Source organism: Amblyomma maculatum, unplaced genomic scaffold (genome assembly GCF_055883805.1).
Source record: "Amblyomma maculatum isolate TAMU_Amacu unplaced genomic scaffold, ASM5588380v1 scaffold_23, whole genome shotgun sequence".
Classification (NCBI taxonomy): Eukaryota; Metazoa; Arthropoda; class Arachnida; order Ixodida; family Ixodidae; genus Amblyomma; species Amblyomma maculatum.
In genome coordinates this window covers 1,621,460-1,691,079 of record NW_028146748.1, presented here as the reverse complement: position 1 = coordinate 1,691,079, position 69,620 = coordinate 1,621,460, and the positions used below count along the sequence as shown (strand labels likewise).

The 69,620-nt window shown below is 46.7% G+C and overlaps 1 protein-coding gene, 22 non-coding genes and 1 pseudogene across 23 annotated transcripts; 1 reads left to right on the top strand and 23 right to left on the bottom strand.

The window, feature by feature from the left end:
* The first annotated feature begins 39,817 nt into the window (after positions 1 to 39,817).
* LOC146171097 (uncharacterized) lies at positions 39,818 to 41,520 on the top strand. Its single transcript, XM_084586528.1, has one exon. The coding sequence runs from the start codon at positions 39,861 to 39,863 to the stop codon at positions 41,352 to 41,354; it is 1,494 nt and encodes a 497-aa protein (XP_084442654.1). The 5' UTR covers positions 39,818 to 39,860; the 3' UTR covers positions 41,355 to 41,520.
* Positions 41,521 to 47,620: 6,100 nt separating this feature from the next.
* TRNAP-CGG (transfer RNA proline (anticodon CGG)) lies at positions 47,621 to 47,693 on the bottom strand. Its single transcript has one exon. It is a non-coding gene; the product is annotated as a tRNA-Pro (tRNA).
* Positions 47,694 to 48,116: 423 nt separating this feature from the next.
* On the bottom strand, positions 48,117 to 48,189 carry TRNAP-CGG (transfer RNA proline (anticodon CGG)). Its single transcript has one exon. It is a non-coding gene; the product is annotated as a tRNA-Pro (tRNA).
* Positions 48,190 to 48,612: 423 nt separating this feature from the next.
* Positions 48,613 to 48,685, bottom strand: TRNAP-CGG (transfer RNA proline (anticodon CGG)). Its single transcript has one exon. It is a non-coding gene; the product is annotated as a tRNA-Pro (tRNA).
* A 423-nt stretch (positions 48,686 to 49,108) lies between these two features.
* TRNAP-CGG (transfer RNA proline (anticodon CGG)) lies at positions 49,109 to 49,181 on the bottom strand. The gene has a single exon. It is a non-coding gene; the product is annotated as a tRNA-Pro (tRNA).
* Positions 49,182 to 49,609: 428 nt separating this feature from the next.
* Positions 49,610 to 49,682, bottom strand: TRNAP-CGG (transfer RNA proline (anticodon CGG)). Its single transcript has one exon. It is a non-coding gene; the product is annotated as a tRNA-Pro (tRNA).
* Positions 49,683 to 50,104: 422 nt separating this feature from the next.
* On the bottom strand, positions 50,105 to 50,177 carry TRNAP-CGG (transfer RNA proline (anticodon CGG)). The gene has a single exon. It is a non-coding gene; the product is annotated as a tRNA-Pro (tRNA).
* A 422-nt stretch (positions 50,178 to 50,599) lies between these two features.
* TRNAP-CGG (transfer RNA proline (anticodon CGG)) lies at positions 50,600 to 50,672 on the bottom strand. The gene has a single exon. It is a non-coding gene; the product is annotated as a tRNA-Pro (tRNA).
* A 425-nt stretch (positions 50,673 to 51,097) lies between these two features.
* TRNAP-CGG (transfer RNA proline (anticodon CGG)) lies at positions 51,098 to 51,170 on the bottom strand. Its single transcript has one exon. It is a non-coding gene; the product is annotated as a tRNA-Pro (tRNA).
* Positions 51,171 to 51,595: 425 nt separating this feature from the next.
* On the bottom strand, positions 51,596 to 51,668 carry TRNAP-CGG (transfer RNA proline (anticodon CGG)). The gene has a single exon. It is a non-coding gene; the product is annotated as a tRNA-Pro (tRNA).
* Positions 51,669 to 52,092: 424 nt separating this feature from the next.
* TRNAP-CGG (transfer RNA proline (anticodon CGG)) lies at positions 52,093 to 52,165 on the bottom strand. Its single transcript has one exon. It is a non-coding gene; the product is annotated as a tRNA-Pro (tRNA).
* Positions 52,166 to 52,588: 423 nt separating this feature from the next.
* TRNAP-CGG (transfer RNA proline (anticodon CGG)) lies at positions 52,589 to 52,661 on the bottom strand. Its single transcript has one exon. It is a non-coding gene; the product is annotated as a tRNA-Pro (tRNA).
* Positions 52,662 to 53,084: 423 nt separating this feature from the next.
* Positions 53,085 to 53,157, bottom strand: TRNAP-CGG (transfer RNA proline (anticodon CGG)). Its single transcript has one exon. It is a non-coding gene; the product is annotated as a tRNA-Pro (tRNA).
* A 423-nt stretch (positions 53,158 to 53,580) lies between these two features.
* TRNAP-CGG (transfer RNA proline (anticodon CGG)) lies at positions 53,581 to 53,653 on the bottom strand. Its single transcript has one exon. It is a non-coding gene; the product is annotated as a tRNA-Pro (tRNA).
* Positions 53,654 to 54,081: 428 nt separating this feature from the next.
* TRNAP-CGG (transfer RNA proline (anticodon CGG)) lies at positions 54,082 to 54,154 on the bottom strand. The gene has a single exon. It is a non-coding gene; the product is annotated as a tRNA-Pro (tRNA).
* A 422-nt stretch (positions 54,155 to 54,576) lies between these two features.
* On the bottom strand, positions 54,577 to 54,649 carry TRNAP-CGG (transfer RNA proline (anticodon CGG)). Its single transcript has one exon. It is a non-coding gene; the product is annotated as a tRNA-Pro (tRNA).
* A 423-nt stretch (positions 54,650 to 55,072) lies between these two features.
* On the bottom strand, positions 55,073 to 55,145 carry TRNAP-CGG (transfer RNA proline (anticodon CGG)). The gene has a single exon. It is a non-coding gene; the product is annotated as a tRNA-Pro (tRNA).
* Positions 55,146 to 55,567: 422 nt separating this feature from the next.
* On the bottom strand, positions 55,568 to 55,640 carry TRNAP-CGG (transfer RNA proline (anticodon CGG)). The gene has a single exon. It is a non-coding gene; the product is annotated as a tRNA-Pro (tRNA).
* A 425-nt stretch (positions 55,641 to 56,065) lies between these two features.
* Positions 56,066 to 56,138, bottom strand: TRNAP-CGG (transfer RNA proline (anticodon CGG)). Its single transcript has one exon. It is a non-coding gene; the product is annotated as a tRNA-Pro (tRNA).
* A 423-nt stretch (positions 56,139 to 56,561) lies between these two features.
* Positions 56,562 to 56,634, bottom strand: TRNAP-CGG (transfer RNA proline (anticodon CGG)). The gene has a single exon. It is a non-coding gene; the product is annotated as a tRNA-Pro (tRNA).
* Positions 56,635 to 57,057: 423 nt separating this feature from the next.
* TRNAP-CGG (transfer RNA proline (anticodon CGG)) lies at positions 57,058 to 57,130 on the bottom strand. The gene has a single exon. It is a non-coding gene; the product is annotated as a tRNA-Pro (tRNA).
* A 424-nt stretch (positions 57,131 to 57,554) lies between these two features.
* Positions 57,555 to 57,627, bottom strand: TRNAP-CGG (transfer RNA proline (anticodon CGG)). Its single transcript has one exon. It is a non-coding gene; the product is annotated as a tRNA-Pro (tRNA).
* A 424-nt stretch (positions 57,628 to 58,051) lies between these two features.
* On the bottom strand, positions 58,052 to 58,124 carry TRNAP-CGG (transfer RNA proline (anticodon CGG)). Its single transcript has one exon. It is a non-coding gene; the product is annotated as a tRNA-Pro (tRNA).
* A 353-nt stretch (positions 58,125 to 58,477) lies between these two features.
* Positions 58,478 to 64,222, bottom strand: LOC146171074 (uncharacterized; annotated as a pseudogene).
* Positions 64,223 to 69,620: the final 5,398 nt, after the last annotated feature.

Here is a 69,620-nt window from a genome sequence, read left to right as displayed (position 1 = left end):
TGGGGGGGGGGGGGGGTCGCGCCCATTGTCGCCCTCTGCTGGCCGTAAGGTGGTTCGCAGAAGCGTGTAATTGTAGTTCCCGGCTGCGTTCGCGTCTTGGCGACGCCTCGGGGCGAAAGGACGAAACAAACCAGGCCTCCCGTGCGCCCCGCGAGCCCGCGTCCAAGAAAAGGGGAGAAAAAGAAAAAAACAACAGCGCTCGCTCTTTGGCCTCGGCGCGTGGGGGGATCGACCGCCAGCGCGCCTCCACATGCGAGTCGCGTTTCACTGCGGCCTTACACGCCCCTCCCAAGAGGGTAAATGAGCTTGGAATCCGGTCATTTCAGCCTAATACAACAAGGCCGCAACAACCCGCGAAGAAAACAAAACATGCAAGACACTCCGCACGTGAATGAAACACCAAATGAAACTCGCGACACAAGATGGGTATAACACAAAACAAATCAAACATTCGCATCGGTGGACTGGACAGTGTTCGTGAAAGTCCCGCGCTCGAGCAATTGGATGTCGTCACGTCAAGTTCACGCGCACTCCACCGTTCACATCACACATTGCACCGGGTACGCGGGAACATTCACGCGTCGTCGAAAGGCCATGGCTCAAGCGTGTGCTTGCTCTACGCCCCAAGTCACATTGGGGACACGGGTTAACGCGTCGGCGTTACCATTGCTTGACCCTTTCCTGTGGGTCACCGTCACATTGTAGCGCTGTAAGGCGAGCGCCCATCGCGCGAGTTCTGCCCCATGAGGCGTACTAGTAGTGAGATAGGAGAGGGGGTTGTGGTCAGACACCACGTTAATTTCTGCCCCGTACACCCAATGATCAAATTTCTTTAGTGCCCAGATAATGGCGAATGCTTCCTGCTCGATCGTAGACCAGCAGGTCTGCGTTGGCGTGAATCGGTGGCTGGCAAACGCTATCGGCCTTTCCCGTCCCTCGTCTCCCATCTGCGCCAAACAAGCCCCCGCTGCAACGTCGGACGCGTCGGTGAACAGCCAATATGGCTTTTTAATGTCGGGGTTGTTCAGTGATGCAGCTTCGCACAGAGCTGACTTGAGCATGTCGAGCGCGTTTTGCGCTTCCTGGCTCCACGGAATCGTGTTAGGTACACCTCGCCTCGTCAAAGACGTGAGTGGTGCGGCCACCTCGGCGTATCCTTCAACGTAATCGCGGTAGTAACCACATAAGCCTAGCAGACTCCGTAGCTGTCTCTTTGTTGCGGGGGGCACGAGCCCACGAATGGCCGATATCTTTTCTGGGTCGGGCCCATGGGTTCCGCCTCCCACTATGTGTCCTATGTACTTAATGTGGGCCTGTGCGACCTGACACTTTTCCCGGCTCACTTTAAGCTTGGCGTCGCGCGACAAATCAAAAATTATTTCTAAGTGCCGCAAGTGTTCAGTCCACGAGGAAGAGAAAATGGCGATGTCATCGAGGTATGCGGCCGCATAAGCCTGATGTTTCGAGAGGAGGGTGTTCATTATCCGCTGAAAGGTGGCCGCGGCGTTCTTTAGCCCGAACGGCATGACGCGCCAAGCATATTGTCCCTCGTGAGTTACGAAGGCGGTCAGATGTTGGCTCTCCGGAGCTACCGGCACCTGCCAGTATCCGCGTCGCAAGTCGATAAGAGTGATATACCTAGCGCGGCCCACCCTCATGATGAGCTCTTTAGGGGGTGACATTGGAAAGGCATCCGTGCGCGTCGCTGCGTTTAAAGCGCGATAGTCAACACACATGCGCACCGATCCATCCTTCTTACCCACGCATACAACTTGATGGGCGCAGTCGCTTTCCACCGGATACACCAGCCCGAGGTCTAGCAACTCGTTTACCTGGCGGCTCACCTCACTCCTTAATAACTCCGGCACGCGATATGGGAAAGTGCGTTTGAGCTGGTGGCCTTCGTGCAGCTCTATCTTATGTGCCCCAACTCGTGCGACTCCCGGCGTTTCGCTGAACAAATCAGCGTAAGCGGCAAACACCTCCGAGATCTCTAGGCGGTCCTGAGTAGGTAGGTGTGCGAGTTTCTCCGCATCTATCAGACAACCACCACATCTCTCAGGCACAGACCGAGGGGTGTACTCGATTTCACCAAACTCCTTGTCTTCCTCGAAAACTACTCCGACATGGCTGACACGTGCGTAGTAGGGTCGCAGCCTGTTCGCATGCACTATCGCTGTAGCCTTTTTTCCCTTGTCGATTCTGTACGAGTTCTGCCTCTCTTGAGCGGTTACGACGAATGGATCGAGCCATTTGGGGGCCATTTTACTGCCAGGGTCTGTGTCAAAGAGCAATACCTGGTCTCCGACGACAAACGTCTTGCTCCGTGCGCGCCTGTTATACGCCTGCGCGTAACTTCCCTGACGTGCACTCGCCGTCAAACCCGCTACTTCTGCTGCTACTTCTAGCTGCTCGCGTAGCTGTCGCAAATACTTCGCGGGTTCTTCCCTGAGTGTGTTCGGGAGAGGTTGCTGGCCTGTCCATGTTCGCTGCAGAATTGCTAGCGGTCCGATAGGGTTTCTACCGAATAAGAGCCGGAACGGCGCCACGCCTGTAGTGTCATGGGGGACTTCCCTGTACGCCCAGAGAACGAACGGGACCAGTCTATCCTAGTTCTTGGGATATTTCTCAATAACATGGAACAACATGTATTTCAAAACGCGGTTCCACCTTTCCACTGTCCCGTTGCTCTCCGGATGCTCAGGAGTCGAAAAAAGGGGTGCGCATCCCAGTCTTGCTAACATCTCACGCGTCAGCTGCGCCGTGAAGTTCGTTCCCTGATCTGAACAGAGTACCTCAGGTATGCCTGTGCGGCTGAAAATCGTAAGCAAGGCGTCGCATGTTGCCCTAGCGGTTAGGGATCGTAAACAGACTACCTCCGGCCACCGCGTGCACAAGTCAACGAGGCAGAGAGCGTACCTATGACCCCTGCTCGACGGAACATCGAGCGGCCCGATGATATCGACATTTACGACCTGAAACGGATGGTTGGGTCTGGTGAGAGGTGTGATGGGAACCCTATCTTTAATTCGCCTGTCTGAGCGGACTTGACAGCCGTGACATGTCCTGCAGTGTCGCGTTACGTCCCCTTCTAAGCCTGGCCAGAAAAAGCTGTACTTAATTCTGGTCTTTGCCTTCCGTGGCCCCAAATGGCCTCCACAAAGGGACTCATGCGCAAGGCAGAGTACCTCTTCACGCCTGCTAAGGGGGAGAAAAAGCTGCTTCCCTTTGCTACCGGAGATCGAGTCCCAGTGATACATCAAGCCGTCTGAAACAAACATGCCTGCCTTCCCTGCCTTTGCGTCAGCCCACGCTTTCTTTAAGGTTTCGTCTGATACTTGGTCGGATCTGAATACCTGGCGCTGTTTTAGGGCTGCGTCCGCGTCATCCTGGATCGAGATTACATCTTCCTTCTCGCTTTCTTCCAGATCTACTTCACAGGGCTGTTCCGTCGCCACCCTCTGCTCACCACTCATTAGTTTGTCTGCCTCAGGCCCCGCCGCTTGCTCCTCGTGTGACGTAGAGCTCAGCTTTGCGCTCTGCTCCGCCATGGTGACAGACGCGTTAACTGCTTCAGACAGAGGGCAGGCCTTATTCATAACAAGTGCCTCGTAACGACTGTCTATCTCCGAAAGCAGTTCCCAATCCTCCCTGGAGAGCAAACAATCCACTCCCTCCGCTAGCTTAGCCGAAAGCGCGCATACAATGTCTACTGCCTCGGGCCCTGCCACGTGTGCGGTGGGTCACCTGATGCTTACCGCAAGAATGACCAGTTTCGCGTTAACCGTCTCCCCAAAAGCCGAAACTAGCTTTATCGAGCCGGATGGCTCCCGACATATACTTGGCACGAGGCCTTCCCTAAGCACGGTTATCTCGCTACCGGTATCAATTATAGCTGTCGCCGGTATCCCTGCGCACTCAATCTCCACCTGCTGTAGCTTCGATTTGCGTACCTCGTCGAATGACTGGGGCGTTTTCATCTCTGCTACTAGGGTTGTCTAGGAGGTTACTGACGCCGGTGTTTCGCATTGCTCTACGTTGGCTACAGCTAATTTTTGAGCTCGAGCGCGTTTCTCCTTCTTCTGCACGTTTTGTGAAGCGCGAGGGCATTCCTTGGCTCGGTGGCCAGGTGCGCGGCACTCATAACACTGAATTGGCCGTTTGCTATCATTGTTCGCCGGTTGCGGGGGTCCCTTCAGTTTTTCCGCGTACAGAACAATTTGTTTCGGTGCGCGCCCCTTGCCCTTAGCCTGTTCGAACGTTTGGAGAACGTCGGATATTTCATCCGGTTTTAGCCACCTCTCCTCCTCACGAAGACGCACATACTCTAAGCCCTCAGGGCTCAAGCTACCCTTTATGCGATCTGCGATGATCAATGATACCAGGTCGTCTTTGGTTTCTACGTCCCGTGACCGAAGGTAGTACTGAAAGTACGTCTTAGTGCGCGAGGCGAACTGCGCCCGAGTTTCATCGCAGCGTTTCGTCGCGCGCTCAAAGCGTTCGAGGTATTCTGAGGGGTTAAGCTTCAGCTCCTTTAAAACGGCTGCTTTTACCGACTCGTAGCTGCCACACTCATCGTCCCCAAGGTTACGGAGAAGGTACATGACACGCTCAGCTAGTGCTGGCATGATTAAGTGAACGCGGCTTTCGTTTGGCACCTTGTACGTCGTGAAAATTCTCTCGACTTCCTCGAACCATAACGGCACGTCCGCGTCACACGGCAGCTTCAGTCCCTTAAGGACTTTAGCGCATTGGGAGACTGGATCGGGCCCCATTCGACGCTGATCGTCAATGTCTGACCTTACAGACGTCTGCCCGCTTCCCGCTATCGCCATTGCAACCGCTGGATCTAGCTTCTGTAACTTCTGGAGCTTCTGTAGCTTCTGGATCTAGCTTCTGTAGCCAAGTTTCTGTAACTCTAGGCGTTCCTGTGAAAGAATTTTCAATTTTTCCAGCTCAAAATTTAGTTCCATGCGGCGAATTGCAACCGCATCGGATACCGACATATCCGCTACTTCACGTAGCGCTCCTGCTACCGGTTGAGTTGTCGCATGCTGCGACTTCTCGCTGTCATCTGTTATATTTCCCCCTGTCTCTCTCTCTCTTGCGCTCGCCATCATGCTCCGTGTTAAAACCATACGCCACTTTACACTTGAGCCATACCCACTTCAACAAAGCGCAAGAAATCCCGCTTACCCGTGCTGGTGTCGCCAGTTGGGGCCTTCGTCCCTTGGTGCTGCAGCCTCGTCGGAGTCCTTCCCAGAACGCTGCCTCTGGTTCGGGGCCTGGATCACCTTGCTGTTTCTGGCTGGACGTGCGGACGCTTGTTGCCTGGTTGGTTCCCAGGGCCTGTGTGCTCTGGGTGATGCTCGTGGTCGCTGGTTGCCGAACCCTGTCGTGCTGCGCCAGTGATGTCATGTTCGTTGTTCGGCAGGTACAGAAGCAGACGACGAGAACAGTAGACGATGATCTGATGATGGTCAGGAGGAGATATATATTTACAGATGAAAATATTATTTACATTGGCAAACAGTTACAGTAACAAGTCACACAGACAACTGCAACTTAAGACAAAATAGACTCTCACACAGAGAAGTCCCTCTACAAGCCCTTACTTTTCTACCGAGCATTTCGGTTAAAGCCTAGGGACTGTAAATACGTGCTAAGCACGGAGCCTCGAACTTGACTGACAAACATGGTCCGAGGACCGCTTTTTGATGACAAACATCAGCAAAGGCCCGAGGGCGGTCACCTTCGGTGATCCGCCCCGAAAATAAAGCAGCCAATCAAATTATTGAAAAACATGCCACAACCCCCGTGGGTTGGGAATAATCTCGGACCCAGGTCCTTACTTACTTCAAATAAAAATACAACATTCAAAACACACACTCTTTCCACTCGCTGGTCCCCAAACCCTCTCACACGGCGCCTGTCTTTGCCTTCCTCTCTCCGGCGTGTTTGCGACGCGACCTTACAGCTGTGCCTTTGTGAAAGAAACGCCGCGGGGGATCTCGAGGCGAGGTCACTCAGCCGTCCAGTTCGAGGAAAAGGGGGTGGGGGGCACTGCCCCAGAGCAGTGTACAGTCGCCGTCGCTCGGAATGTCTCGGGCACAGCGGGAGAACGCCGGGCTGATTGCCTGCTTGGGGGGGGGGGGGGGGGGGGGGGGGCAAAGGTCGCGCCTATTGTCGCCCTCTGCTGGCCGTAAGGTGGTTCGCAGAAGCGTGCCATTGTTGTTCCCGGCTGCGTTCGCGTCTTGGCGACGCCTCGGGGCGAAAGGACGAAACAAACCAGGCCTCCCGTGCGCCCCGCGAGCCCGCGCCCAAGAAAAGGGGAGAAAAAGAAAAAAAAAATAAAAAAAAAACATCAGCGCTCGCTCCTTGGCCTCGGCGCGTGGGGGGATCGACCGCCAGCGCGACTCCACGTGCGAGTCGCGTTTCACTGCGGCCTTACAGCCGAGTCATTTAAGAGCGACGATAGGGTAATCTCCGGAGGAAGCAACACGAGGCAGCAGAATACAAAGCAGCTTTGAACTGACCAATCTAAACTAGAAAAAGGCAGAAAAAAATATTCCTAAAAACACATCTATAGGAATAGATGGAATTCCGATCAAGCTGATTAATGAACTCGGTCCAAAAAGTAAGGAAACGTTGTTAAAAGCTCTGGAAACAGTCAAAAAGAATACACAAATTCCGGAAAGCTGGCGGCAGAGTAAACTGAATTTGATTTATAAAGGGAAAGGAGACAGGATGCACATAAAATCCTGCAGGCCGATTACCATAACATCTGTTATGTACAGGTTAGCCATGCAGGCGGTGAAATTAAAGGTGCAAGCACGGGTTGAAAGTAACAAGATACTCGGAGAACTTCAGAACGGCTTTACAAATGGTAGGCGCTTAGATGATAGCCTGTTCGTGCATACCCAATGCATCGAAATATATAGAGTGGAAAATAGACCTTTGTATTTGGCCTTCCTGGACATAAACGGGGCGTACGACAACGTAAGCAGGGAACTCCTGTGGAACATATTAAAAGAAGAAGGTATCGGTTATGAGATATTAGAGTTCCTACAGGAAATATACCGGGATAAGAAAGTAATGCTTTTGATAAACCATGGAACGGAGGATACAAGACAGTAATCTAGGTTTTAACCTGTCATATAGACTAGGTGGAAAGGCGGTAGAGCAGCGCCTCCCCGGTTTTATGCATGCAGACGATATTGTGCTGCTAGCTGAGAGTGTGGAAGAATTGCAAACTCTTGTTAAGTATTGCGGAGACGAAGGGGACGCTCTAGGCTTCAGTTTCAGCGTAGTTAAGTCGGGTCTGATGATTTTCAACGGCTCAACTGATCAGGGTCTTAAAATACATGGCCATGAAATACCTAGAGTAGCAGAATATAAATATCTGGGGGTATGGGTAAACGAAGGAATACATTGGAAAGCATGAGCAATCACTTAAGGCCAAAGGGCGAAGGAATGCCGGGATAATGAAGCATAAGGCATTGTGGGGATACAATAGGTATGAGGTATTGAGGGGTATTTGGTGAGGAATTATGCTGCCCGGACGTACTTTCGGAAATGCGGTTTTGTTCCTAAAATCAGAGGTACAGTCGACATTAGAAATAAATCAGAGATCCGTTGGACGACCAGCACTAAGTGCCCACGGCAAAACTACAAATGAGGCGGTACAGGGAGATATGGGCTGGGCATCTTTCGAAGTACGGGAAGCTCAAAGCAAAATATTATATGAGGAACGCCTGAGGAAATTGGGCAGTAAGAGATGGGCAGCTCAAGTATTTAAATACCTGCACTTAAAAACCGTTGACTCACAATGGAGGAAAAGAACTACGAAACTAACTAGTAAGTATGCTAGTCACAAGAACGGAGAAATAATGAGCATTAAGCAACAGGTGAAAAACACAGAAGGTAAAAATTGGATAAATTCGATGGAATAGAAACAGAGTGTGGAATTATACCGAAATTGGAAAATGCAGATCAGGAAGGAAGATTTCTTTGATAACTCAAGAGGCAGTGCCCTACGTTTTGAAGCTAGATCAGGGTGCCTTAGAACACGCAGCTACAAAAAGAAATTTAACAATGGAGATGACGCATGTGCTGTATGTGGTAACTCCAGTGAAACAATTGACCGTATTATACTCGAATGTAATGGTATCCATCCGGAAGTTGATGCAGGCGCAATCACTGTTCCTGAAGCTCTGGGATTTAGAGATAACAGTGGCCGGGTGAATAAACCCCGGTGGAAAATAGCACAAAACGACTGGAAGATTGATGGCTTAAAAGCAGAGAAGTGACATACATAATGTTAGTAATGTAGCAACAAAATTTAATAAATAGACTGATGGTTTAGTTACCCATTCTAAATCAATAATTAAGATATTGGGAGAAAAATGAGCATGATAGCTACTGCTACCACCCCGTTTCAAAGGGGACGCTCCTATATTCCATCCATCCATCCATCCTGAACGATCTCGCTAGTCGCTTCTTTTGCTTCGCGGCAGCGGCGACAACGGTTTGCTTTTCACAGCCCCTTTTGATCAATTAGTCCTCTATCGCCTGCTAAATCCGTGGGGTCTTTTTGTGTCTCACGCTTTTTTAGCGTGCTATGTCTGTGAAAAATGCCTGGCCGTCGTCAAAATTACTGCTTCGCTCCTGGGTGCAGAACTGGCTACATCCGCGTGAAAGACGCGCCGAAGGCGTCTTTGTTTTAAATATAAAATAAAAATAAAAACTTAAATATAAGGCATGTATCTCAAGGGACCTGAACTCATAATATGAGAAAATTGTTTTCACAGGAGGATCAACCGGCTCATCAGCATCATGACTTCTAGGTTCCTGGCAGGAGCTCTGCGACCCAATTCTTCATCAGCCAAAGCACTCTCGGATTTTCTGAATTATATCACTTCTTGGGAGCAGCACGCTGGTGGAGCAGGAGGGTTCTTAAGCTAGTCGACAGCGACTGGTCTGCGTGTGACAATCTCAAGCACTCTAGAGCTACTGTCATACCTAGAAAATTTAGGGTATGCATATCTTATGACATCTCGGCTTAGTCAGGATCCTATTGAAAATTTGTTTGGAATCTTGAGACAAGCCTCAGGCTGTAATGACCATCCAACTCCCACTCAGTTTCTCATAACAATGAACTGCATGTCATTCTATAGTTTAGTCAAATCTGTGAGATATGGCAATGTAGATCCATGTGCACTCAGTGCTTTGCTTGATGCTGAGCACAGCAGTGCTGGTGGTCCTCCCAGTAATGTGTGGGACCAGGTGGATGCCCTCATTGCTTCGGGGAACTTGCCAGATGCTGAAGCGATGTTGTCTTCAGTGGATCATGAAGAACACATACAGAGAAGCGACTCTCGCTTAACTTATTATGTGTCAGGATACGTCGCGAGGAAGTGCATAATGAAAAATAAGTGCCAGGAATGCATGAAAGCTCTGACCGTGTCATCTGAAGATGAGAGTCTTGGGCTGGCTGAATTAATACGATACAGAGACAGAGGCGAGCTTCTATACCCGCACAGCACACTGTTTTCTTTTGTGAAAACTCTTGAGGATATGTTCACGGAATGCTTCAGCAAAAAACAGTTGCATACCGATAGCATTTTAGATGTGCTCAGCCTGGTGAAGGCAAAGTGCATGCGCAACATTGGTTGCACTGAGCATTCAGCTGAGCTCACCAAGAATGTGATCAGCTTTTACCTTACAACGCGGCTTCATTTTTTTACAAAGGGCATTAACTCAGAGAGAAATGAAAAAAGAAAGAGGACCATGCACAAGAAGATCGCGAAAACTTCCTAGTCTGCATGGTGTAGGATTATGTCCACTTGTAAATATTCGGCCAAATTTTTCGGCTGCACGTGTTCCAAGTCCTAAAATAAACGTTATTACATAAGAGTGTCTTATGTTTATTTCATTTACATGTTCTGTTGGGTTTAGAGCGACGCGGTGCATATAAATAGCTTCTCGAAGCAGCAATCCGCTGATGTCGAATTTCGCGCGCATAGTTTGGGAAGAACACTGCTTAATAACATGCATTTCCGCAGCCGATGGTAGTTGTAAAAAAAAAAAAAAGGTTACGTTGAAATTGGCCCTGTGGTATTCTCACTGCGAGAGTGCGGCGACCATTACCGTTATATTATCAAAATATCATTGCACATCCTGAAGGCACCCTTCGCCATTGTCTGCGGTGCAAAATTTACCCGGCCCCGTAGGTCACTGCATACTGGTAAGATGCAGCAAAAGATGTATCGTGCATCAGACGTCATGAATATTGCATTTCGTTCGGCAAATCCAGCAGTGAACGGTACCCGTTCAACTTCGGCGCGCGGTCTAGCTTCAGGGAATGGAATGGAATATAGGAGCATCCCCTTTGAAACGGGGTGGTAGCAGTAGCTATCGTGCTCATTTTTCTCCATTTATCATAATTATTGATTTAGAATGGTTAACTAAACCATCATTCTATTTATTAAATTTTGCTCCTACATTACTAAGATTATGTCACTTCTCTGCTTTTAAGCCACCAATCTTCCAGCCGTTTTTTGCTAGTCTCCACCGCCGGTTTATTCACCCGGCCACTGTTATCTCTAAACCCCAGAGCTTCAGGAACAGTGATAGCGCCTGCATCCACTTCGGGATGGATACCATTGCATTCGAGTATAATATGGTCAATTGTTTCACTGGAGTTTCCACATGCAGCACATGCGTCATCTCCATTGTTAAACTTCTTTTTGTAGCTGCGTGTTCTAAGGCACCCTGATCTAGCTTCAGAAAGCAGGGCACTGCCTCTTGAGTTATCAAAGAAATCTTCCTTCCTGATCTGCATTTTCCACTTTCGGTATATTTGCACACTGTTTTTTTTTCCATCGAATTTATCCAATTTTTACCTTCTGTGTTTTTCACCTGTTGCTTAATGCTCTTTATTTCTCCGTCCTTGTTACTAGCATACTTACTAGTTAGTTTCCTAGTTCTTTTCCTCCATTGTGAGTCAACGCTTTTTAGGTACAGGTATTTAAATACCTTAGCTGCCCATCTGTTACTGCCTAATTTCCTCAGGCGTTCCTCATATAATATTTTACTCTGAGCTTCCCGTACTTCGAAAGATGCCCAGCCCATATCTCCCTGTACCGCCTCATTTGTAGTTTTGCCGTGGGCACCTAGTGCTAATCGTCCAACGGATCTCTGATTTGTTTCTAATGCCGACTGTACCTTTGATTTTAGGCACAAAACCGCATTTCCGAAAGTAAGTCCGGGCACCATAATTCCTTTCCAAATACCCCTCAATACCTCATACCTATTGTATCCCCACAATGCCTTATGCTTCATTATCCCGGCATTCCTTCGCCCTTTGGCCTTAAGTGATTGCTCATGCTTTCCGATGTATGCGAATCCTTCGTTTACGCATACCCCCAAATATTTATATTCTGCTACTCTAGGTATTTCAAGACCTTGTATTTTAAGACCCTGACCAGTTGAGCCGTTGAAAATCATCAGACCCGACTTAACTGCGCTGAAACTGAAGCCTAGAGCGTCCCCTTCGTCTCCGCAATACTTAACGAGAGTTTGCAATTCTTCCAGACTTTCAGCTAGCAGCACAATATCGTCTGCATACATCAAACCGGGGAGGCGCTGCTCTACCGCCTTTCCACCTAATCTATATGACAGGTTCAAACCTAGGTTACTGTCTTGTATCCTTCGTTCCAGGTTTATCATATAAAGCATGAACAGCACCGGTGATAGAGGACAGCCTTGTCTTAATCCTTTGCATACTTTGACATCCTCCGTACCTCTTATCCCTTCCCACGTAATTTCTACTTTGTTACCCCGGTATATTTCCTGTAGGAACTCTATTATCTCATAACCGATATCTTCTTCTTTTAATATGTTCCACAGGAGTTCCCTGCTTACGTTGTCAGGTTACGCTGGGAAGCGCGCCATCTGCCGGTGTCGACATGAAGTGCGTCACGCGCCGCCACCATGTGAGCGCACTACAATATTCTAGAACACTCTTCTGGCAAGGCTTGCTAGAAGCTGCCATTCGCTGCGGCCACTGCTGCCATGACGTCACGGACACACTTCCGGTAGCTGCGAAAGTCGTCTGCTCGTGCGCTGCTCGAACTCTGTGCGGGCTGTTACACAGCTCGCCAACCTTATCGGTTAGGTGGCCATTGCCCATTAAATACAACAACCGAAGCGACGCAGGGATCGGCAGAACGAAGCTGCATTTACAAATATCTTATTTATATAACGTAGTTTCAGGAGTACCGGAGTGTCGTCCAACGAGGCGTCAACAGCACGGTCAAGCACCGCACGATGGCAGCACCTCCTCGGCAGCCGTGAACACCGCCGCTGTGGCCCCTCCTCCCGCATACCGTTCGCGAACGACACGGTGGATCGTTAGCACCGATGTCCGAAATAAAGCGTGCTAAAATTTGTTGGCGTATGGAATACTGAGCCGAATATCAAGTATGAAGCCCTCGTGAGTATCGCTGACCAGCAGCAAATTGCTGGTAAGAGCGATAGCCGTGATACAAGCTAGTTTCTGCTCAAGCCAGCTGCCGCTGGTACATTTCGGCTGATCCGGTCTGCTCGTACTATCTATGCATCGGCAGAGTTACTCCTATAATTATTTACTATGGCAGGAAATGATTCACTATAAGGCTCTTTCATAAGTAGACAATTTACGACAGCGTTGATCATGTTCCAAAGCGTCGGCCGCCGCGGCTTCGAAGCGAAACAATTTAGGCCTAGCGACGACTAGGGACAGTCACGCACGGCGCCGTCGTTCGCCGCGCTCGCACGCCCCACCCCCGCGGTAATTGTGTAACGTACCTCAGCCTGTTTGCGGCATTCCGTGCTGCAAGCGTTGCAGACTCGTGTACTTTCATAGCTAAGGCCGCGCATTTTGTGACGTTCTGCTCAGCAACAAGCCGTTCAAGCGATACTGCAGGCAAGACAAGGCTTCAGTACGCAGTCGCTGCGCTGTCGGCCGTAATCGAAGACGTCAGGCGGCACCATATTCTATACATCGATCTTTAAACGTGATACAGTGGGCAAATGAATATCTTTGTGAAGCAGACCCGCTCGTACGTTTCGCGCACTCGGGCGCCGACGTGTAGCTTCCGTCAACAAACGCCGTCATAACCTTGGTTAACGACGCAAAACCGAGGTCGTCAAGCTCGGTTTGCGATAACCGCGGTTAGTGGTGTAACCATGGTTTGGTGTGCCGTGTAACATAGGGTAACCACGGGTTCGCGGTTACACTAACCGTCGCTGCGCGAACTGGCGAACTCAGGCGTGTGCGAGCGAGGACGGGTTTACGCGGGTACGCCAGCGAGCGAGCGCACGGCAACCGGAAGTTCGTCGAAGTGACGTATGTCACATTTGTTTCAAAAAAATAATACAAACAGATACGTTAATTTGACAGAGCGAAAAGAAAGACATTCCAGAAGAACTTGATCTTCCAAACAGTGTATAATATGCGAACATTGCATTGCTTACACACACCAACTGGTTTAAACTTATTCACGTGGCATTCACTGAAGAAAATGACTAAAGAAGAAAATCTTTGCCTGTTTCCGGATGGCAGGCAGAGAGGAACAGGTTTTCATGATATCAATCAGGTCAGGATAGAGGTTCAGGAGGTTAGGAATTTGCTAACTGAATAATTGTCTACCATAATTCGTCCGGCAGTTGTTCTTGATAAAAATGGTTTTCCTGAATTCGTAATGTGGCTCATGTTTTGTATATTTGAATATGAATAGTGCTGGATTGCTTTTAAAATCTGAAAAGGCAACCTCTGACAATCGCAGCTTAAATAACGATTCAATGTCCAGAATTCGATTTGGCCTAAAATGTAATGATGTCGAGTCACGTCGTGATAGATTTTCAATAAAGCGGACACCTTTCTTCTGTAATAAATAGAGGCTTTCCATATTTGTCCTCGAAGTGCTGCCCCATACAAACAGGCAGTAATGTAGCCGCGAGTGAACAGTGCTGAAATAGAGCTGATGCCGGAGATAACGAGGCAACAGTAAACGGAACCGATTGAGCATACCAATGCATTGTGCAACACTGCGTTTAATGAAGCGAACATGACAAGACCAACTCAGGTTTTCCTGAAACTGAACGCTTAAAAATTTGATTTCTGAAACCCGTTCTAGTGGTCGCGACTGAAATATCACTTCATTACTAATATGAACAGCCTTGTTAACTGGAGTAAACACAATGTACTTTGTTTTGTCAACATTTAATGCTAGCTCATTTGCAATAAGCCAATCAGATAAATTCTCAAGCCATAAATTTACATGTGGAATTAAGGAGTCTAAGTTTTCTGCTGAAAAAAATACACTTGTATCGTCGCGTAAAGGATGATAGAAGGAGTTTCTGGTAGAGATACAATGTCGTTAATGTACAGAAGAAACAAGGTAGGTCCTAAAATTGACCCTTGGGGAACCCCAAATTTAATCAACTCAGACTCGGAGGTGAAACCATTGACAACAACATACTGAGAGCGGCATGAAAGGTAATTCTGCAATAGTTTAAGTGGAACCCCTCGTATTCCATAAAATGGCAGTTTGTTAAGAAGTATATCATGTTTAATTGAATCGAATGCTTTACTAAAATCTAGAAAAACACCTAATGTGTACAGATGATTTTCTATGTTTTTGATAAGCTTTTCCTTGATACTAAGCAAAGCAGATTCAGTCGATTTATTTTTTTGAAATCCGTATTGGCTAGAAGAGATTAACTCATGTTTATTAAGGTAGTTAGTGATTCTAATATTAATCACTTTCTCTACTAATTTGGAAAACAACGGGAGAACTGATATAGGTCGGTAATTACTAATGATATTTGCAGCACCGCCCTTAAACAAAACAGCCACTCTTGCTATCTTCATTTTGTCGGGGAAAACACCTGTTGTCAAGATTAGATTTGTCAGATGACAAAGTAGATTAACTATTAAGTCAGCAATTGCTTTAATTGGTGCTACCTTAATGCCATCAAAACCACAGGAACAGCTGTTTTTGAGGCCAAGTATTATGTCATTAACCTCTGAAGGAGTTGTGGGATATAGGAAAAGGCTATGTTGTACATTAGATTCTACGTATTGTCCAGTATTTCTGGACGTTGTTGCACGAAAGGCTCCAAATGCCAAAAAACGCCTGTTAAACTCATCAGCAAGATCTTTACCACCAAGATCAGTACCCCCAATTGTCATTTGAGTTGGTACGTTCTTCTCCGGTTTCTGTAGATCTTTTACTGTACGCCAGGTTTTTTGAGGGTCAAAATAAACATCCGAGAACTTCTGAGCGTAATAGTTAATTCTAGACTTTTTTATATCAGCACCTAACTTATTTCTAATTTTTCTTACTCTTTCAGGACTGACAAATCTTTCGATTTTATAAACTGGCTGAAAAGTCTATTTCGTGCATTGATTTGTCTAAGCAGGTCTCGCGTAATTCAAGGCTTCCTTCCTTTTCTGCATTTGGCTGTTGCTACAACTGGGAAAGCACATTCATACAACTTTACTATTTTATCCAAGAACCTGTCGTACAAAATATTAGGATCCTCCTCGCATAGTAATTCGCTCCAGTCTATAGAGGAAACGAGTTGACGAAAATGGTCAATTTTGATCTTACTTATAATCCGGAAATTCTGTGGTCGATCGGTACGTTCGACGATCTGTTTATATGAACTTTGAATGAAGCAGAAAGTTGATAGGTGATCACTGACGTCACTCAGGAGTACTCCTGCTATTGTACCGTGAATATCGCTGTTTGTTATACAAAGATCAATAAGCGTTTCGCTGGAGTGTGTGATGCGGGTAGGTTTTGTGATTATGTTATAAAACCCATTGGCCGATACTATATCAACGAATTCATTCACAGAATGTGACTGTTCTAGCATGTTAATAATGAAATCACTCATTATTACCACAGGTTTACTTTGCAAGGCAAAATCATCTAATACAGCGTCGAAAAAATGAAAAAACTCTTGAAGGGACGGAGAAGGTGGCCGATAAATTACGCCAAAGATGAATGCACCTGTCTGAATAAAAAGGGACTCGTATGCGGGGCTCAGAACTGTGCATTGCGGGAGCAGTTCATAAGGAATACTGTTTTTCATGTACAAAGCTACACCACTCCCTTTTTTGTTTTTCCTGAACAGTGCTTCACATCTGTAATCCGGAAAGCAGACAACATCGTTCAAATCAGTGTACCACGTTTCAGTGAAAGAAAGCACGTCAAAATCATGATCTAATGTCGACAAAAAAGTACCTACTTCTTCTTTGTTCTTTAAGCTACATGCATTCAGATGATAAAAAGAAAAGCATCCAGATTTAGTTTTTGCAATCTTGATACATCTAAAGGAGTTGACATCGTGATAACGGCTGCTCTCCGTTGCGACTGTCATTCACAGTAGAAATTCGCTACCGATGCAGCAAATCATGTCATCTTATCAAAGTCACTTTCATCACGGATGCGGATTGCACTGACGCCCTCGGTTTTCCGCACAAAAATGTGACCATTTTTTTGCCATACAAAGCGATAGTTCTTTTCTTTGCCTTTTTCATTCGCTAACCAAAGAAGGCGCTTATTGAAAGGGGTGAGGTTGTCCAAAAATTTCAGGTCAAGTGCTTCATCCTCAAGGCGTGAGCGGTTCCGTATCCACTCTTCTTTTAGTCGGACAGATGCAAACCGAGCAAGAACGATCGACTTTTTCCCCTTTCGTGCTGGTAGCCTATGAAGTGCGTCCAGGTTACTGTTTTCAAGCAGGGGTAGCTGAAGTTTGCAAGCCAGGTCATTCATTTTTTTAGCAGGCTTTCATTTGCTTCCTCTGCGAGTCCATGTACCTGCATGTTTTGCCTGCGACTGTACTGTTCAAGTTCATTTAGCTTTAGTTTGACTTCGTTCGTGCTCGGTGACGTTCCTGACTCTATGCTCTCGACTCTACTTTCTAAGGCTGCAATGTCAGAGTCCTGCTTGTCTAACTTGTTCAAAATCGTGTCGTATTTGTCAGAAAGCAATTCTATCGAGGTTTCAATGTCACTGACTGTTTTCAATAGTTGTGTCAAATTGTCAACTTTGGACACGAGGGGGAGGATAAGGGTAACCTTTTCATCTAACTCTTTTAACCTCTTCAAAATATTTGAGTCTTCAGTTGGCGTGAGGACGGTGCTACATCTTTTCTGTCCAAGTTCACAGGTTGGACAGATCCAACTAGACGTCAGTGAAACACCCTTGGTACGGAAGTTAGTGGTCTTCACCCCAGAGCATTTGCCTAGATGGTACGAGTATTTGCAACCAGTGCACGTAATGCCATCTTCAGGCAACGGGCCATGACATGACAAACACTCTTTTGCATCTTCATCCGGCATCGTCAAGAAATCTAAAAAAAAACCTTCAAAGTGGCAGCAGTGGACAAGATAAAATTTGTTTTTTTAAGAAAGGCTAGAAGCACCACCAACCTGTGAACAAGTGCAGAGAAACTTAAAAGACTCGTTCTGGTTGCTGTCCACTGCTGCCGCGTGAATGACAGCAGGCCTGTAGTGTCGGTCCTTTTTGTAGCCAACTTGTGGTCACGTGGCTCCGTGGCTATCGATGCGAAGATCGACACGATGGTCTTTCGACTGTCAGCCGGACGTACTGGCGCAGATCAGACGATAGCGCAGCAGGGTTCCACGATATTCCAGCGGCTTCCTGTGAACAAGTGCAGAAAAACTTAAAAGACGCGTTCTGGTTGCTGTCCACTGCTGCCGCGTGAATGACTTGCTCGTATTCTTTATTTTTTTTATGGCTCCCTCCGGCGTACGAGTTGAGAGGGAAAATTGGAAGGGTCATTTTTAATCGCCGATATCTCTGGTGTTGCAGAAGCTAGATCGAAAATTTTTGCGGGAGAATGATGGGTGGTTTAATAACTAACAGTGTTAAGGCGTTGTTTATCCTCCTTGGTGACCCCTTTCAGTGGACCTTTAAGACTACATGTGGATAACAGTTTTAATAGCTTACGTGGTGGAGATGGCAGCCGGACTCTTCGTTCAATTTCCTGACATTCATTGCCTAAGAAGAAGAAATTACATGTGCATATTTTTACACAGCCATCCCTTTTAGTACAGTAGAATACCCGCAAGCATGGAATCAAACCAACTAGCCCAACAGGTACTGCCATATGAAATGTGCGCCGGTATGCTAGAGCTACACAGACATACCGCCCGGGGCTGTCGCTTGTACTCCTCGAGAAATTAAACGTTTGCTTGTCAGGGTATGTGCCTGTATGGTTCGAGACGAAAATCGTCTGCTTCATTTACGAAATGCAGGCCTCAAACACATGTTGCAGCCAGTTCACCAGGCATTCAATTCAATTCAATTCAATTCAATTCTATTATATCCGTTTAGTACATTCCAGCTTATACATACAGAAGGAGGTCCCAGAGTCAGTGACTGTACCGGGACCTCCGATAAATGACAAAGATTAATATTCAAGACAGCAATAATTTATAGTAAGATAAATTGAACGTAGACAATAAATAAGTTGATAATAAAAATAGCATTATTTTGCAACAAAAAACACTGAGCAAGCAAGTTAAACACCAAATCAGAGTAATAAAATATATGCATATATGTAAATCAAGCAGAATATATGCAAATCAAACACTAATAAAATATATGCATTAAAAGGCATGACAGTACAGACTTTGAAAATGGTAAACCACATAAATATACATACCACGCAAAGGAGATAACATAGTCATTATTCAGTATCAGTTTTCTGTTGTTAAAAAGAACTGTTTCACTTCGGATGCAAATCTGTTTTTGTTAAGGGATTTGACGATGGATGGTAACGCGTTCCAGACCATGATAGCAGAAGAATGAAAAATCTGTTTCCCATAATTTGTTCCTACTCTAGGAAGTAATAAACGTTTGTTTCTTGCGAACCGTGTTTTGTTATCATTTACTAGTGAAATTTGCGGGATAAGTGATCCTGGAAGTTCGTTGTTTAGTAACTTGTAGAAGAATGTGCATAGGTTGTATCTAACGATTTCAGCGACTGCCAGGATTACATGATTACGAAGTAAATGCTTAGCACCAGAGTCATTGAAGGTGTAATTATTCTAAGTGCCCGATTTTGAATCGTTTGCAGAGAAATTAAATGCGTGTTATAGGTGTTTCCCCAGGCTACAATGGCGTAGGTGATGTGGAAATGTATGAATGCATAATACAAAGACACCAGTGTAGAATGTGAAAACAAGGCTCGTGCTCTGATTAGTATACGTATGCCATATGCTAGTTTAGTTTTGAAGTAGGGAATATACGGATGAAATTTTAAATGTGAATCTCACTTCACGCCCAAGTAGATGCAGTAATTGCTTGGTGTAATTATATGTTGGCCAACTCGAATACACGGTGGGGATGCAATAGTTATCTTGCTTGAGGTGAATAAAAGGAAATAAGTTTTTGAAGGAATAATCTGAAGCATATTAGGTTCACACCAGTTTGAAATGTGAGCAAGGCCCTTTTAATATTACTAACTACAGTCGATACGAATTTGTCTGAAGTGAAGATTGTAGTATCATCGGTATATAAGACGCATTTTGAAGAAGTCAGGCGGTTAGGCAGGTCATTAATATAGACAAGAAAAAGAAGTGGGCCTAGTTATTGAGCCTTGTGGTACGCCTATATTTGTAGTTTTTTCATCGGAATAGAGAGAGACAGAAAGAGAGAGAAGGCAGAGAGGTTAACCAGGAAAGCTTCCGGTTTGCTACCCTGCACTGGGGAAGGGGAATGAGGAGTTTAAAGGAGAAAGATAGAAGAGAATGATACGAAAGGTAAGGCGGCGAGGAGCACAGTCACAGTTTCTCAATCAAGTTTGTGTCTCTCATAAAACACATAAGTGCTTTGAAGGCTTTGCTGTTAGACGCCTTCTATGGCCATGGGCCGAGGATTTTCTCCTCTGTGAAAGAACGGCTGTCAAGATGGTCCAGAGCCGAACGCAGCGCATATCTTTCGCTTGAAAACGCAGGGCACTCGCAAAGGAGATGCTGTGTGGTCTCTACGCAGCCGCATCTTTCGCCGTTAGGGCTATCCGCCATTCTCATCACATAAGCGTATTTTTTGGTGAATGCAACACTGAGCCACATACGGCACATCAGTGTTGTTTCGCGCCGCCCTTTGTTAGGGGGAACACGAAGGCGCAGCCCAGGGTCTAGTTCCCTGAGGCGTCGATTGGAAAATTCTCCTTTGTTCCAGGTTGAAAGCGTTAGCTCCGCCGCTAAGGAACGAAGTCGACAAGCTGCGTCAACTCTAGATATAGGAATGTTCACTGCAGTTCCGTCGTTGTGTGCAGAACAGGCAACTTGGTCTGCTTGGTGGTTTCCCTCAATACCGCAATGTCCAGGTAGCCACTGGAAAATTATATCATGACCTTTTGATGTAGCGTTGTGGTATAGCACGCGGATCTCTGCAGTTAGTTGTTCATGTGATCCACGACGTAGCGCAGCTTGAACGCCTTGAAGCGCTGCTTTCGAGTCCGTAAAAATGGACCAGAAACCTAGAAGTTCCTGGCGATGTATTCAATAGCTGCACGTAAGGCAGCCAGTTCCGCACCAGTTGAAGAGGTGGGGTACGTCGCCTTGATCCTCAGCACGATGGACTTCGACAGCATCACTACGGACCCCGCGGAGCTTGTTGAAGCAACTGAGCCATCGGTGTAGATGTGTTCACGATTATTGTGCATAGAATACAGGTGACCCAACGTCATTTGCTTCAAGGCAGGCAATGGTACACCCGTTTTCTTTTTTACTCCCGGAATAGATAGGTAAACTTTCGGTTCATGTAGGCTCCATATGGGTAAACTCGGTCTTGAAGCTGGAGTGAACTGTGAAGGAAGGTAGGTGCGATGACCTGCTATGGTTTTGGCAAATGCAGTGTGTGTGTGAAGAACATGTGATAATTTGATAAAAGACAAAGAAAGAAAACCACGCTTGGAGAAAGAAGAAGAGGAAAACGTGAAGATTGGCTCGAGGAGCGCGAGGCACGAGCAGGGGAGAACAGGCGAGCAGCGGAGCCGATCGGCTGTCCAAGGAGCTCGGAGCGGTGCGTCTTCTGCCAGGCCTGACCCGGGGATCCAGACCTGGGGCCTGCCGGCCGTATCCTGTCCTGTTCTCCTGTCGTCCACGAAACTCGGAACGGTGGTCGGGCCCGGGAGTGCCACAACGCCAGCTCTTCACTGGCACGAGCGTTCGGCGCCGTGCTGAGCCCAGGCACGTTGGCTAGGCCTGACGCATCGGCCGTGGAAAGGCAACCAGAGGCCTCTTGCCTCTACTGGGCCCCGTCCGGTAACCTAGCCTTCCGCAGGGCTTACTGAGGCCTTACTTCACCGACCCTGCAAAACTCTGACCACCCGGAGCGTCTGCACCGGCTTCTCCACCCAACGAACTGGTGACTGTAGGTAACTTAGTGTTTAGTCTTTGACCTACTTGCTTGCCCTACTCTCGTCCCGTCCATATGTGTACATAAATTATTCGTTGTTAGCTTGGTCAGTCTGGTCGTCTATTTAGATTACTGTCTCTGAGTAAGCCACAGAACAAGGTGGCCAGAAGATTCAAAGAAAAGAACCTCACAATTTTTGCGTCCACGGCAGGACCAGACTGACCAAGCTAACAACGAATAATTTATGTACACATATGGACGAGAGTCCCCTCGAGATTCCCGCCCTGGTCGTCAGCTGGGAAGAACATGCCTAGATGTTCGAAGGGACGATTCGGCTCTTAGTCCAGCTCATATTATTAACAACATGCCAGTGGAGCATGGAGAAGTGTTCGGACAAGCAGTGTCGGTGCTTCGCGACACTGGTTCTAATAGCATCGTGGTGCGTCGGGCTTTGGTGCCCGAGGCTGCGTATACCGGTTAGCGAGCATCTTTACGTTTAGCGGATGGTTCTGACATCGAAGCGCCTGAGGCGGAGGTTATTATCAAGTCGCCATACTTCACAGGAAAAGCTATTGCTAGGTGCCTGCCGACGCCATTATATGACGTAATTATCGGCAACGTTTCGGGTGCAAGCGTCCCATTCGCCGACGCTCCAACAGTCTTGACGGGCCAGAAACATACCTGCCAGTGATTATGGGTCCAGTGCTTCTTTCCAGGTTCTGGCGGCGAAAGTTTCAGGGACTGGTTTGGATGCCACTCAAACCGTACTCCACTTATCTCGGTCCGTTTTTCGCACGAAACAAGAAGAGGACGCCAGCTTAGACGTGTGTCGTCGCAAGCTTAAGAAAACCTGTCACGGAAAAATGCAGACGGCCTACACCGTCCATCTAGGTGACGGCATTTTGTACTGGACCTATCAACTTTGTCCAGGAAAAACAATTGAACAAGCGGTCGTTCGGAAGGTTTTGCGCCGTCAGGTCCTCGTGCAGGCACATGGGAGTGCATTTGTCGGCCACCAGGGTGTCAGAAAAACTACCGCAAGACGGGTTGATGGCTTTTACTGGCCAGGGGTGCAAGCTGACATTAAGCGGTTTGTGAGGTCGTGCGATGCATGTCAGAGGTCTGTCCCGAAAGGAAACCTGAGGAACGCTCCAATAGGACGCGTGTCCATTAACACAAAAAGCTACGAAGAGCGCCAGCCAGTGAATGCCCTACAAACTTCATCCTTCGTAGTTCTTGATAACGTCGAGTCGAAAACTCCGTTGTCAACATTCAGTGAAGAACCTTGGTTCCAGAGTGGACTGGGGAACCGAGACTCGATACAGAATAGAGAACTGTTGAATCGAGAATGATACGAGAGACAATGTTAATCTCTGTGCTGTCTTCCAACGCCGTTGGAGATATATCGTCTTAAAACACATTTCGTACAAAGCTTCTGGAGGTGTCGTTGTGCTGCTCATAGTATGTTTCTAAGAGTTTATTTCTTCTGACAAGTGTTGAGTGAGTGTTAATGTTACTTGTATTAGTACGAATGTATTTTTTTATTTTGTGTGCGCCAGTGACTCAGACTCTCAGCAGACAATAGCAATGGTGTGGCCACTCTGTAGGGTGTGCAGTGATGGGTGCAGCACTGTTGTGGTGTGCGGTCGTCCTCCGAAAGAGTGCATCAGTGTCATGGCCCCAAGTTTTTTTTTTCCCGAAATAAAAACTTCTCAAAGGGGGGGAATATTTGTGAAAAACATGTGATAATTTGATAAAAGACGAAGAACGAAAACCACGTTTGGAGAAAGGAGAGGAAAACGTGAAGGTTGGCTCGAGGAGCGCGAGGAACGAGCAGGGGAGAACAGGCGAGCAGAGGAGCCGGTCGGCTGTCCAAAGAGCTCGGAGCGGTGAGTCTTCTGCCAGGCCTGACCCGGGGATCCAGACCTGGGGCCTGCCGGCCGTATCCTGTCCTGTTCTCCTGTCGTCCACGAAACTCGGAACGGTGGTCAGGCCCGGGAGTGCCACAGCGCCAGCTCTTCACTGGCACGAGCGTTCGGCGCTGTGCTGAGCCCAGGCACGTCGGGGAGGCCTGACGCATCGGCCGTGGAAAGGCAACCCGAGGCCTCTTGCCTCTACTGGGCCCCGTCCGGTGGCCTAGCCTTCCGCTGGGCTTACTGAGGCCTTACTGCACCGAGCCTGTAAAACTCTGACCACCCGGAGCGTCTGCACCGGCTTCTCCGCCCAACGAACTGGTGACTGTAGATAACTTAGTGTTTAGTCTTTGACCTACTTGCTTGCCCTACTCTCGTCCGTCCATATGTGTACATAAATTACTGTCTTCTCGTCAAACTTCGCTCAGCTCTTACAGCGTCTCACTGAAGTCCTCACGTCCCTTGCCCAGGCGGGGATTCAGCTGAATACCAAGAAATGCCACTTTGCCATTAGGACCATTAAAGTACTCGGCCATGTCGTCAGTAAGGCAGGAATCCAGCCTGATCCCGAAAAAATTACGGCTGTCGTTAATTTTCCTCGGCCCCAACGTCAGCAAGATCTTCGCAGCTTCCTTGGCTTAGCCTCCTACTTCCGCCGTTTTATTCGGAAATTTGCAACAATTGCGGCCCCGTTACACAAGCCCGTGTTTTCCCAAGTGTTTTACACCTGATCCACTAAATGTGAAGACGCCTTCGAAGATCTCAAGCAGGCACTCACTTCCACTCCTGTAATTCGCCATTTGGACGCTGATGCACCCACCATACTTCACACAGACGCCAGTGGCCACGGTATTGGCGCGGTTCTCTTGCAACGCAACGCAGTGTCTGAAGAGAAAGTCGTCGCATACGCCAGTCGTACGCTTACTACAGCTGAGCGTAACTATACTATTACTGAGCAAGAGTGCCTCGCCGTTGTGTGGTTGGTTCAAAAATTTCGACCTTATTTGTATGGCCGCCACTTCACCGTTGTCACAGAACATCACGCACTCTGTTGGCTGTCATCGCTGAAGAACTTACCGGGTCGACTGGGTCGCTGGGTACTGCGTCCTCAAGAATACACCTTCACCATCACTTATAAATCTGGGCGAAAACACCTCGACGCTAACGCCCTCTCTCGCTGCCCATTGCTACCTACTGACGCGGCCCCACATACGGTCTCCTCCCCCTCCTGCCATCCGAGTCAGCCTTCTGCTTGCCACCTGAATGTTGCACCCATCGCTATAGCTCCACTCGAGAACAATGCTGATTTCCCGTCCCTGCAGCTGACTGACCCTTACTGCCGCACAATCATCGCTCGCCTCCGTGGAGAATCAGTTGTCCCAAACTGTCGCTTGCGCCCTCAGCTTCGTCGGTTCCGATTTCACCATGGAACACTTTACCGCGGCCTGTATCACCCTACGGGTCAACGCTGGGTACCCGTTGCCCCTCGCTCCCTTCGTTTTAAAATTATGGAGGCTTGACACGACGACCCCACTGCTGGACATTTAGGTCACTTTAAAACTTGCGACCGTATCACGAGCCGCTACTTCTGGCCTGGGCTTTCTGCCAGCGTCGCCAAATACAATTCATCATGTCCGTCTTGCCAGCATCGCAAGCGTTCAACATCCCCTCCTGCTGGCCTACTTCAACATCTACCTCGCCCATCTGTGCCTTTTGACACGGTCGCCATTGACTTGGTTGGTCCTCGCCCTTTGACGTCAGATGACAACCGTTTTGTTGTCACTGCAATCGACCATCTAACGCGGTACGCTGAAACCGCACCTCTTCGCTCCGGTGCCGCCTCTGAAGTCGCCGATTTTTTCCTGCGTGCGATAGTTTTGCGTCATGGTGCTCCTCGTATTCTCATTAGCGACCGTGGAAAGACATTTCTTTCTCAAGTCCTTGAGGGGGTACTGCGCGCAGCCAACACCGTCCATAAGACTTCTAGCTACCACCCTCAGACCAACGGACTCATCGAGCGGTTTCATCGAACTTTGTCCGACATGATATCCATGTATATCGCTCCTGATCACCGGAACTGGGACAACGTTTTACCTTTCGTCACCTACGCCTAAAATTCCGCTGTTCAGCGCACTACTGGTTATAGCCCTCTCTTTTTAGTTTACGGCCGTCAACCATCGATAGTATTCGACACTACTTACTTCTATGCTCCCTCTACGTCTGAATCTCTAGGCGAAGAGTTTGCCACTCGTATGGTCCAGTGTCGCCAATTTGCCCGTTTGAACACTGAAGATGCTCAACAAGAACGCAAAGCCCTGTATGATCAACGCCATCGAACTCCCTCCTTTTACTCCGGTGATGAAGTCCGTCGTTACATTGGCCCTTATACAGTACTCCAACAAACGTCTCCGGTAAACTATCGCGTTATTCCCTCGCACACCGTCGCAGATCGACGTCGTCGATCCGAAGAGATCGTCCACGTCTCGCGCATGAAGCCTTATGCCCGTCGTCCATCATCCCTGTAATCAGCGACCAGGGTGGCCGCTCTTTTGTCGGGGGGGGGGGGGGATTTGTGTGAGCGCAACGCGTGAACTTTCACCTCTTTCATCTGTATAGATCCATCATCATCATCATCGATGACTGCTGCTCGGAGCGTCGCGCGCTGTGTGCCAGCTGGTTCTGGAATAGAACAGACGTTTTGTGCAAGTGCTGTCCCACTATATGTTATAAAATATTTCCATAACAGAAGCACAAAACTTCCCTAAAGAATAACGTTATTGCCAGCTCCACCCAGTGCACGTTTAATCTCCTCTAAAATTTGAACATGTGTGTGTGTGTGTGCGTGTGCGTGCGCACGTGCGTATGTAGGTGTGCGTATGTACGTGCGTGTGTCGTGTTTTCTGGGCAAATTATTGTACCCGCTCGCGGCTAGGACATGGTCGTAAAGAAAATGCGCTGCGGACAACAAGCAAACTTCTGGGTCAGCCGAGCAGGAGAATGTCTGAAGCAAGGCACTGCGGACAAGTCTGTAGAGAATAGGTGGTGGAGCACCGCCTTAAAGTTGGAGACTACTTTCGGATTGACAGGTGTGCTGTTGTCGTCGCAGAGATCATGGAAGACAGTGCGACAATTGATATGTTCACAAATGGAAAGGACTTTTACAAGGACGATTCCCACTTCAAGGCTTAACATCTGGCGTTTCAATACTCGGAATCAAGAGACCAAGAGCTGGCCTCCTGTCTCACTTCGACGGCAAATTGCAATGCTTAAAGCTTAAGCATAAGCAAGAGCATGTAATTTTTCCATTACTGCACCTTCAGTGAATGAACAGAGCTCTCCGGGATAGAAATTCAACTTCAGATGGCAAGTTGTATAAACGTGTTTAGCTATTTTATTTGTATAAACGTGTTTGTATACACGTGTTAAGCTATAAACATGTGAATTGATTTTTTCTCCTGTCTGCTGCTCTGTCAACCTTGCAAGGGGGCCAGGACCCGTCAAGCTGTTTTTACAGCTTTTAGTTCTGGCCCCTCCTTTTCTTGCTGAAAGGAAATAAACTTGAACTTGAACTTGAAGTTTAATCTAGAGTTTAACATCTGAAAACAGCTCAGGCAATAAGGAATGCCATAGTGGAGGACTCTGGAGATTGCAGCCACCTGGGGCTGTTTAACATGCAACGACATTGCATAACATAAAGGCATCTTGCTTTTTGCCTTCATCAAAAAAGGCGGCTACTACAAACCGGGATCCTGCGTCCTGGAGTTCAGCAGTCGAGCGCCCTAACCACTGAGCTACCACAGTGGACATTCAAATGAAATATTTTGCATTTCACCTCCTTCAGAATCAGCCTTTGTCTGTGCGCTTGTTTGTCTGTGTGTGTGGGTGGTGGCTGCTTGTGCACTGATATACATCTTCTGCATTGAAGCATTTAGAATCTCACCTGGATACAGCTGCAGCCTTGGAAGATAAAGGGCCTTTTCAGGGCCACCCAAATAAGTTGGCAGGAGCGCAGCTAGCTCTGCTTCCGAAACCATTTGTTTCCCTCAGACATACTCTTAGGTTTATGGCATGCAACAAAATATTTATTGTACTGTGAAAAATATTGGGCGTGCACTTTTCTGCATTAACAAAAATTCGTGCTAAATAACCCTTTAAAAGCAGTTAGACATGTGTCCCACTTTTTGTGTGTCCAGAGAGTGTCCAGAGTTTGTGGACATGTGTCCAGAGTGCCCAGAAAATTAAAAAGTTTATTAGGGCTGAAAAGTACCAAACAAATGAACAAATCGTTTAGCATGTTCCATATAGTGAGTAGACGTCCTGATTTTTGCGGGACACTCCTGCTTTTACAATCACGGTTCCTGCATCCCAACATTTTGCCTTGTGGGCAGTGTTCTATAATCTTTGGCTTTCGTAAACGAAGCTTTGATACACAAATCACATTTCACATACACAAATCACAATTGTTCGAAAAGTAAAAAAAAAATTGTCTCATAATCAGTCCCTCTTGAATGCTGAAAAAATAAATTCTTGCCAAATGTGCTTATCAAAGATTGAGAAAGGATTGCTTGGGTTGGGGTTGAAACAAGAAAATGATTTCCTTGCATCTTTGCATTTGAAGTACTAAATGTGGGACTCACCCCCCCCCCCCCCCCCCTCCCTGTCCAGGTCGCACTTTTAGGTTCAAACAATATGGTCACATTGCATTTTGATGTTTCACCTCTCTCGTCCTAGGTGATAAGAACTGTGGTTCTCAGCAATGATAAACAATGTGTTGGCTAGTATTACTGTATAACATTGCCATTTATGCCATTTATGCCATTGAGTAATAGTGATGCATTAAGTGACCAGTGTCATGCAGAGGCTTATAAAGAAGCTCAAAAATACAAATTTGCTGAGCTATACTATCGCAAATATCCAGTACACTAGTGCATTTCATTAGAAACAGTGTGTTGATTTGAGTGATCATGTACTGCATTTCTTTGACTTTAAGCGATCATAAAGTGGTGCAAAAAAGACGATGGATGCGCAAGAAGACAGGATGGGTGCTCCTCCGTGGATTTTTTGTGCTTCTTTATGATCATGCAATGCCATTTAGCTCAAAACTTTGATGTTGCTTTAATTAATACTTGTAGTTGAGGTATTTGAATTGCATAGAATCAGCAACACACCTGCATTGCAGGGACAATATTTTTTCTGAGACATACTAATATAATTGTTAGCCAGCTGGCTCTTTGCTAAGTTATTTATATAACTTTTATAGTATCATTTCTAAGATGAGGAGCTAGCTAACTGTGGTTCATAACATGAATCTGTGATGTGTCTGTTAATGTTACTGTACTGGCCATTATCATCTAATTACTTTTACTGTATTGGAATTTGCAAAATTGGCCTTTTATGGACACAGGCGAGGCATCTTTCCTGATTAGCTGCTATGAAATAAACGGGCAGGATGGTGATTCAAGAGTGCATACCACGTAATGTTTAAGACAGCATGTCCTTGTGTCTATAATGGAACCTACAGTACAGACAGTCAATCCAAGCCTGCATTTTATTTTTGCGTCAGTGGTGTTGCATCAATGGAGTATTGACTAGGAATGCATGTGTGAAATGCAGTGTCAGTTCTTCATGGTTTTGGAGATATAAATATTATGGAGACCTTATCCGGTGCAAAATGAGCTTTTAGTTCATGGTCTGCAGCAGGAAGTGGGCCACAAGAGGCTAAATTTGTCTTGTAAAAACTATAGGGGTAATTTGTAGTGGCTTTTAAAGTAAGGTGAACATAAAATTCTCCCTGCTGCAGAGCTTTCACTTGTTCACTAAAATCAGGAAGTGCTGGGGCCGTATCCAGCAGAGGTTCCTTTCAGGAACCGTTCTATTTCAAGATGACGTCAATTTGACGCGGATGGATGGAATGGATGGAATATAGGAGCGTCCCCTTTGAAACGGGGTGGTAGCAGTAGCTGTCATGCTCATTTTTCTCCCTATATCTCATTTGGACACCGGCGCACCAGGGGTTGAGGGGGAACGAGAAAGCGCACGTACTGGCCCGAGGATTAGCTACATTCCGGGATCCCAGTGATGACTTATGCGCAACCCCGTAACCCTTGCGCGATGAGGAGCCCCTGCAGTTCGACGATGACCTTAACACCTACCAAGATATCCTAAATCATTACAAATCAGGCAGATCAGTACTACCAAAAGCTTGTAAGCAACTCACCAAAACTGACGAGGTTATGTGGCTTAAGCTACAGACTGGAGTAATCCCGAACCCCCAGCTTTACAGCAAGTGGCACCCGGAAATTTTTAGCCCCAGGTGCAAACGTTGCGATGGCATGGCGGACATTATCCATATGATATGGACGTGTCCTAGATTTGGAGAACCTGACAGAACAGATGAGTCCTGAGAGGCACTACTTCTCAAGCAGGACGAAAAAGGGCCACGAGAAGTCATCCGTCTTGCTCTGGCCGCTGCTCAGATCCAAGGGATTCAGGTCGACGGCTGAGGGGGAGGACATGGTTGGGACAGAGCTTCGCGTCGGATCCTCACCAACCTTTTGACGGGTGCAATAAATGTTATTTCTCGCTCTCTCTCTGTTCCTACATTACTAACATTACGTATGTCACTTCTCTGCTTTTAAGCCATCAAACTTTCAGTCGTTTTGTGCTAGTTTCCACCGCCAGTTTATTCACCCGGCCACTGTTATCTCTAAACCCCAGAGCTTCAGGAACAGTGATTGCGCCTGCATCAACTTCCGGATGGATGCCATTACATTCGAGTATAATACGGTCAATTGTTTCACTGGAGTTACCACATGCAGCACATGCGTCATCTCCATTGTTAAATTTCTTTTTGTAGCTGCGTGTTCTAAGGCACCCTGATCTAGCTTCAAAAAGTAGGGCACTGCCTCTTGAGTTATGAAAGAAATCTTCCTTCCTGATCTGTATTTTCCACTTTCGGTATAATTCCACACTCTGTTTCTTTTCCATCGAATTTATTCAATTTTTACCTTCTGTGTTTTTCACATGTTGGTTAATGCTCATTATTTCTCTGTTCTTGTGACTAGCATACTTACTAGTTAGTTTCCTAGTTCTTTTCCTCCATTGTGAGTCAACGCTTTCTAAGTACAGGTATTTAAATACTTCAGCTGCCCATCTCTTACTGCCCAATTTCCTCAGGCGTTCCTCATATAATATTTTACTCTGAGCTTCCCGTACTTCGAAAGATGCCCAGCCCATATCTCCCTGTACCTCCTCATTTGTAGTTTTGCCGTGGGCACTTAGTGCTAGTCGTCCAACGGATCTCTGATTTATTTCTAATGTCGACTGTACCTCCGAAAGTACGTCCGGGCACCATAATTCCTCTCCAAATACCCCTCAATACCTCATACCTATTGTATCCCCACAATGCCTTATGCTTAATTATCCCGGCATTCCTTCGCCCTTTGGCCTTAAGTGATTGCTCATGCTTTCCAATGTATGCCAATCCTTCGTTTACCCATACCCCCAGATATTTATATTCTGCTACTCTGGGTATTTCATGGCCTTGTATTTTAAGACCCTGATCAGTTGAGCCGTTGAAAATCATCAGACCCAAATTAACTGCGCTGAAACTGAAGCCTAGAGCGTCCCCTTTGTCTCCGCAATACTTAAATAGAGTTTGCCATTCTTTCAGACTCTCAGCTGGAAGCACAATAACGTCTGCATACATCAAACCGGGGAGGCGCTGCTCTACCGCCTTTCCACCTGATCTATTTGACAGGTTAAAACATAGGTTACTCTCTTGTATCCTCCATTCCAGGTTTATCATAAAAAGCATGAACAGCACCGGTGATATAGGACAGCCTTGGCTTAATCCTTTGCATATTTTGACATCTTCCGTACTTCTTATCCCTTCCCATGTAATTTCTACTTTGTTATCCCGGTATATTTCCTGCAGGAACTCTATTATCTCATAACCGATACCTTCTTCTTTTAATATGTTCCAGAGGAGTTCCCTATTTACGTTGTCGTACGCCCCGTTTATGTCCAGGAAGGCCAAATACAAAGGTCTATTTTCCGGTCTAGATATTTCGATGCATTGGATACGCACGAACAGGCTATCATCTAAGCGCCTACAATTTCTAAAGCCGTTCTAAAGTTCTCCAAATATCTTGTTACTTTCTACCCATGCTTGCAACTTTAATTTCACCGCCTGCATGGCTAGCCTGTACATAACAGATGTTATGGTAATCGGTTTTTAGGTTTTTATGTGCATCCTGTCTCCTTTCCCTTTATAAATCAAATTCAGTTTACTCTGCCGCCAGCTTTCCGGAATTTGTGTATTCTTTATGACTGTTTCCAGGACTTTTAACAACGTTTCCTTACTTTTTGGACCGAGTTCACTAATCAGCTTGATCGTAATTCCATCTATTCCTTTATATGTGTTTTTAGGAATATTTTTTTCTGCCTTTTTCTAGTTTAGATTGGTCAGTTCTAAGCTGCTTTGTATTCTGCTACCTTGTGTTGCTTCCTGATTTGCGGAGATTACTCTATCGTCGCTCTTAAATGACTCGGCTATAATTGATGAAATGTAGTTCACTGCGTTGTCTCCCTTTAAACAATTTCCCTCGTTATCTTGAATCCGATCCTGCTTTATTTGATTCTTCTTCCCTAGCCAGCTTATATGGTTCCAGAATTTTCTTGCTCCGCCTCTAGAGGCATTGTGTATGTCAGCCATCCAGCGATCGGTGGACTGTCTTATTTTACTTTTGACGAGGGCCTGCACCTGAAGTTTCTTTTGTCGATATGATTCCCATTTTTGGTCGATTTCCTCCTGAGATACCTGTGCTTTCTTTGCCATTCGGTGTTCCCTTGAAGCAGCCCGTCGTTGTTCAATAGCTTCCCTGATTTCCTTATTCCACCAGCTCGGTGGCTTCCTCTTTTCATTCCAGCGGTTTGCTACTTTAACCTCCTTAATGTTCCTCCTTATGAGTAGTTCTACCCGTTCATAATTCCAGTCTTCCATGGGGCTTTTCTCTATTGCTTCCTCTATGTCTGCTGCTATCTGCGCTATTTGATCGTCGTTTAATTTTGCGTTTACGTTTTGTCTAAGTTCCATTTCTCTTTTCATCATGGCCCCATCTCCAGACTAATACGTTTATAATCACTTCCCAGACTACACTCCCCTTCTTCGTCTATTGCCATTTCTGTGACCTTGCTATAAATTTCCTGCGACATTAGACAATAGTCAATGGTCGCCTGCCTGTTGCGGAATTCCCACGTGATTTGTTCTTCACATTTTGTTTCTCTATTTACTATAACTAGATCGTGTCGCTCACAGAAATCTAGCATTAGCTTGCCGTTACAATCCGTGTATCCATCCAGATCGTCGATGTGGCCGTTCATGTCCCCCAGTAGAATAATAATGGCCCCGTTTCCAACCTGGCTTATGTCGTCACTGAGACATTCAACAAGATCCTTGTTTTCTTGCCTGCATTGATGTCCTGTTCCTAAATAAACTAACCCTAGCCATGTCCTTATGCCGGCAATTGTTCCTGAAACCCAGATATGTTCTTTACAAGATGATTTAATTCTTTGCCAGTTTGTTCCCTGGTGTATCAACAAACCTACCACTCAACCTTTTTTTTTCCGTTCTCGTTCTGTTGCACCCTTCCCAGTCGTAGCCTTCTATAAACGGCGGATGTTCTAGATCCCTGAGATGAGCCTCACAAAGAGCGTACACACCTATTTTGTCATCCTTCAACTGCTGTTCTATCTCTAGCCATTTCGCTCTTTTTCTACCTCCTTGCATGTTTATGTAGCTGATCCTAGTGTTAAATTTCTTTTTTGTACTTTTCTTTCTCGACCTACTCTTTGCCATTTTTGGGGGCTCAGCCTCTATTATTACACTTTCTTCTGCTTCACTTCTGACTACCTCCGTGCACGGAGTCCTCGCGGACTCCCTAAAAAAGCTACAGCCCTGCCTGGCACACGCGAGCCGATCTCTGGTCTCACCCTTCTGTTAAAATGAATGCCATCTCTCTGAAAAGCCCCACCAAAACCTGCTTTATGTACCTCCCTGTTTACCTCAACCACTTCGAACCGCTTCTCCAGGCTTAACTTTCTTATGTCCTGATTAACTCTCACTACGTCCTTTTCCATCTTTCCGTTCAATCGTAGCACCTCTGGTACTGTCCATACAACTATCTGCGTCTGCTGTGCTATCTCCCTGATCTCGTCAACTCCCTTAGCTAAACTTTCCACCACTCCTGCAGCGTCACCATTTAGGACATCGTTTAGCCCCGCTGCGCTCTGCGCTCTGCGAAACCATACCATACTGCGCTCTGCGAAATTCTTCAACAGCCTATTTTTACTCTCTTTCAGCACTGCCCTGAAAGGACAAGCTGTTGGGCTAGTTGGTTTTCCATAGTTTTAGCAGCGCGTAGCCAGACAAGGACGAAGACGGAGGAACACGTAAAGGCCCAACTCCAACGACATATCCTGGGCGTCGGCGCTCAGCGTCGGCGCTGTTGGCGTATGCAGAAACCGGTTTGAGCATGCGCACGGTACGAGACGCCAGCAAGCGTGAGCGGAGCGACGTGATCTGTCCGTGCTAGATTTCGGCGTCAGCGTTCACGCAGGCGCCGAGCTGCTCAACCGCGTAGGTCTCTCATTGGCGCACGTCTAGGCGCCGTACACCAATCAGAAGACAGGGTGGCCGTGACCTCTGAATTTTGAATTTTCGCTCGCGCTGAGTCTTAGCGTGCTTTTTCTTTTTACTTTTTTTTTGTCATCGCTTTGCATCGTCGGACGTGGTCGTGATGGCAAAACCCTTCGCCGCCCATCGGTTGATCTCAGCCGTGGAGGAACAAAACTCTAAATACTCGTCTCAGCTACGGTCGCGGAAAGCGGGACAAATTGATGTTGCGTCGATGGCGTTGCAGACTGTATTGAAAAGCCGGGAAAAATGTGGAAGATGTATACGTTTATTTGTGCAGAAGTAGAAAATGTAAACAGTAATTAAGTTCCATGTCTAAATTACATCTCTTAACGCTTTAAAAAGCAGAAATTATTGGGTGAATATTAAAACTGCAACAACGCACCAGAGCGAATACAAGCGTCAGCAGTGAGCGCCAACTGCGCCAGCGCCGAGTCCCATGGAGATGCGCACCACTTGTGACGCCCATGTGGCACGGCGCTGACAGCGCCGACGCTGAGCACCGACGCCTAGGAAATGTCGTTGGAGTTGGGCCTTAAGACGCAGAGGCGCTGACCTGCAATTTTATTTTGGTAATCAGCCAACCATGTTATATATACCAGAGAGAAACGCCCACAAGAGGAACAAAATCTAGACACGGGGCGAAAACAGGTGCAACAAGGCCTTAACAAGCAACAATGGCTAAAAAGAGATGGATGCGCAGAAAACATCATTTATATAAGAACTTGTTTAAAAACCGCAGAGAAACTTCTGAGATGGAGAAAAATAAGTGAAACATGAAAAAAAAAGAGAGAGAGAGATGCAAATGTTGAAACAAAATTGAAAGCCAACAATTAACACTGCAAAACAAAAACCAAGAATGAATTAAACAATGTGACTGACTGCAATTCAAAATGTATAAAACGAAGGCATGAAAAGAGTTCAAATAAAATCAAGCACAATCAGAGAGAAAAGCAATTTCTTTGTTCGAAAGGAAAACTGAGGATGTGCTGACGCAGTCATCCTTGTGCTTAGCAATCAAAGCGGCTTCCACTATTTCGCGTGTAAGCTTGTTATGGGACCTGTTTAGAATGGTCGTTTTCTGGAAGACAGGGGAGCATTTTCAGAATAAGTGTGGCATTACTGTTGATGGTTTTTTGGAATTGTTGTCGGTTTACCTCAAATCAACCTTTGCAGATTGGAATGGGTCTCGTTTTATACAAAGACAGGGGATCTGTATAGGATCATGCATTGCCCCAGTTCTCAGTGACCTCGGCATGCATGACAGAGCTCCTAATGAAAGCTTTGATAAGTCATGCGTTTTAAAGATCTTCCGGCTCGTAGATGATTACTTAGTTATCTTAGATTGCAATAACGAAGCCATTTTATGTCGGGTACCTCAAGTGCTGACCGTGTTTGCGGACACAATGGCGCCACTTGAGCTGACCCACGAAGCGCCAGACAAGAATACCATTCGTTTTCTCGAGCTAAGACTTTTTTTTTTCACTCCTAATCATGTTTGCTGGGCGTTCGAACCAAGGAGCAAGAAACCCATTTTAGCTTATGGTTCTGCTCATTCAAAGTTGGTTAAAAGGAACATTGTACAATCTAGTTTTAGTAACGCCTTGACGAAGTCATGTAAGCACAAATTTCAGGATAGCTTTTCAGCTCAAGTGTGCAGGCTGACGCAGTCGGGATACCCGCAGGAACTTCTTTCTTCTGTCGCAAGAAAAATGTTAAAGAACTCAAAAGGAAAGATGACCGGTTCTTCAGCTGAAGTCCAACAGCGAAATACGGTAGCAATAATACCTTATTGCTACCGTACTCACCTATGGGGCTGAACCGTGGAGGCTAACCAAGAGAGTTCTACTTAAGTTGAGGACAACCCAGAGGGCTATGGCACGAAAAGTGGTAGTGGTAACATTAAGAGATAGAAAGCGTGCAGAGTGGGTCAAAGAAATAACTCAAGTTACCGACATTCTAGTAGAAATTAAGAAGAAGTGGACATTGGCTGGACATGTAGTGCGAAGAGAGGATAACCGATGGTCGCAGAGGGTAACAAACTGGATTCCAAGGGAAGGAAAGCGTAGCAGGGGGCGGCAGAAAGTTAGGTGGGCGGATGAGATTAAGACGTTCGCAGGGGTCAAGTGCGTGCAGCTTGCACAGAACCGGGTTAAGTGGAGATATATGGGAGAGGCCTTCGCCCTGTAGTGGGTATATTAAGGCTGATGATGATGATGATGAACACCTTATATTCACAAGATTTCTCATAATTTCAAGAAGACTGGTAAGAAGGCAGGTGTTCACGTGGTCTTTTCAGCCCCGCACCGCCTATCAAGACTTTGTCGCATGGTAAACAAAACGACAAAGAGAGATAATGGCTGCACCACAAGGCACAAGAATCCCGCCGTAACATGCGCAGAAGGGGTTGTATACTCCATCCCCCTATCTTGTGGCAAGGCATACATCGGCCGGTTTATAAACTTTTAATGAAGCATAGCAATGATGTTTCAGGGTCATCGTCCAAAAACCTGCCAGTGCATTGTCGCACATGCGACCGCAATAGAAAATGCTCCCCTGTCTTCTAGAAAACGACCATTCTAAAGAGATCCCATAACAAGCTTACACGCGAAATAGTGGAAGCCGCTTTGATTGCTAAGCACAAGGATGACTGCGTGAGCACATCCTCAGTTTTCCTTTCGAACAAAGAAATTGCCTTTCTCTCTGATTGTGCTTGATTTTATCTTTGATTTTATTTGCACTCTTTACATGCCTTCGTTTTAAACATTTTGAATTGCAGTCAGTCACATTGTTTAATTCATTGTTGGTTTTTGTTTCACGTTGTAATTGTTGGCTTTCAATTTTGTTTCAACATTTGAATCTCTCTCTCTTTTTTTAATGTTTTACTTATTTTTCTCCATCTCAGACGTTTCTCTGCGGTTTTTAAACAAGTTCTTATATAAGAGATGTTTTCTGCGCATCCACCTCTTTTTAACCATTGTTGCTTGTTAAGGACTGGGAATTTTTTGTTGATTTTTCACGCACTTTCACCACGTCCACTATTATCATGTTATGGCGCTGTATCATATCAATCGTGTGTTAGGCATTTAGATTTATCGAATTATTACACTCGTGTTTGATTTTGTTGCACCGGGTTTCGCGACGTGTCTAGATTTTGTTCCTCTTGTGGGCGTTTCTCTCTGGTTTATATAACATGGTTGGCTGATTACCAAACGTAAAGTTTCAGTTCAGCGCCTCTTACCTGTTCCTCCGTCTTCGTCCTTGTCTGGCTACGCGCTGCTAAAACTATAGATCAGGGTGCCTTAGAACACGCAGCTACAAAACAATGGAGATGATGCATGTGCTGTATGTGGTAACTGCAGTGAAACAATTGACCATATTATACTCGAATGTAAAGGTATCCGTCCGGAAGTTGATGCAGGCGCAGTCACTGTTCCTGAAGCTCTGCAGGGTTTAGAGATACCAGTGGCTGGGTGAATAAACCGGCGATGGAAACTAGCAAAAAACGACTGGAAGATTGATGGCTTAAAAGCAGAGAAGTGACATAATGTTAGTAATGTAGAAACAAAAATGTAATAAATAGAATGATAGTTTAGTTAACCAATCTAAATAAATAATTAAGATATAGGGAGAAAAATGAGCATGATAGCTACTGCTACCACAACGTTTCAAAGCGGACGCTCCTATATTCCATCCATCCATCCATCCATCCATCCATCCATCCATCCATCCATCCATCCATCCATCCATCCATCCATCCATCCATCCATCCATCCATCCATCCATCCATCCATCCATCCGTCGTCTGCTTCCTCGCTCGCTGTGAAGTTTTTTTAAGTTCTGTGTTTCGCACAGAGTGGCAAATATCCTAAGAACGAGGTCTACAACGCCCGTAGTATGCAGTCCGAATCACGCTAGCTCTATGGCGGAGGAATTGCTGCCGCCGTTGCGAGTACGAACGAGCTGCTTGATACCGGCACCGCGCCGGCGCGTCCGCGCCTGCCTATGTAGCGGGGCAGCGTCCGTAGTCATATCGGCCGCTCAAGCGTCGTGAGTACGGGCGACCTTTCCGTGGGTAGCTCTCAATGTAGGATGCAGCCGATGACACATGGAATCCGGCCGCACTCGATCCAGTCAGCCACCGTCTGCTCCCCTTCCGCTGATGTAGCAGAAGGCTAAACTCAGCCCGCACTTACGGACGCTAGTTATTTGTCTCTACGACTGCCGGATTCAAATGGTCGCACTGCTGTTGACCGAGAGCTCCTGATCACAAAGTAGCGATCGAAGCGCGTAGAGCACCTTTGCTTCTGACGGCAGCCCGGCCTACCCCTTCGTCCCCACTTCGATTCGCGATCGGCACGCAGCCTTAGCCAGTGTTGCCGCAAAACCTGCTGGGACATGTAGAAGGCGTCGTCTCGTTTTTATTTTTTTTACTGCGTCAGTTTACTAAACCCGCAAAGCGCTGCCCCAAAAAAAGCACACACAGAAAAAAAGATACCACGGCCGTACTCAAGCAGCTGCGCGGCGCGCGCCGTCGCTCGACTACGGCCATGAGGCGCCACAGCGAGCGCAGAGCGGTTTCCTCTCGAAGCAGACCAAATCGTCGCGGTTCCTGCGCCAGCCGGCAAAAAGGTTCCTTTCGGAGCGGTAGCCCCGCCCCGGGACGTAGGCGAAAAACGCGGAGCTGTCTCCGGAAGTTTTGGGGGTCACGACGGACTTGACCCAGCAACCAATTAGGAGCGGCGAAAGGAACCAGTTCACGAACGGAACCGTCGCGGGATCTGGCCCCTGGTCTTAGCACTGTTAGTATCCAAGCAAAGCATACGTGCCTGAAGTTTATTGATGTTGATTTCACTGGAGCTTTTAAAATTCACCCTGGCAGTTACATTTTACTCCTAACACATCGAAATAGTAGAACGCAGCATTCTACAGAGGGCACAGTGATACATTTAGGCTCTCCTTTCCTCATATGAATGGAATGCTTTACATGAAGATGATGCTCATTCCAGGATAATTACTTTCCATAGTTGCCAGCTGTGCCCTGACTATATCTTTACAGGCCCCTCTGCAAATATTCATGCATTTGTGCATTGGGTAGCTACATGCTTCATATATTTTTCTCCATTTTTTTTCACTTAGAAGTTTATGATTTGTCCTTGTTTTCCCTTTTTTTTTTAACTTTATGCTGCAGCTTCCAAAAGCCTCTACAGTGAGGCTAACACTATGTAAACAAATTAAATAAATACATCAAACACAGTCACTGCCTCTCACTTCATTCACTTCACTCATTCGCACTACAGTGTATCCTACTGTATACACATTCGCACTGCTGTATACACATCCGTGTATACAGCAGCACTGTTATGCGTGACACATTTGGTCACATTGACAGGTTATATCCACCTGAAACTCGAGAGAACAGTGATAAATAGAAATGTTTATCGACAGCTGTTCAATGAGGTTAGATATATGCATTCCTGTCTCAATCTCTAACATGCACAAGCATATCATGACAGCAATGCATAGCTAGCTGTCCAAATTGTCTACGCAGTACGATCCACTTGCTCAACCCACATAAGGGGGGAGGGACTTATAAAAAAAATGTATGCTTTTCATCTGTAAATTGCATCATAGCTAAACAAACAAAGTCGTATGAAGGTGGCTGGTTGGTTTGGTATAATGTTGCATGGTTCGGTTACCGAAGAGTAACCCAGCCAATCATAATAGCTGCTATAACAAAGTGAAAACTGGTGGCTCGGTGACTGCACCACAGCGCAGCCACCTAATCCGCTTACCTTTGCGATGCAGACGACCGTCCTCGCATTTGCCAGCCTGCTGCTGCCGTCCTTGGCAGGCCTGTCTACGGGGGCGTCATCGGTGTGTGCACTGCCGTACACTGGAGATGACCCTGGCTCCTGCCATCCACCGCCCGGCGAGTGCTCGTCCCTACTGGATATGCCGCCAGAGGAGCTGCACACACCGGAAATCACAATACCATGGATGGCCACATCGACATCAGCAACAATGCCAACATGTATAAAAGAGCTTCACCCGCTGACTCCGCTTCGTGGGCTCGGTGACTGCACCACAGCGCAGCCAGCTAATCCGCTTACCTTTGCGATGCAGACGACCGTCCTCGCATTTGCCAGCCTGCTGCTGCCGTCCCTGGCAGGCCTGTCTACGGGGGCGTCATCGGTGTGCGCACTGCCGTACACTGGAGATGACCCTGGCTCCTGCCATCCACCGCCCGGCGAGTGCTCGTCCCTACTGGATATGCCGCCAGAGGAGCTGCACACACCGGAAATCACAATACCATGGATGGCCACATCGACATCAGCAACAATGCCAACATGTATAAAAGAGCTTCACCCGCTGACTCCGCTTCGTGGGCTCGGTGACTGCACCACAGCGCAGCCACCTAATCCGCTTACCTTTGCGATGCAGGTCAGTACACCGTATGCTCTCTTCGCTAAAAAATCCAGTAATTATATCTTGGTGCAGTTTCCGAGCCCGCACTGCTGTGTCGCCATTGCCGTTGAGTGTGCTCACGTAATTCATTCCTTGCTCATGCTATCAGGTGACGTTGAGACTAACCCTGGTCCTGAGGGCAACGCTGCTGTACTCGCTAAACTACAGAAGCTAAACGCAGGACAGACCCTGTTGATTACGGAAATACAGGGCCTCAAAACACAGCTGAACACAACAGATCAAACCATAGCAAGCCTAGACAAACGAATGGCCGATCTCGAAACGCATTACCAAACACTTGTTCACCTCGAAAACGATATTGAAATAATGCAGTCAACCACAATCGACCAAGCTAAAAAGATTAAAGAACTAGAAACACGCCTGGATGACGCGGAAAACCAATCACGTCGGAATAACCTTATTTTCTATGGCATCCCTGATCCTGCTAGCGCTGAAACGTGGGCTGAGTCAGAAAAACTAGTAATTGATGTTTGCCGCAATAATCTTGATATAACCTTGGAACCTAACGACATTGAAAGAGCGCATCGCCTCGGAAATCATGCAGCCGACCGAATTCGTCCCGTAATCGTAAAATTCCTATCTCATAAAACCAAAGACGCACTGTTATCAAATGGCCGTAAATTGAAAGACACAAACTACAGTATCGGAGAGGACTTCTCCCCCACCATTCGACACGCGCGTAAACAGTTGCTAGCGTTTGCCAAAGCCAATTCTAACAAGTACTCCTTGCGCTTCAAAACCCTGCACATCGGCTCAAAACGCTACGTATTTGACGCATCATCCCAAGCCGTTAAGGAAATAGCATAGCAATTGCCCCGTCACAAAACTTTAACAAATCGTCGACCCGCTCCACCGCACAATGTTCTCTCGTTTTCGACAATATTCACTAACATCCGTAGTCTTCTTCCAAAGCGCGAACTCATATCAAACATCATGTCGTCATCCGGGAGCAACATACTAATACTAACAGAAACTTGGCTAACTAGTGACGTAACGGATGCGGAAATTTTGGCCAATTTACCCAACTACGAAGTGTATCGAAACGATCGAAAAGGCAAACGGGGGGGGGGGTGTTCTCGTTGCCATTCATCGAGGCATATCATGTTCTGTTGTTGACGTCGCATCTGACATTGAAGCCATATGGCTCATCTGTCGCGCTCCCCCCGTAACAGTTCTGCTTGGCGTTTGCTACAGGCCCCCCCAGGCTAATCCAGGCTTCCCACGTCATCTGAACAACATCCTTCATAAACTTGTTTTCACATATCCAAATGCCCGTATTCTTCTTTTTGGTGATTTTAACTACCCGGATATTGATTGGCAGAACATAGCTAGTTCCACAATAACGTGTCATGCAGAGGCGAAGAACTTCATCGATGTCTGTTTAAATTTTAACCTCACTCAATAAATTTCCCAACCAACCCGTGTCTCACGAGAATCAGCAAACACGCTCGACCTGATACTAACAAGCAGCCCCGAGAATGTATCATCCATCAGTTACCTTCAGAAATCAGCGATCACAAAGTCATGCATGCTTTATTCTCATTTACCTCGACTCAAAAACAGACATCCGATAAAACGATACAACTCTACGATAAGGGTAATTATTATGCAATAACTGAAGAACTTAACACCTTTTTTCCTGAATACGTATCCGCATTTCACACTCGCTCAATTCATGAAAACTGGCTGATATTCAAGAACAAATAAATCATCTCACTAATATGTTCGTGATTACCTTTCATACTAATCGCAATAAACCATGGTTTACCCAGCACTTAAAACGACTCGAAAACAAAAAGAACCGCCAAACGAAACGACACGCCTGCCGCATGGGAAAAATACTTCTAGGCCGAAAAATCATACCTACTTTCTGTTCGTAACGCCAAGTACTCATTTTATCACAATGACTTACCAAACTTATAAGAAACCCCAAGCAATTCTGGCAAGTTTTAAACCCAATACATCCTCCCGATATTAAACTGACGAATGATTCACATGAAGCGGTGACTGACCATGATTGCGCCGAAATATTTAACCATGCATTCGCATCGGTGTTCACTACCGAACTCGACGCACCTTCCCAATTACCACCCTTTAACTTAGAAACCCCCATGCCGGCAGTCACGTTCGTCAAAGAAGGCATTTCATCCATAATTCATAAAATGAAACTTTCATCATCAGCTGGTATGGACCTGATTAATTCAAAACTATTGAAAAGTGTGGAATCAATTTGTGCATCATATTTATGTCTCATTTTCTCACAGTCACTCTCCTCAGGAATTTTGCCTCTTGATTGGAAAACGGAGAAGGTCGTTCCAGTCTACAAATCAGGTAACAGAGACTCGCCCTTGAATTACCGCCCCATTTCATTGACTAGTATGCCTTGTAAAATCATGGAACATGTCATCTACTCACAAATCGTAAACTTCTTGAACTGAAACCATTTTTTTCACCCTTCACAACACGGGTTTCGTAAGGGCCTCTCTTGCGAAACCCAACTAGCGCTTTTCCTTCACGACTTGCACACTAATCTAGACCGTAATATGCAGACCGACACCATCTTTCTTGATTTCGCCAAAGCTTTTGATAAGGTTCCCCACCGCCGGCTATTACTAAAACTCTCAAAGCTGAACCTACCCCCTAATATTCTCAAATGGATTGAAGAATTCCTAACTAACCGTTCTCAGTCAGTCTATCTTAACGGCCATCTGTCTACATCTCTCCCGGTTACTTCAGGCGTCCCACAAGGTTCTGTCCTCGGTCCCCTCCTATTCTTAATATATATTAACGACTTGCCCCTGCATGTTTCCTGTAGTATTCGAATTTTCGCAGATGATTGTGTTATTTACCGCACCATTAATAACTGTCACGATCAATACACTCTTCAGACAGAGCTTAACAACGTACTAAATTGGTGTAATAACTGGCTAATGTCCCTCAATCCTAGTAAATGTAAACTCATGTCCTTCACTCGTCGTCACAATCCATATCTCTTTCATTATTCAATTTCTAACACACAGATTGAGCAAGTACAATCATATAAATATCTAGGAGTCACTCTCTCTTCTAATCTATCATGGCAGGTTCATGTCGGTAACATCATTTCAGCATCAAACAAAACACTCGGTTTTCTAAAACACCACCTTCGTCTTGCCCCACCACATGTTAAATTGCTCGCGTATAAATCACTTATAAGACCCAAATTCGAATATGCATCCCCCATCTGGAGCCCACATCAAGCATATCTAATCACCGCATTGGAAGCTGTGCAGAATCGTGCTGCCCGATTCATTCATTCCTCATACTCATATGACGACAGTGTTTCATCCTTGAAAGCTACATCCGGACTGCCACCCCTCTCTTTACGTCGTCGCATTGCTAACCTCACCCTTTATCACAAATGCTTTTATTCTCCTCTCAATCAAGCACCGTATATCACCGCCGCATCACGCATATCTCACCGCACCAGTCATCCCCTTCAAGTTGCCCGCCCACTATCACGCACTGCTACGTTTTCAGCTTCGTTGTTTCTTCGAGCAGCCACGGACTGGAACGGCCTACCCCATGACATCGTCGCCATCGCTTCAACATCTGCTTTTCAAGAACGCGTAACAGATCACCTTCAATGTTAAATTACCATCGCTGTTTGTTTTCCTCACTACAAATGTAATCCCACACCTTATGTAACACCCCCTGAAATGGGGGCCTTTAAGGAATAAAACTGAACTGAAAACTGAACTGAATTGCTTCCTGAGCCCTGGATAGTGCAGTGCAGCCGAACTAACTATGGCGACCAGATGCTACGACAGACAGTACCAAGTATATTAAACTGTTTATACCAAAATGATGTTGACTTGATGAATGTTCCAAAATCAGTGTTCAGAGATTTATTCTTTCAGTAAACATTTAATTCTGTTTTGTTCATTGCACTATACTTCATAATTTTCTTTTTGTTTCTTTCTTTTTTATTTTTTTTCCTTTTCGTGATTTTTTACTGAGAAAAAGGGAATTTATTCTACTGCGATATCGTTTGTCTTTTTATTGTTGTATTATGCTTTCAAATGACAGGGTCATGCTGAGCGTGAATGTATGCTGTCTGCATGTGGGTTTCATGGAGGTTATGGTTAATTCCCATTGCGTTAGTAATGTATAGATTCACCACTGTATGATTTCTGTATGGATGATCTGTATGGACACGTCTTTTGTGCGCTCTGCTGCAGTCTGTGTGAATACGGGGGGTGAAAGCTTGTTAAGTTGCTGTTCAGTAGCTTTTTCTTTCATCTCCCCATGTTTTGGAAAAACATGAAATAAATAGTATATATCTTATCTTATCTTTGCTTTGTTTTACAATTTTGTCTGTACTAGTAAGGCATATGTGACCCCACCAACCCTAGCTCATATGAATTGGTCTAGTATATGATGCATGTAAGGCATGTCGATAATTGAACGATTTAGCAGATGGTGCATGCCTCGGTATCAGATATGTATGTGAACAATCAATGTATTCAAAGCATGGGCCCTGAATTTGCAAGTGCCTGTAATTAGTGCCTGTTCGCGCATGTCTGTCTCATGCATATAATGGGCGTATAGTCTCGCCTCCAGATATCATAAGTTGCTGGTAAATGAAAGCTCTGCCCACAAGGCAAACTTACAGACCACATGTATATGTCGATTCCAATGTGTCTGCTTTATTATCTTTACCTCTTGTAGAGTATATATGTGTAAATGGTCCATATATCAAATTATGGAATATGCATGTACACAGGCCTAATAATTCATTGCCAGAATAGATGTGTGAAAGCAGTGAAAATGTGTGAATTTATTTACGGTAATGATATGAACCTGCAATGCAAAAAATATATCTTGAAATAAAAAAATTATCCAATACCTGTTCTGCGTTGAATACAAGAGTCACTTTTGCAATAAATTTAAATCCCAGTTCCAGTTTTATATTCCAACAAAACAGTATACCTCTGCATTATATATATATATATATATATATATATATATATATATATATATATATATATATATATAGCATTTTAAAGCAGCGAACAGTCTATGAGTGCAAAGCAAACGATGTTTTTTTATACTGTTCACATTCACAGGAATTTGTCTTATAGTGATTATTGGAATAAAGAGCATTACATGCAAAGCGGAAGGAAAAACAACGCGCCTTATTTCTTTCCGCTTTGCATTTAATGCTCTTTATTCTAATAATCACTACAAGACAAATGTTTGTAAATGTCAACAGTATTTATATATAAAAAAGCATTGTTTGCTTTCACTCATAGACTGTTCGCTCCTTTAAAATGCTTTATTAATGAGCCCCTCATTTCCCTTTCAATTGTCTATATATATAGCTGAGTTTCAGCGATGCAACACATCAGCAAATGAACAACTATATTTGCACACACACCAAGAATGCATAAAGAAATGGATTACATCTTTAAAGCGTCTCTAATAAAGCTTTTGAGGGCTACATATACATATATTTGTTGGAAGGAGCTCCACTCCCAGTCGGAAAAAACTACAGAAAATTTTCTGATGTTTCGACAGAATTTCTGTGCGGTTTTTGACGGGAAACCTGTTGTGACAAAAGAACATTCTCTAGTAACATCAGAAAATTCTATAGTTACAACAGAAAAGTGCTACAGAACTACCGACAACAGCAATATACTACAGAAAAACTACAGAACTACAGAAAATTTTGATTGTTACGACAGAACTACAGGATATTTTGTCGTATTTTTGACACAGTTCTGTAGTTTTTTTCAACTGGGCTATTATACATAAGTATACCAAAGTGATTCAATGCTTGTTGAAGAGATATATACCTCTCTGCACCAAGAAGAAAGCACTCCTTTTCACACAAAACTTCATGAATCAATCTGACTTTTTCACTTCCAACTGCAGGATTTGTGCAGTTTTGGAGAATATATATATATATATATATAGTTGGAAGAGCACCGGATGCGATATTCGGAGATCGTGGGTTCGGTTCCCACCAGCGGCACGTTGTAAACACAAAGTAGACTTTGTGTTTATTTCAGTTCAGTTCAGTTCAGTCGTTCAGTCGTGTCCGACTCTTCGTGACCCTATTGACCATGTCACGCCACGCTTTCCGGTCTCTCACTATCTTCCTAACATCACATAACTTCATTTGCAGGATGCCATCTAACCATCGCGTTCGCTGCCTACCCCTTCTCCGGCGACCCTCAACCTTTCCCAACATCAAATCTTTCTCCAGCGACTCCTCTCTTCTCATCAGATGACCAAAGTAGCTGAGCTTTAACTTTAAGATTTGACCCTCCAATGAGCAGTCAGGGTTTATGGTCGACAATATTGACTGATTTGATCTTCTGGCAGTCCAAGGAACTCTCAAGAGTCTTCGCCAGCACCACAATTCAAACGCGTCAATTCTTCGGCGGTCAGCCTTTTTCACAGTCTAACTCTCGCATCCATACATCACAACTGGAAACACCATAGCACGAGTTATACGGATCTTGGTTGGCAGACTAATGTCTCTGCTCTTTACTAGGCGGTCAAAGCTAACCATTGCTCTCTTTCCCAGAAGCAGGCGTGTTTATTTATCTTCCCCTAAACAGCTATTACACTGATTTGTGAGATTATCGAAGTAAAATAAAAAAAAGGCATAAAGTACAATCCCCAATGCTTTCCTTGGCCACTGATTGCACTTTCTGTTTTACTTCGATCATCTCACACACACACACACACACACACACACACACACACACACACACACACACACACACACACACACACACACACACACACACACACACACACACACACACACACACACACACACACACACACACACACACACACACACACACACACACACACACACACACACACACACACACATATATATATATATATATATATATATATGAAGGAAAGAAGCCAACAGTCGGCGAGGCCAAAGAAAGCGTTGGGGATGGTACTTTGTCTTTTTTTTTATGTTTACTTGGATAATCACAGAAATTAGTAGTGTAATCTGTTTAGGGGAAAGATAATTAAAACACAAAGTAGAAGAAAAAACAACGTGCCGATGGTGGGAGCCGAACCCACGACCTCCGAATACCGCGTCCGGTGCTCTACCAACTGAGCTTCATCGGCCGCTGTCCCCCCTGCTACTTGCTTGGGTATTTATGTTGTCTGTATACGAACCTTGAGAGTGTTCACCAGCGCCACCCTCAGCCAAAGCGGCGGACGTGGAACGTCCTTTGTTACCGCCAGCGTCACGTAGAACGTGATCAAGAGCGAGGGCGAAAGCTGTGCTAGAACCCTCTTACGCTACCTATGGCTTCAAGACTGCCAGAACCGAGACCCTCGTAAGCTACAAGCAGATCAATTAAGGGGAAATGAGGGTGCTCGTTATAATACATGAAGGAAAGAAGCCAACAGTCGGCGAGGCCAAAGAAAGCGTTGGGGATGGTACTTTGTCTTTTTTTTTATGTTTACTTGGATAATCACAGAAATTAGTAGTGTAATCTGTTTAGGGGAAAGATAATTAAACACAAAGTAGAAGAAAAAACAACGTGCCGATGGTGGGAGCCGAACCCACGACCTCCGAATACCGCGTCCGGTGCTCTACCAACTGAGCTACATCGGCCGCTGTCCCCCCTGCTACTTGCTTGGGTATTTATGTTGTCTGTATACGAACCTTGAGAGTGTTCACCAGCGCCACCCTCAGCCAAAGCAGCGGACGTGGAACGTCCTTTGTTACCGCCAGCGTCACGTAGAACGTGATCAAGAGCGAGGGCGAAAGCTGTGCTAGAACCCTATTACGCTACCTATGGCTTCAAGACTGCCAGAACCGAGACCCTCGTAAGCTACAAGCAGATCAATTAAGGGGAAATGAGGGTGCTCGTTATAATACATGAAGGAAAGAAGCCAACAGTCGGCGAGGCCAAAGAAAGCGTTGGGGATGGTACTTTGTCTTTTTTTTTATGTTTACTTGGATAATCACAGAAATTAGTAGTGTAATCTGTTTAGGGGAAAGATAATTAAACACAAAGTAGAAGAAAAAACAACGTGCCGATGGTGGGAGCCGAACCCACGACCTCCGAATACCGCGTCCGGTGCTCTACCAACTGAGCTACATCGGCCGCTGTCCCCCCAGCTACTTGCTTGGGTATTTATGTTGTCTGTATACGAACCTTGAGAGTGTTCACCAGCGCCACCCTCAGCCAAAGCGGCGGACGTGGAACGTCCTTTGTTACCGCCAGCGTCACGTAGAACGTGATCAAGAGCGAGGGCGAAAGCTGTGCTAGAACCCTCTTACGCTACCTATGGCTTCAAGACTGCCAGAACCGAGACCCTCGTAAGCTACAAGCAGATCAATTAAGGGGAAATGAGGGTGCTCGTTATAATACATGAAGGAAAGAAGCCAACAGTCGGCGAGGCCAAAGAAAGCGTTGGGGATGGTACTTTGTCTTTTTTTTTATGTTTACTTGGATAATCACAGAAATTAGTAGTGTAATCTGTTTAGGGGAAAGATAATTAAACACAAAGTAGAAGAAAAAACAACGTGCCGATGGTGGGAGCCGAACCCACGACCTCCGAATACCGCGTCCGGTGCTCTACCAACTGAGCTACATCGGCCGCTGTCCCCCCTGCTACTTGCTTGGGTATTTATGTTGTCTGTATACGAACCTTGAGAGTGTTCACCAGCGCCACCCTCAGCCAAAGCGGCGGACGTGGAACGTCCTTTGTTACCGCCAGCGTCACGTAGAACGTGATCAAGAGCGAGGGCGAAAGCTGTGCTAGAACCCTCTTACGCTACCTATGGCTTCAAGACTGCCAGAACCGAGACCCTCGTAAGCTACAAGCAGATCAATTAAGGGGAAATGAGGGTGCTCGTTATAATACATGAAGGAAAGAATCCAACAGTCGCCGAGGCCAAAGAAAGCGTTGGGGATGGTACTTTGTCTTTTTTATTTTTTTATGTTTACTTGGATAATCACAGAAATTAGTAGTGTAATCTGTTTAGGGGAAAGATAATTAAACACAAAGTAGAAGAAAAAACAACGTGCCGATGGTGGGAGCCGAACCCACGACCTCCGAATACCGCGTCCGGTGCTCTACCAACTGAGCTACATCGGCCGCTGTCCCCCCTGCTACTTGCTTGAGTATTTATGTTGTCTGTATACGAACCTTGAGAGTGTTCACAAGCGCCACCCTCAGCCAAAGCGGCGGACGTGGAACGTCCTTTGTTACCGCCAGCGTCACGTAGAACGTGATCAAGAGCGAGGGCGAAAGCTGTGCTAGAACCCTCTTACGCTACCTATGGCTTCAAGACTGCCAGAACCGAGACCCTCGTAAGCTACAAGCAGATCAATTAAGGGGAAATGAGGGTGCTCGTTATAATACATGAAGGAAAGAAGCCAACAGTCGGCGAGGCCAAAGAAAGCGTTGGGGATGGTACTTTGCCTTTTTTTTTTGTTTACTTGGATAATCACAGAAATTAGTAGTGTAATCTGTTTAGGGGAAAGATAATTAAACACAAAGTAGAAGAAAAAACAACGTGCCGATGGTGGGAGCCGAACCCACGACCTCCGAATACCGCGTCCGGTGCTCTACCAACTGAGCTACATCGGCCGCTGTCCCCCCTGCTACTTGCTTGGGTATTTATGTTGTCTGTATACGAACCTTGAGAGTGTTCACCAGCGCCACCCTCAGCCAAAGCGGCGGACGTGGAACGTCCTTTGTTACCGCCAGCGTCACGTAGAACGTCATCAAGAGCGAGGGCGAAAGCTGTGCTAGAACCCTCTTACGCTACCTATGGCTTCAAGACTGCCAGAACCGAGACCCTCGTAAGCTACAAGCAGATCAATTAAGGGGAAATGAGGGTGCTCGTTATAATACATGAAGGAAAGAAGCCAACAGTCGGCGAGGCCAAAGAAAGCGTTGGGGATGGTACTTTGCCTTTTTTTTTTGTTTACTTGGATAATCACAGAAATTAGTAGTGTAATCTGTTTAGGGGAAAGATAATTAAACACAAAGTAGAAGAAAAAACAACGTGCCGATGGTGGGAGCCGAACCCACGACCTCCGAATACCGCGTCCGGTGCTCTACCAACTGAGCTACATCGGCCGCTGTCCCCCCTGCTACTTGCTTGGGTATTTATGTTGTCTGTATACGAACCTTGAGAGTGTTCACCAGCGCCACCCTCAGCCAAAGCGGCGGACGTGGAACGTCCTTTGTTACCGCCAGCGTCACGTAGAACGTGATCAAGAGCGAGGGCGAAAGCTGTGCTAGAACCCTCTTACGCTACCTATGGCTTCAAGACTGCCAGAACCGAGACCCTCGTAAGCTACAAGCAGATCAATTAAGGGGAAATGAGGGTGCTCGTTATAATACATGAAGGAAAGAAGCCAACAGTCGGCGAGGCCAAAGAAAGCGTTGGGGATGGTACTTTGTCTTTTTTTTTTTACGTTTACTTGGATAATCACAGAAATTAGTAGTGTAATCTGTTTAGGGGAAAGATAATTAAACACAAAGTAGAAGAAAAAACAACGTGCCGATGGTGGGAGCCGAACCCACGACCTCCGAATACCGCGTCCGGTGCTCTACCAACTGAGCTACATCGGCCGCTGTCCCCCCTGCTACTTGCTTGGGTATTTATGTTGTCTGTATACGAACCTTGAGAGTGTTCACCAGCGCCACCCTCAGCCAAAGCGGCGGACGTGGAACGTCCTTTGTTACCGCCAGCGTCACGTAGAACGTGATCAAGAGCGAGGGCGAAAGCTGTGCTAGAACCCTCTTACGCTACCTATGGCTTCAAGACTGCCAGAACCGAGACCCTCGTAAGCTACAAGCAGATCAATTAAGGGGAAATGAGGGTGCTCGTTATAATACATGAAGGAAAGAAGCCAACAGTCGGCGAGGCCAAAGAAAGCGTTGGGGATGGTACTTTGCCTTTTTTTTTTTATGTTTACTTGGATAATCACAGAAATTAGTAGTGTAATCTGTTTAGGGGAAAGATAATTAAACACAAAGTAGAAGAAAAAACAACGTGCCGATGGTGGGAGCCGAACCCACGACCTCCGAATACCGCGTCCGGTGCTCTACCAACTGAGCTACATCGGCCGCTGTCCCCCCTGCTACTTGCTTGGGTATTTATGTTGTCTGTATACGAACCTTGAGAGTGTTCACCAGCGCCACCCTCAGCCAAAGCGGCGGACGTGGAACGTCCTTTGTTACCGCCAGCGTCACGTAGAACGTGATCAAGAGCGAGGGCGAAAGCTGTGCTAGAACCCTCTTACGCTACCTATGGCTTCAAGACTGCCAGAACCGAGACCCTCGTAAGCTACAAGCAGATCAATTAAGGGGAAATGAGGGTGCTCGTTATAATACATGAAGGAAAGAAGCCAACAGTCGGCGAGGCCAAAGAAAGCGTTGGGGATGGTACTTTGTCTTTTTTTTTTATGTTTACTTGGATAATCACAGAAATTAGTAGTGTAATCTGTTTAGGGGAAAGATAATTAAACACAAAGTAGAAGAAAAAACAACGTGCCGATGGTGGGAGCCGAACCCACGACCTCCGAATACCGCGTCCGGTGCTCTACCAACTGAGCTTCATCGGCCGCTGTCCCCCCTGCTACTTGCTTGGGTATTTATGTTGTCTGTATACGAACCTTGAGAGTGTTCACCAGCGCCACCCTCAGCCAAAGCGGCGGACGTGGAACGTCCTTTGTTACCGCCAGCGTCACGTAGAACGTGATCAAGAGCGAGGGCGAAAGCTGTGCTAGAACCCTCTTACGCTACCTATGGCTTCAAGACTGCCAGAACCGAGACCCTCGTAAGCTACAAGCAGATCAATTAAGGGGAAATGAGGGTGCTCGTTATAATACATGAAGGAAAGAAGCCAACAGTCGGCGAGGCCAAAGAAAGCGTTGGGGATGGTACTTTGTCTTTTTTTTTATGTTTACTTGGATAATCACAGAAATTAGTAGTGTAATCTGTTTAGGGGAAAGATAATTAAACACAAAGTAGAAGAAAAAACAACGTGCCGATGGTGGGAGCCGAACCCACGACCTCCGAATACCGCGTCCGGTGCTCTACCAACTGAGCTACATCGGCCGCTGTCCCCCCTGCTACTTGCTTGGGTATTTATGTTGTCTGTATACGAACCTTGAGAGTGTTCACCAGCGCCACCCTCAGCCAAAGCAGCGGACGTGGAACGTCCTTTGTTACCGCCAGCGTCACGTAGAACGTGATCAAGAGCGAGGGCGAAAGCTGTGCTAGAACCCTATTACGCTACCTATGGCTTCAAGACTGCCAGAACCGAGACCCTCGTAAGCTACAAGCAGATCAATTAAGGGGAAATGAGGGTGCTCGTTATAATACATGAAGGAAAGAAGCCAACAGTCGGCGAGGCCAAAGAAAGCGTTGGGGATGGTACTTTGTCTTTTTTTTTATGTTTACTTGGATAATCACAGAAATTAGTAGTGTAATCTGTTTAGGGGAAAGATAATTAAACACAAAGTAGAAGAAAAAACAACGTGCCGATGGTGGGAGCCGAACCCACGACCTCCGAATACCGCGTCCGGTGCTCTACCAACTGAGCTACATCGGCCGCTGTCCCCGCAGCTACTTGCTTGGGTATTTATGTTGTCTGTATACGAACCTTGAGAGTGTTCACCAGCGCCACCCTCAGCCAAAGCGGCGGACGTGGAACGTCCTTTGTTACCGCCAGCGTCACGTAGAACGTGATCAAGAGCGAGGGCGAAAGCTGTGCTAGAACCCTCTTACGCTACCTATGGCTTCAAGACTGCCAGAACCGAGACCCTCGTAAGCTACAAGCAGATCAATTAAGGGGAAATGAGGGTGCTCGTTATAATACATGAAGGAAAGAAGCCAACAGTCGGCGAGGCCAAAGAAAGCGTTGGGGATGGTACTTTGTCTTTTTTTTTATGTTTACTTGGATAATCACAGAAATTAGTAGTGTAATCTGTTTAGGGGAAAGATAATTAAACACAAAGTAGAAGAAAAAACAACGTGCCGATGGTGGGAGCCGAACCCACGACCTCCGAATACCGCGTCCGGTGCTCTACCAACTGAGCTACATCGGCCGCTGTCCCCCCTGCTACTTGCTTGGGTATTTATGTTGTCTGTATACGAACCTTGAGAGTGTTCACCAGCGCCACCCTCAGCCAAAGCGGCGGACGTGGAACGTCCTTTGTTACCGCCAGCGTCACGTAGAACGTGATCAAGAGCGAGGGCGAAAGCTGTGCTAGAACCCTCTTACGCTACCTATGGCTTCAAGACTGCCAGAACCGAGACCCTCGTAAGCTACAAGCAGATCAATTAAGGGGAAATGAGGGTGCTCGTTATAATACATGAAGGAAAGAATCCAACAGTCGCCGAGGCCAAAGAAAGCGTTGGGGATGGTACTTTGTCTTTTTTATTTTTTTATGTTTACTTGGATAATCACAGAAATTAGTAGTGTAATCTGTTTAGGGGAAAGATAATTAAACACAAAGTAGAAGAAAAAACAACGTGCCGATGGTGGGAGCCGAACCCACGACCTCCGAATACCGCGTCCGGTGCTCTACCAACTGAGCTACATCGGCCGCTGTCCCCCCTGCTACTTGCTTGAGTATTTATGTTGTCTGTATACGAACCTTGAGAGTGTTCACAAGCGCCACCCTCAGCCAAAGCGGCGGACGTGGAACGTCCTTTGTTACCGCCAGCGTCACGTAGAACGTGATCAAGAGCGAGGGCGAAAGCTGTGCTAGAACCCTCTTACGCTACCTATGGCTTCAAGACTGCCAGAACCGAGACCCTCGTAAGCTACAAGCAGATCAATTAAGGGGAAATGAGGGTGCTCGTTATAATACATGAAGGAAAGAAGCCAACAGTCGGCGAGGCCAAAGAAAGCGTTGGGGATGGTACTTTGTCTTTTTTTTATGTTTACTTGGATAATCACAGAAATTAGTAGTGTAATCTGTTTAGGGGAAAGATAATTAAACACAAAGTAGAAGAAAAAACAACGTGCCGATGGTGGGAGCCGAACCCACGACCTCCGAATACCGCGTCCGGTGCTCTACCAACTGAGCTACATCGGCCGCTGTCCCCCCTGCTACTTGCTTGGGTATTTATGTTGTCTGTATACGAACCTTGAGAGTGTTCACCAGCGCCACCCTCAGCCAAAGCGGCGGACGTGGAACGTCCTTTGTTACCGCCAGCGTCACGTAGAACGTGATCAAGAGCGAGGGCGAAAGCTGTGCTAGAACCCTCTTACGCTACCTATGGCTTCAAGACTGCCAGAACCGAGACCCTCGTAAGCTACAAGCAGATCAATTAAGGGGAAATGAGGGTGCTCGTTATAATACATGAAGGAAAGAAGCCAACAGTCGGCGAGGCCAAAGAAAGCGTTGGGGATGGTACTTTGTCTTTTTTTTTACGTTTACTTGGATAATCACAGAAATTAGTAGTGTAATCTGTTTAGGGGAAAGATAATTAAACACAAAGTAGAAGAAAAAACAACGTGCCGATGGTGGGAGCCGAACCCACGACCTCCGAATACCGCGTCCGGTGCTCTACCAACTGAGCTACATCGGCCGCTGTCCCCCCTGCTACTTGCTTGGGTATTTATGTTGTCTGTATACGAACCTTGAGAGTGTTCACCAGCGCCACCCTCAGCCAAAGCGGCGGACGTGGAACGTCCTTTGTTACCGCCAGCGTCACGTAGAACGTCATCAAGAGCGAGGGCGAAAGCTGTGCTAGAACCCTCTTACGCTACCTATGGCTTCAAGACTGCCAGAACCGAGACCCTCGTAAGCTACAAGCAGATCAATTAAGGGGAAATGAGGGTGCTCGTTATAATACATGAAGGAAAGAAGCCAACAGTCGGCGAGGCCAAAGAAAGCGTTGGGGATGGTACTTTGCCTTTTTTTTTTGTTTACTTGGATAATCACAGAAATTAGTAGTGTAATCTGTTTAGGGGAAAGATAATTAAACACAAAGTAGAAGAAAAAACAACGTGCCGATGGTGGGAGCCGAACCCACGACCTCCGAATACCGCGTCCGGTGCTCTACCAACTGAGCTACATCGGCCGCTGTCCCCCCTGCTACTTGCTTGGGTATTTATGTTGTCTGTATACGAACCTTGAGAGTGTTCACCAGCGCCACCCTCAGCCAAAGCGGCGGACGTGGAACGTCCTTTGTTACCGCCAGCGTCACGTAGAACGTGATCAAGAGCGAGGGCGAAAGCTGTGCTAGAACCCTCTTACGCTACCTATGGCTTCAAGACTGCCAGAACCGAGACCCTCGTAAGCTACAAGCAGATCAATTAAGGGGAAATGAGGGTGCTCGTTATAATACATGAAGGAAAGAAGCCAACAGTCGGCGAGGCCAAAGAAAGCGTTGGGGATGGTACTTTGTCTTTTTTTTTTTACGTTTACTTGGATAATCACAGAAATTAGTAGTGTAATCTGTTTAGGGGAAAGATAATTAAACACAAAGTAGAAGAAAAAACAACGTGCCGATGGTGGGAGCCGAACCCACGACCTCCGAATACCGCGTCCGGTGCTCTACCAACTGAGCTACATCGGCCGCTGTCCCCCCTGCTACTTGCTTGGGTATTTATGTTGTCTGTATACGAACCTTGAGAGTGTTCACCAGCGCCACCCTCAGCCAAAGCGGCGGACGTGGAACGTCCTTTGTTACCGCCAGCGTCACGTAGAACGTGATCAAGAGCGAGGGCGAAAGCTGTGCTAGAACCCTCTTACGCTACCTATGGCTTCAAGACTGCCAGAACCGAGACCCTCGTAAGCTACAAGCAGATCAATTAAGGGGAAATGAGGGTGCTCGTTATAATACATGAAGGAAAGAAGCCAACAGTCGGCGAGGCCAAAGAAAGCGTTGGGGATGGTACTTTGCCTTTTTTTTTATGTTTACTTGGATAATCACAGAAATTAGTAGTGTAATCTGTTTAGGGGAAAGATAATTAAACACAAAGTAGAAGAAAAAACAACGTGCCGATGGTGGGAGCCGAACCCACGACCTCCGAATACCGCGTCCGGTGCTCTACCAACTGAGCTACATCGGCCGCTGTCCCCCCTGCTACTTGCTTGGGTATTTATGTTGTCTGTATACGAACCTTGAGAGTGTTCACCAGCGCCACCCTCAGCCAAAGCGGCGGACGTGGAACGTCCTTTGTTACCGCCAGCGTCACGTAGAACGTGATCAAGAGCGAGGGCGAAAGCTGTGCTAGAACCCTCTTACGCTACCTATGGCTTCAAGACTGCCAGAACCGAGACCCTCGTAAGCTACAAGCAGATCAATTAAGGGGAAATGAGGGTGCTCGTTATAATACATGAAGGAAAGAAGCCAACAGTCGGCGAGGCCAAAGAAAGCGTTGGGGATGGTACTTTGTCTTTTTTTTTACGTTTACTTGGATAATCACATAAATTAGTAGTGTAATCTGTTTAGGGGAAAGATAATTAAACACAAAGTAGAAGAAAAAACAACGTGCCGATGGTGGGAGCCGAACCCACGACCTCCGAATACCGCGTCCGGTGCTCTACCAACTGAGCTACATCGGCCGCTGTCCCCCCTGCTACTTGCTTGGGTATTTATGTTGTCTGTATACGAACCTTGAGAGTGTTCACCAGCGCCACCCTCAGCCAAAGCGGCGGACGTGGAACGTCCTTTGTTACCGCCAGCGTCACGTAGAACGTGATCAAGAGCGAGGGCGAAAGCTGTGCTAGAACCCTCTTACGCTACCTATGGCTTCAAGACTGCCAGAACCGAGACCCGCGTAAGCTACAAGCAGATCAATTAAGGGGAAATGAGGGTGCTCGTTATAATACATGAAGGAAAGAAGCCAACAGTCGGCGAGGCCAAAGAAAGCGTTGGGGTTGGTACTTTGTCTTTTTTTTTTACGTTTACTTGGATAATCACAGAAATTAGTAGTGTAATCTGTTTAGGGGAAAGATAATTAAACACAAAGTAGAAGAAAAAACAACGTGCCGATGGTGGGAGCCGAACCCACGACCTCCGAATACCGCGTCCGGTGCTCTACCAACTGAGCTACATCGGCCGCTGTCCCCCCTGCTATTTGCTTGGGTATTTATGTTGTCTGTATACGAACCTTGAGAGTGTTCACCAGCGCCACCCTCAGCCAAAGCGGCGGACGTGGAACGTCCTTTGTTACCGCCAGCGTCACGTAGAACGTGATCAAGAGCGAGGGCGAAAGCTGTGCTAGAACCCTCTTACGCTACCTATGGCTTCAAGACTGCCAGAACCGAGACCCTCGTAAGCTACAAGCAGATCAATTAAGGGGAAATGAGGGTGCTCGTTAAAATACATGAAGGAAAGAAGCCAACAGTCGGCGAGGCCAAAGAAAGCGTTGGGGATGGTACTTTGTCTTTTTTTTTTATGTTTACTTAGATAATCACAGAAATTAGTAGTGTAATCTGTTTAGGGGAAAGATAATTAAACACAAAGTAGAAGAAAAAACAACGTGCCGATGGTGGGAGCCGAACCCACGACCTCCGAATACCGCGTCCGGTGCTCTACCAACTGAGCTACATCGGCCGCTGTCCCACCATGCCGATATATATATATATATATATATATATATATATATATATATATATATATATATATATATCGGCATGGTATTGTACATTGGTCATGTATTAGTTGTATAAAACAAAACAAGCATAAATATCAAAAATGATAATGACAAAAATTAATATAAAAAGACATGTCATGGAATGGGATATTGCAAATATATGGAAAACAGCAGATTATCAGGGCCATATTGCTGGAGGTGTAAAGAACTGGCACTACCTATATGGTGAACAGAGTGCACAAGTCGGGCTACTATTGCAGGTGTAATGAAGTGGTACAGCCAACATGGGGGACAGAGTGCGCCATTAGGGCCACTATTGGAGATTAATGAAGTGGCCCTGTCAATATGGGGGGCAGAGTGCATAAATAGGGCCACAATTGGAGGAGTAATGAAGTGGCACTGCCAATATGGGGGACAGAGTGCACAGGAAGGGCCACTATAGCAGGTGTATGTCCCAAGCAGACCCGTTCCAGGTCATGGGCCTGGATTTCGCCAGACCCCTCATGGTGAGGGAGAACAATCGGATGCTGAAGTCATATATTGTGCTGTTTACATGTGCTGTGACGCGAGCCGTGCATCTTGAACTTGTTGTGGACATGAGTACTGAGCGTCTAATCCAGGCGCTCCGACGATTTGTGTCGCGAAGGGGCTTGTGCCGAATCATTTATTCCGACAATGCTCTTACGTTTAAACGGGCCTAGAAAGATATAGGTATTTCGTGGAAGCTCCTTCGACACCCTGACACACAGGACCATTTCGCCAATTCAGGCATAGAATGGTTGGGATTGGTAAAACGTTTATTTGTGGCCTGCAGTAGAACGCGCGCTCGCGTGCGCGCGCTCCGGATGGGGCCTACGTCGTCCTCTGGGCACCGGCCGCTTGGCCTGGGTCCCGCTCGCCGTGGCCGGCGCGCTGGTTCCCTGCCGGGCCAGCGCCTGGACGACCCAGAGTTGTTCTGTAGCTCCCTGCGGCATCTTCCAGTCGCGGCGGGATCCTCCCAGACAGCTTCTTCCTGGTACCTGTTGCAATTCCACAGAATGTGTGCGAAGCCAGCCGTCTCCGTTCGGCAGACTGCATTTTTCTCTCGGGTGCGTCTCGGGATACATTCCGTGCATCAGCGACGGGCTGGGGAGTGAGCCCGTCTGTAGCTGTCTGAATAAAACGGCTTGCTCTCGACTGAGCCCCGAGCAAGGGAGTGGAAGAGTTCTGCGAGCTAGGCGGAACGCCTTGGTTATTTCGCTGTAGTCGGTCATTCAGTCCTTGGTGCTGAACCACAGTGGCCAGTCGACCGAGGCGCGGTCCGTTAGCGCGCGCGCCTCGGCGTGTGCCGTCTCGTTGTGGTTGGCGTTGCGGTCTGACGCCTCGCCCGCGTGCGCCGGGAACCACTTGATTCTCACTTGTCTGCTGCCATCGTCGTTCTTGGTTGCGTGCAGTATGCGCACCGCTTTCTTCGCTATCCTGCCTTTGGCGTAATTTCTCACCGCCTGCCTCGAGTCGCATAGCACTGTGTGGCAGTCGCGGTCGGCAATGGCCAGGGCGATGGCCACCTCCTCCGCTTGCTCTGCCTTGGTGCATCTCGTGCTGGCGGTCGTGCGAATGGTGCCGGTCGTGTCGACGATGACCGTCGTGAAGCCGTGTATCTTGGCGTACTCAGCCGCGTCAGCGTAGCATGCGTGTGTCGGCCGCGTGCTGGTCTATCAGCGCCTTGGCTCTCACTGCTCTCCTCCCTTTGTTGTACTCCGGGTGAATGTTCTTCGGTACCGAGTCCACTCTGATGTTGCGCCTGATCTCATCGGGGACGAGGAGCTGCGTCTGCTCCATGCCTTGATATCCAATTCCCAGGTTGTCCAGGATTTTCCGGCCGGCCTTGGTCGTAGACAGTCTTTCGAGTTGTGCGGCGCGTTGGGCCTCCGCTATCTCCTCCAGCGTGTTGTGCACCCCCAGCTGCAGGAGGCGTTTGGTGCTCGTTGTTTCGAACAGTCCCAGTGCCGTCTTGTAGGCTCTGCGGATGAGTATATCTATCTTGTTTCTCTCGTTCTTCTTCCGCTTGTGGTAGGCCGCCACGTACGCTACGTGACATATGACGAACGAGTGGATCAGTCTGATCAGGCTCTCTTCCCTCATTCAACTTTTCTTGTTCGTGACTCGTTTGAGTAGTCTCGTGGTGTTCACCGCTTTCGCAATGAGCCGGGTGACGGTCTCGCCGTTTCTGCCGTGCGTCTCGATCGTCATTCCCAACACTCTGATCTTATTGACTCTTGGGATCGCGTTTCCCTCTCTGGATTGCCTCGTACTCTCTGGGGCTGCTCTTGGGTTTGCGGTGCTTGATGGGCGGGTAGACGAGGAGCTCCGACTTGCTCGGCGAGCATCTGAGCCCCGTTCCGTCGAGTTGGTCTTCGATCGCATCAACGGCCGCCTGTAGTGTGGATTCGATGTGGGCATCGCTGCCCCCTTCCACCCACAGCGTTATGTCGTCCGCGTATATCGTATGTCGAACTTCCTTGATGTTCCTGAGCCTTTCGGCCACTCCTATCACCACGAGATTGAAAAGCACCGGCGAGATGACCGATCCCTGAGGTGTGCCTGTGCTTGGAGGCCCCCCGCTCTGAGCTCGGCCGTTCTGTCCGTGAGGAAGTCTTTGATGTAATTGTATGATCTCTCTCCCATGTTGAGTTTCGAGACTTGGGATAGGATCGCCGAGTACTTCACCTTGTCGAAGGCGCTCTGTAGGTCGAGTCCCAGTACTGCTTTGTTGTCACCGGTGTTGCCGTCGATGATCTGGTGCTTGAGTTGTATCATGGCGTCTTGGGTACTTAGATGCTGCCTGAAACCAATGATCGTTTCCGGGTAGAGATCTTTCTCGAGGTATTCTTGCCACCTGTTGAGCAGGACGTGCTCCAACACCTTGGCCACGCAAGATGTGAGCGATATGGGTCGGAGGTTATCTGTGTCGGATGGCTTGCCCGGCTTGGGGATCAGAGTGATCTTGGCCTTCTTTCACTGCGTCGGCAGCATTCCCGTTTTCCAACATTTGTTGTAATAGCTCATGAGGCTTTCTATGGGTTTGTCGTCGAGGTTCTTAAGCGCCTTGATGGTGATGCGGTCCAGCCCGGCCGCCGACCTCTGTAGAGGTCCTGCAATGCAGTGAGAAATTCTTCTACGTCTATATCTCTGTCGAGATGGGCGTTGGGCAGCCCCCCGTACGGCCCGTGGCACTCCGTGGGCGTAGTCGGCATGGTATCTGTCGCTGATGCGTTTCGTCACCTTATCGGCGCCGTGTTTAGTGACTGCTTGATGGATGAGATTCGCCAGTCGGTCGCTTTGGTGTGACTTAGTCTTGGTTTCATCGAGCAGATGCTTCAGCAAGTTCCATGTTTTCCCGTTGTGCATCTGGCCGTCGGCAGCATTGCATATCTCGTTCCACTGTTGTGCACACAGCGTGCGACAGTGGTCCTCGATTGCTCTGTTGAGTTCTGTGACTTTCTTTCGTAGCGTACGATTAAGACGCTGTTTTTTCCATCTGTTTAGAATGAACTGCTTGGCCTCGATAAGGTGGGCCAGCCGCCTAGCCATTCTGTTCGTTTCGAGGTCTGTTACTATGTCCTTGGTTGAGTTTTGAACATCTTGGAGGATCTTGTTGGTCCACGCGTCGATGTCGTCGATTTCGGTCTCTTCCGCCTCCTGATTTCTGTTATCTTTGAAAGCGGTCCAATCGATCCAAGTATGTTTCCTGACGTTGGTACTGCTCTGCTCCGGTATGAAGATTTCCACGCTCATGTGGTCGCTGCCGAGGTCCACCCCCCGTGTTCTCCATGGGATCGTGATCGGTTCATTGTTCTTGACGATCGTGAGGTCGGGGCTGGTATCTCGGGACACGGAGTTGCTAATTCTCGTTGGGTAAGCCGGGTCGGTTATGAGGGTATAGTCGAGTCCCGCCGCGTCTTGGGATAGGTTTCTGCCTTTCGCATTGCTATTGACGTAACCCAACGCCGGATCCATCGCATTAAAGTCGCTGCATGCGATCAGCCTGCTCTGGCCGGCCGTCGTGCTTGCTTTGTCAAGAATGGCTTTGAACCTCTGCAGTCTCCGCGATGGGTTACTGTAGATGTTCAAAATGAAGATGCTGTTTTTTCTTTGCTTGGTCGGTATGAGTTTGGTGAGCGTGTGTTCAATCCTGACGTTGCTTAGCCGGTGTTCGACGAAGGTGAGTCCCTTCCTGACCAGGGTGCACAGGCCTCTGCCGTCGGGCGGGCCCGCGTGCACGCTGTAGCCGGGGAGGGACGGCTTGTCCGTTAGTGTTTCAGGGAGGAGGAGCACGTCGGGCTTGCGAGCCGCGTGCTCGATGTGCTGCTGAACGACTGCCCTCTTCTTGACGAAGCCGCGGCAGTTCCTCTGCCACACTGTTCTGCCTGTGGAGTTGGAGGCCATGATTGTCCTAATCGGAATTCTCCGAGGTGCTGCGCTTGGTTGACTTGATGCTGTACTGGCAGATTGTTGAGTCTATTGACGTTCTCCGTTTGGAAGACTTCGATGGCTTCCTTCATCAATTTGATCATATCATCGAGGTTGTTGAGTTTGGCCTCGAGGTTGTTGTTGCTGCTGTCGGTGTTGCAGTTGCTCATGCTGCTCTTGGTCTTGCGTGATTCGACGGCCCTCTTCTTCGTTGCCGGCTCCTGGTCTGCGTCGGCCGTAGTTTCTTCGGCCTTGTTGTTGCCGCTCGGGCTGAATCTTTGCTGTTCGACGTTGCGAAGGGCGTTGCGGATCTCCGCGATTTCCTTGGTGAGGTTGTTGATGGCTCGCAGGGTCGCGTTCTCCTTTTTTAGGGCCTCGTTGATCTCTCGTTCCTTGCTTGAAGCGTTGTCTTCTTTCTTGGCGTTGTCGCTCTGATTGGTCTTCATGATACCTCGTGCAGCGTTGCCCCAGCCGACTCTCTCACGCGACGGTGATCCTTGGGTTTTCGTTTTTCGCGCGTCTTTGCTCTGGCTCCTGCAGCTGCTATTTCTCGACTGCGCGCGGTCTCTCGATGGCGTTCTTGACTTACGGGCAGCTGGCTTATCGAGTGGTGGGAAATCGCTCTCCGATGGCAGCTGGTGGCTGACCTTTCGGCGCTCCCACTGACGCTTCCGAACGACGTAGGGAACCTTGTATCTGGCTGTACATTCTCGGTCGGCGGTCAGGTGAGCGCCGCCGCAAAATTTGCATTTGGGTGTACATTTGTGGTCTTTTTGGAGTTGCCTTGGCAGCACCAGCAGATCCAGTTGGTTGGCGTCGGGCACACGTCCTTACGATGCCCGACCCGACCACACTGGTGGCAGACGTCAATTTGCTTTCTGTACAGGTGCCACGGTACGAGCGTGACACTATTTCGGACAAAGTGCGGTACCTTGGGCCCTCTGAAGGCTACTGTGATCGTGGTCGTGTTCCCGATTGGTTTGGCGCCTACGGCGAGTGGGTTTCCGTCGTTTAGAATGCTGCTGTCGAGATCTTCGGCTTTCTCGTTGACAAGAATGCCTCGGATGATGCCCTTCACGGTGTCGTACGGCGCCGTGTGGTACGCGCTGACTTCGAAGGTCTTGTCTTGAATGTATATAGCTTGAATTCTTGCATAGCGGACGGCGTTTTCTTCCTTGGGCGTGCTGATTACCATTATATTTTGTTGCGCGTTCGGGCAGATGGTGTCCGATGCGTTCTCTTCGTTCGTGATCTTGGCCGCGGCGAGAATGGCCGCAGCGACGGTCGTAGTGCCGATCTTGGTGATGTCGAGTCCCCCTCGCGGTCTGATTACGATCTTGTTTTCCTCCAGCGGCATGGCTGGCATTCTCGCTGCCTTGATGACCGAGGCTCTAACGTTCTTATTTCCTTTCGCTTTCTTGCTTACTTGGTTGTCGGTGCCGGCGAGCTTCGCGTCGAGGTCTCGTTGACGGAGTCTTCACATGCGTTCCCCCGCGAGCGTCCATCCATGTCCGCGGTGGAATTCCTCGGGTGAGATTTCTTCCCCTTGAACTTGCACGGTCATTGGAGAGTCGGAGATCGTTGCCAAAACGGACGTTTCCTCCATCTCGGGGCTGAGTGGCTGCCGCCGAGGCGGCGAGCCGCTGCAGCCACGACAGCGACGAGGCCTGTCGCTCGCGGAACACACCTAGCGGAACGCCCCCCGCACGGCGGTGATGAAAACTGTGCGGTAATTCGAAGAAAATGGCGTACCTTTGGGCACTTTCAATATCCGTCGGAGCTTCTCAACTTCACGAACACATCGAGATAGAGAAAACTTCGATTCGCGCCAATTATCACAGCGAAATTAATCATAAATGACGGAGCCGACGTGAACGCGTCCGTTCGCGAATGAAAATTTATCGCTGAGCGCGCGCCGTGGTGGGGCGGGTTCTACGAGAGGCTAGTCCGTAGCGTGAAAACCGCGCTGAGGAAAATGATCGAACCCCACTGCCTACCCACGAAACACAAAAGGGGCTAATTGACATCTAGTAAATGTCTAAGCCAAGAAATGGGCACTTCTAAAAGAAGTTTCAGTTGAGACGTTCTCTAGACCCCAAGGCTACAAGCCTTCCTGTAGCTCCGGAATAGCTGTGCTAACGCTACGCTAGTACAAGTCTTGAGAACTTCTCATCTAGAAACTTTTTATACCTGTTTTAGACATTGCTTCTAGCTCTAGCTGTACTATAGCTGTGCTAGTAGACGTCTTTAAATAATCTTCCAAATTTTATTGGTGCGTCTATACCATCTATCGATATTGTGCCATCTCCTGCTGGGGGAGCCTGTCCGCTGCTCAAGATTCAAACTTTCAGCAATTCACCCATTTTTTTCCAATTTTTGTAGCTTAAGTACTTTAAAATAAATTGAGAAAAAACTTGTTCATCAAGCAATGCGCTCTACATGTGACTTCACATGAGGAACTGAGGGCTACAATTCTACACTCAATGTGAACGCACATGCTAGTGCACCAAGAACACATGCTTCTTCAATCTGCGTAACTTTTTTATTGTACTGAATGTACAAAAAGCAACTGTCAAATTAATTAACACTATATAGACTCTTCCAACAGCTGAGCATCTTCTGCAGAAGCAAAAAAGCCAAATGACCTGCACAGGCACAAAAAGAAACTTCAGGTCATTGGCATCTCTGCACAGTGCGCGGGCTTACCGGAGTGAAATCAATCAGACCCGTCCACTGAGGAGGTCCTGCATGAAAACAAAGCTCCCGCAACTTGCAGAGATACACAACTATGAAGTGAGCTGAAGGTAGTGGTAGCTAAGCTTACCATAAACATTAGTAACTGCCTTTCCTGGTGGTCCTGGAAACAAAATTTTAATTGACCTGCAGATTGAAAATATCAAAATAAGTTGAGGCGATTGGCATCAGTTCAAAATGCACCGACGGTAAAACACAGCTACCTACCGTCAACTCAGTAAAGCCGAAAGCCACTCCACACGACGGGTCCTGCATGAAAAGAAAATAATTTTTGCAGTTTGTACCACTAAATGTGGAGTTTAAGCTGTGTGCGACGACTTACCACGTCTTCCAGAGTGCTTTGAAAACAAATTTCAATCAACCCGCACAAACAAAACAACCTTTAAGAGAGCCGAGGCCACCGACGCCTAATCAAAATGCACTGGCTTACCATAAATGCAAACAGAACCATCCACACATGGGGTCCTGCAAGAAAAAAAAAATTCCACAGCTTGCAAAGATACACAAAATTATGAAGTAAGCTGCAAGTAGTGGCATTTGAGCTAAGTGCACTAACTTACCATAAACATTAAGAGCTGCCTTCCCTGGCGGCGTTGGAGACAAAATATTAATTGACCTGCACAGATACAAAATAATGAGTTCAGGTGACTGGCATTAATTTAAAACGCACCGACCTACCATAAACTCAGTAAATTCAAAAAGCTATTCCACACAATTGGTCCTGCATGAAAAGCAAAAAATTTTTGCAACTTGCATTATAAAGTATGCAATCTAAGCTGTGCGCGACGACTTACCACGTCTTCCAGAGTGCTTTGAAAACAAATTTCAATCAACCTGCACAAACAAAACAACCTTTAAGAGAGCCGAGGCCACAGACGCCTAATCAAAATGCACTGGCATACCATAAATGCAAACAGAACCATCCACACAGGTAGTCCTGCATAAAAAGTGGCTTACAGCTAATCGTAGATGCAATAAAGTCTGCACTGAACTGAAACATTTAGCAGAATGAGCAAATGCCAATGCATAAACTTACCATAAACGTGACAAGCTCAGCCACAATAAGGCATTTTCGAACACATCATTCACTGTTTGGAATGGCACCAGACCTGATGCAGAATAGATGTTCAGACAAGCTCAAGGAAGCAAAACAGTATAAAATGGCACAAAACAACTTAAAGCAGTCACAAGTCACATTACAAATGAGTTCCCTTACATGCTTATGTTACATAAAATGAAGTATGTCCTCCATGTTTCAGTAAAGTGCTGAAAATAGGCCCTAAATAATAATAATAATACAGTCGTCAACCCGACTTTTCGGCCTCTGTAGGGCATGTCGAAACGAACAAAAAATGAAATTTTGTAGAAGAAATCACTTTACATAAGCTTCTGATTTCCACTATGATGGAGGAACGGGTCAGAAGCCCAGTCTGATGCTTGACGTTCATGCCGCACAATGCTTACACAGACAGGCGGTAACCAGCGTTCGATGGCTGTACTGCTGTCGGCACCTCGAGGGCCAACACGCTGGCTTAGACAGTCTAGACATGAAAACAAACCTGCCACTGCCAGTTCGTTGAGCCGATATGTGCGGCTACTGCGTCACACTGCATACAGGGCCCAAATTTCTAGCTTAAGGCTTTCTTTATATGATCACATTTTTGACCCCCTTGAAGCCTGGAATAATGACCCTCCACAATATATATTATATGGAGGCATAGAAATTAGCAGTGGTGCCGCAGGAATGCGAATGAAGTATGAAAAATCAAGCAATCTGTTGCGATGATGAAGCCGAAATTTCAGGAGTTCATATACATTATTGTATGAAGCATGTTGCAGTGAAACATGCGGTGTTGCAGTCGTCGACTGTAAAATATTAATTACAGCACATTACTCAATGAAATATTTACACCTTTCGAAACTAAAAGATGTGCTATATGACAAGTACAGAATTAGAATATTGCAGATTTTCACGTCTGATCATAAACTAGCTATACGAAAGTTTAATTTCAAATTTATAGGCACCGACAATGCCATCTCTGCAGAAAAAGCTTGTGAGAAATGACATGGTAATAAGTAATCAGCAATGTTCACTAATAGCTTTTAGATAATCATTTATCTAATCATTGAGCTCTATAGTATTGCACATATCCACTTTGCTGTAGGCAAAAAAGCTGCACAGAACAAAACTTCATCTTCAAACAATATATACAAACATGCGCACCTTTTTTCTGCAGTGTTCAGGCGAGCCTGGCAGTTCTTTAGCCAGGCCATTATCCCAGCACGAATGTCTGTGTCAGACGCCAAAGAAGTAGTGGGATGTTTTCGAATGGACGCTGTAGAACACAAGTCAAGAGGGGTGGTAAACAGCACCGAGTAAATTCTACTGATAACTGAAGTATTCACAGAAGTGCAAACACACAGCTAAGTTGTCCAAAATGTAACAACACATTTGGCATGCACAAAACTTGGTGCCAGTAGTCTTCAATTTTTACCTCATCAATGAACTACCATACTGGGCTATGTGGTATTGTGTTTCAAATGTTTATTTAAAAATCTAAAATAAACAAGTGAATTGATAGCAGGCAGATCACTAGGGCAATGCCTAATAACTGCAAAACACAAATGCAGGATTCACTTACCCACTATTACTTGATACAGCTCAGTGTCAAGCAGACGCCTCTTCCCCTTCTGTCCATAAAGACTGAACAGGATACCAACGCAGTCATGAAACAGGTATTTCATAATGTTTGCCGTCGTGGTACGAACATTGCTCCCACCAATAAGGGATAGCTTCTTGCACTATTAAAAATCGGCACAAATTATGGTTAGCCGACTATAAATTAACAGCACTCACCAGTTCCTTGCGAGCTAGCCGTGATTTTTTGATGTTGTCTTCAAGTTCATCCCCGCCAACGAGAGCGACCAAAGGAAAAACACTTTCGGGCAGTGGCTCCCAATCTCAGTGTATACGTGCCGCTGCACAGAGCTTTCAGAATCTGGTTATTCTGTTCTTTGATAAATGCGAGTTCTTTCAGTATGGTCTTTGTAGTCACTGAAACCTGAAAAGTAAAGCACTGAATGTAACAAAGAGCAATATGATAAAGCAACCACTGACAAAGGATACAAAGTGACTGTACTAAAAATAAGTATATGCACACAATGCATGAAAAGCTATCCTGTAGATATTTCTTCAATCTTTCACATACCAATTGGCATTGTTTCCCTAAAGCAAAAGCTGGCCAGATGGAAAACTGTAAAACTGCTGGTGTTTTTGCAGATGCCAACAGGTTAAACAAGTGAAATAAAATAAAGCTGAAAAAGTTATGCACTGGGCGAGAGCAAAAATAAAGCAGGAAGCAAATAGAGCTAAATAATGGTTCAACAGACACAGATACAGTACTACATTTATATGCAAAATTTGGCACAAAATAAGCAGAAAACAAGCATCATTTCAAGAGCACTTACAAGCCATCTCCCTTTTCCCAAAGGACTCCGAGTTTTCTTCATTTCCTAAATGTTAAAAGCAAAAATTAATGTTACCTGCAGTCTTTGCGTACTGGCTCAGTCCTTTTGCATACAGAATGCATACATGCAAGCTGCAGCATGCAAGCATGAGCCGTTCTGACTCACTGCGGCAACTTTCGCCTGTTTGTGACACCCAAGGCTCTGCACAAGAATATTTATGCTTTATGTACTACTGATAAGACCTTTCATGAAAAAAAATTAATGTTTGCAAGATTTCAGAAAGAAATGAGCATAAGATTCCTCTCAGATACCTTCTTCACGTGTGAGGTTGACTGATCGAGCTCTGCTCATTTCACCTGAAAGAACAAACTCATACTTCAGTCCACAGATGGTTATGATGACTACTGCCTGTTCAAAAAGCATGAAATTAGTGCATCAAATCTGACTGCAGTATTATTTGCTGATATCGAAAGATATTTGGTTCAGTTATCGGCAAGCACATTTGGTGCTATTATTGCAATGCTCTTTATGAGGATCAGTAGCAATATCTGGTTAAACAGATGATAAATGGATTTAAATTACAAAATCTGCACTGCTTGCTGTGAGGTACATCACACTGAAGGACACTAAATTTGTGCTACTGGCCTTTAACAATATACAGGTGAATCTGCAAGCAAGTAGTTATTGGCAGCCACCTAGAGAGGCACTGTTACATATATATCTGAGGATGCATGACAGCCTATTGATCACCTTGTCGACTGAACCGAAGTCCTTGTGGCAGG

Bases quoted from the DNA above. Each gene is read 5' to 3' on its own strand.
- LOC146171097 (XM_084586528.1), top strand. From the start codon at position 39,861: ATGCAGACGACCGTCCTCGCATTTGCCAGCCTGCTGCTGCCGTCCTTG.